General features: G+C 40.6%; 3 protein-coding genes across 7 annotated transcripts; 2 read left to right on the plus strand and 1 right to left on the minus strand.

The window, feature by feature from the left end:
• The first annotated feature begins 12,728 nt into the window (after positions 1 to 12,728).
• On the plus strand, positions 12,729 to 31,511 carry LOC148833901 (aerolysin-like protein). Of its 5 annotated transcripts, none has more exons than XM_088915998.1 (5): positions 12,729 to 12,844; positions 27,491 to 27,730; positions 28,126 to 29,412; positions 30,224 to 30,274; positions 30,497 to 31,511. In XM_088915998.1, exon 5 carries the CDS (start codon positions 30,503 to 30,505, stop codon positions 31,430 to 31,432), a length of 930 nt encoding a protein of 309 aa, XP_088772124.1. In that variant the 5' UTR covers positions 12,729 to 12,844; positions 27,491 to 27,730; positions 28,126 to 29,412; positions 30,224 to 30,274; positions 30,497 to 30,502; the 3' UTR covers positions 31,433 to 31,511. The 5 variants fall into 5 exon arrangements, with proteins under 5 accessions (XP_088772124.1, XP_088772126.1, XP_088772128.1 ...); XM_088916000.1 differs by having other exon boundaries at positions 12,741 to 12,844; positions 27,491 to 27,819; XM_088916002.1 differs by having other exon boundaries at positions 12,741 to 12,844; positions 29,302 to 29,412.
• A 6,218-nt stretch (positions 31,512 to 37,729) lies between these two features.
• On the plus strand, positions 37,730 to 38,674 carry LOC148833902 (aerolysin-like protein). The gene has a single exon (XM_088917176.1). It carries the CDS (start codon positions 37,730 to 37,732, stop codon positions 38,672 to 38,674), a length of 945 nt encoding a protein of 314 aa, XP_088773302.1.
• Positions 38,675 to 41,373: 2,699 nt separating this feature from the next.
• On the minus strand, positions 41,374 to 42,318 carry LOC148833903 (aerolysin-like protein). Its single transcript, XM_088917179.1, has one exon. It carries the CDS (start codon positions 42,316 to 42,318, stop codon positions 41,374 to 41,376), a length of 945 nt encoding a protein of 314 aa, XP_088773305.1.
• Between the last annotated feature and the right edge of the window lie 10,600 nt (positions 42,319 to 52,918).

Consider the following 52,918-nt stretch of genomic DNA (forward strand, 5'->3'; position numbering starts at 1 on the left):
TTGAATCCCCGGCGGAACACATTCCATAAGAATCAGTGGTTTTACAGTATATATCGCCTTTAAAGGTGGCTTCTCAAAACACTTTACAGGATAAAAACAACAAGAACAGCAACAACAACAACAATATTGTATTTCATTGCACTTTGAAAACCAAGTAACTTAACTATACGTGCAAACGTTTCATATGTTGCTGTTGTGAATGCCTGTGGAGTGTATCTTATTTGCCTTGAGTCCTGGTTATCTCTCTCTCCCTCAATTCAATTCAATTCAAGGTGTTTTATTTGCATGACAGATGGGTACAATCAGTTTTGGGTATGTATATTTTGATATTTACACCCGGCGCGGCACCGAGGGAGTGTCTGCATTTATAACTTAGTTTTTAAAATTAGTCAAGCAATATGAAGCATCTCCTTTTACTTTTAAGTCCCTTAAAAACATTGAGCACAGCTTACTCACCACTTAAGATTGCTTTTTGATACCATCCTTACACAAAGCAGAAACTTTCCGATGACTTACAGTACAAGTGGAAAGATTACAGATTTTAATCGTCTTTAATTTTGTTACTTTATACGTTTTAGGAACGTTTCATCTAAACAAACACCACAAAACTATTCTCGATTGTATTTCTGAATGTTATGTTACACCTACAGTAGTTCACTGCTTTAAATACATCGAATTAAGAAAGTTATGTGTAGCACTTTAGATCTTTTTTTCTGAACCAGGGAAAATCTGATCATGTTTCTCTATAACAATAATAAAAACTTTATTTTACTTATCACCTTTAAAAGTTGTAGTACCTATTTTAGTACTATATTTTTGTATTATATTCCCTATTAATCAAACTCTAAGAGTATGTATCAGCTTGTCAGTCATGTCTTTTTTCTCTATTTCAATTATCGTTTACACATGCACAACTTTAAAAGCTAGCAAGACAGGTTTCGATTCACATTAGCTGGCGAGCCTTGTTAACAAAAAAACGAATGATAATGTAACATGCCACTGTTTGTTCATGAACAAAGTTATACTGAGATTTCCTTAGATACGCAATTAAAAAATAAATAAATAAAAATTTGAATCCCCTGCGGAACACATTCCAGAAGAATCAGCGCTTTTACAGTATATATCGCCTTTAAAGGTGGCTTCTCAAAACGCTTTACAGGATAAAAACAACAAGAACAGCAACAACAACAATATTGCATTTCATTGCACTTTGAAAACCAAGTAATAACTTAACTATACAGTACGTGCAAACGTTTCAAATGTTGCTGTCGTGAATGCCTGCGTACCCATAAGTATCTTATTTGCCTTGAGGCCTGTCTATCTCTGTCCCCCTCTCCCCCTCTCTCCCTCAATTCAATTCAATTCAAGGTGTTTTATTTGCATGACAGATGGGTACAATTCTTGTTGGGAATGTATATTTTGATATTTACACCTGGCGTGGCACCGAGGGAGCGTCTGCATTTATAAGTTAGTTTTTAAAATTAGTCAAGCAATATGAAGCATCTCCTTTTACTTTTAAGTCCCTTAAATACATTGAGCACAGCTTTCTCACCACTTAAGATTGCTTTTCGATACCATCCTTACACAAAGCAGAAACTTTCCGATGACTCACAGTACAAGTGGAAAGATTACAGATTTTAATCGTCTTTAATTTTGTTACGTTATACGTTTTAGGAACGTTTCATCTAAACAAACACCACAAAACTATTCTCGATTGTATTTCTGAATGTTATGTTACACCTACAGTAGTTCACTGTTTTAAATACATCGAATTAAGAAAGTTATGTGTAGCACTTAAGATCTTATTTTCTGAACCAGAAAATGCCTGTGAATGCCTGTAGAGTGTATCTTATTAAGCTCTAAATTGCATTTTGAGCGCGGTTTTTGACTTTTTTTAAATTGCATTTTGGGCGCGGACAGCACATACAAGGGTTAATGAACTGCGCCAAGAAATTTAAAATAGTATTCTTTAGGTGTGAGGGTAGGAGTGGACCGCAGCAGGCATGATCAGCAAACCAGGAAAACAAAGAGCAGGACAGGTGAGATGTGTATCCAGAATGCGAGTGATCAGAAAAAGGAAATGGTGTTACGCCCAGGTTTTCGACCCAATTGTTTTAACTTGCTAATGCATCAGACACATTTCCTGGCGTATTGTGTTTTAAATAAAATAGGAGTGTCTTTCCCTGGCTGCTGTTCTGGTTGTTTTTATCCTGTAAAGGATAACACACGTTTGCGATTTAAATCAGAACACGATTTAAATCAATATAAATGTTTATATTGTAAGGCATACTGTCCAGCCTCCATTTCTCTATAAAAATGTACTCTGTTGCACACACACACACAATAGAAGCAGGAAGCAGAAGCAGGGACCGTTGTCAGAAGGGAAGAAGGTGACTATTCATTGTTATCAAAAATGACTTAGAATCGATCATGTTGCGATATTTTGAAATATAAAAGTCAATTGATTGTCCATAATATCGCTATTCTATTTTTTCAAAGAAATGTTTGTTAAAAGAAAAGTCCAGCACCAGCTGGAATCAAACACACAACCTGCCAGTTGCTAGTCAGGCACGTACTGTAGACCAGTAGGCTACAAGACAGCTCGCATGAACAGGGAGGCGAAACAGCACTACACAGCCCTGTCGCAGTACACGAATATAATCATACCGTTATTAAATTCTTTAGATACGCGATTCCATATTATATTAGCAGAAAAGCTTAAAACTACCACTTTTCACACGCTATTTCACATGCTAGTTAAATACTTCGATGCTTAAAATCGTTATGGAGAAATGGAATACCGGTGTGTATTTTTCCTTTAAAGTACCGATTCCTGGAATCTGACTGGCTGACACCCTTCTGAAGTGGTTCCATAAAATCTGGTATACGGAAAAGAAAGCGTTGATAAATACAAGTGTCTTTTAATACACTCTTTGCTGTGCTCTTGAGGATCCTTGTGATATTTTGAGCTCTAGTTGAATGATAAGTGTCGCATTTTAAATCATTTTCGTAGTTAGAAATTATGAAACGCCCTGTTAAAAGCAAGGAAGTTTTTATGCCCGTTGAAGTAAAACAAAACGCCTGACAAAGTATGGCTTGGACAGATTCCAAGTGCTTGTACAAATGTGCTAAAGAAATTAAACTTTGAGTATACAGCTTGTCCAAAGTCATCCATTATTAATACTATTAGTAATATCTTCAGTAAAGGCTTTGATGCATAAATATTTCTGATAAAGGTAGGTTGTGTACTTTTGTCCAACTGAGCAATCTTGCTTTCATAAAATATACCAACATTTTAATGACTGATGATTAACATGCTGTAATACACAGTTCAAAATTAAAAGCTCAACTGCTGTACATGAGAGGTTAAGCTCCCCCTGGCGGTTTTACAAGGTGACGCCGGATAGTTTCCGGCATGACGTCAAATGACGCGCGATTAACCACGTGACACCGCGTGATGCCGCGACACGCCCACCGGGGTATGCCGCGAAATACCCCACCCATTTTGAATGGCTGCATCTGTATATAGTTGCTATGAATGCTGTACTTAAGTTGCCAATTACAAATTAAGATAGTGGCAGTACATCTATAGATGAAGAGCCATTTTAAAATATTTCAGTAGACTTTATAAGTTCCTCAAGAGACTGAAATCATGGAGTGATATAAATAGGCCATTTTCACATGTTGTGAGTTATTTGTTACTGTTGATTTAAGGAAACACACATTCACAAACAGAAGAAATATTTATTAATACTTTGTTGGTGAAGCATGGGTAACTACAAATAAATTTGGCATTACAATACATTTTCTAGCCTCATTAACATTGGGTGTGTATCCCACTATTACCCCACAGATAACCTGATCGCTCCCCACACAGTATGTTAAGATAAAGAAAAAAACTGTTTCAAACAGGCAGACAACAGCAGAAATAATGTGCCATAGATAACAGTGGAAACATCAGAATATTTAAATATAATGCACTGGCTCCTCTGATTAAAAATTGCAAATAAACCTTCAGTTAAGTTTAAAGAAATAATCCTGTGCAAAGTTTTGGTTTAAATTTTCTTTAATTTGAGGAATCCTCAGGGAGAACATAGCTCACAGCTACCCAGAGGTCTGGAGACCCTCACACACCTCTGCCTTTTCTGCAAACACAATAAGAATATAGAGAAAAAAATATTTAATTCAGACCTTACATCATAAACACAATCTGAACAATTCACTCAGATCTCTTTAAAAAAACAGAACACCTTCAACACTGCTCTTATCAATATACAGCACTCCAAATGATATTGATGTTAGTTCACAATGTGAACACTGTTGCATTCTAAGACGACGCCATCTGCTGCGGTGGCAGAATTCCACACTCCAGATTTCAAGTGGGGTGATCTCTATTACATATACTGTGTACTGCATGGTTGTGGTAGGCATAGTGGGTGGCAGCAGATGTAGGTTGAATTAGTTCAGGTGGGGAGCTGCGTCAGTATGCGTAGGCTGCAAAGGAACAAGTAATGGGTTTGTTCCATGCTGAAAAGAAGAGAGAAAACGCACCGTTTCGACCGTGGAGGAGGAGCACACCTGAAGAAAAGTATAAGGGTACTCCACACACCTGAAGAAGGCTCCACGGCCGAAACGTTGTGTTTTCTTTCTTCTCTTTCCAGCATGGAATAAACCTATAAGTCTCCTAGGATGTTCTCATCTGCTGTGGTGTCAGATTGTGGTCTCTCCTTGCACTAATATCGGAGTCCTTTTCTGCAGCATTGTCTAGAAAACTGGATGGAATATTTACACACCTCTCTTTGAAGCTTTCTTAACTTGATCAGTTGCTTGCATTTCTTTGGCTTCAAATGTTGGGAACCGGCGGTGTGCTGAAAGATAATGCAGAGCAGTACCCTTACAGTTTTATGAGACACATTTCTCCCATTTACGGCTAAGGTATTTGCGCCTCACTTGCATGATTCAGTTGTTTCCTGGTTCTGCAAAGTTTGGAAACAAATGTTGTTGATAAAATCAGGGAAACTGGTCAGATTTCCTGTATTGTGGGAGGGACTGTGTTGATATATTACTGTACAACCTTGTTCCTGTATTTATACTTTAACAGACAAAGGCAAATACTGGGGGATATGTTTCACCAGGCAACGTTTTATATATTTAAAATCTTTTTCTAGCCTGGATTATCTGGCTTTAATGGACACAATACTCAGGTAAGACATAAATACATATTAATTCTTGTAATAATGTGTAATTAATATTAAATCAATAAATCTCTCTTGTCTGTTGCACTTGTTATTGATGAGTAATGGGCAACACATGACATTAATTACTGACACTTTCTGTCACAGTATGCAAGAGCTGAAGTGATCTGTGTATTGGTAAATGACTATACAGTACGTGCAAACGTTTCATATGTTGCTGTCGTGAATGCCTGTGTACCCATAAGTATCTTATTTGCCTTGAGTCCTGTCTATCTCTGTCCCCCTCCCCCCCTCTCTCCCTCAATTCAATTCAATTCAAGGTGTTTTATTTGCATGACAGATGGGTACAATTCTTGTTGGGAATTAAAATTAGTCAAGCAATATGAAGCATCTCCTTTTACTTTTAAGTCCCTTAAATACATTGAGCACAGCTTTCTCACCACTTAAGATTGCTTTTCGATACCATCCTTACACAAAGCAGAAACTTTCCGATGACTCACAGTACAAGTGGAAAGATTACAGATTTTAATCGTCTTTAATTTTGTTACGTTATACGTTTTAGGAATGTTTCATCTAAACAAACACCACAAAACTATTCTCGATTGTATTTCTGAATGTTATGTTACACCTGCAGTAGTTCACTGTTTTAAATACATCAAATTAAGAAAGTTATGTGTAGCACTTTAGATCTTTTTTTCTGAACCAGAAAATGCCTGTGAATGCCTGTAGAGTGTATCTTATTAAGCTCTAAATTGCATTTTGAGCGCGGTTTTTGACTTTTTTTAAATTGCATTTTGGGCGCGGACAGCACATACAAGGGTTAATGAACTGCGCCAAGAAATTTAAAATAGTATTCTTTAGGTGTGAGGGTAGGAGTGGACCGCAGCAGGCATGATCAGCAAACCAGGAAAACAAAGAACAGGACAGGTGAGATGTGTATCCAGAATGCGAGTGATCAGAAAAAGGAAATGGTGTTACGCCCAGGTTTTCGACCCAATTGTTTTAACTTCCTAATGCATCAGACACATTTCCTGGCGTATTGTGTTTTAAATAAAATAGGAGTGTCTTTTCCTGGCTGCTGTTCTGGTTGTTTTTATCCTGTAAAGGATAACACACGTTTGCGATTTAAATCAGAACATGATTTAAAACAATATAAAAGTTTATATTGTAACGCATACTGTCCAGCCTCCATTTCTCTATAAAAATGTACTCTGTTGCACACACACACACACAATAGAAGCAGGAAGCAGAAGCAGGGACCGTTGTCAGAAGGGAATAAGGTGACTATTCATTGTTATCAAAAATGACTTAGAATCGATCATGTTGCGATATTTTGAAATATAAAAGTCAATTGATTGTCCATAATATCGCTATTCTATTTTTTCGAAGAAATGTTTGTTAAAAGAAGAGTCCAGCACCAGCTGGGTTCGAACACACAACCTGCCAGTTACTAGTCAGGCACGTACTGTAGACCAGTAGGCTACAAGACAACTCGCATGAGCAGGGAGGCGAAACAGCACTACACAGCCCTGTCGCAGTACACGAATATAATCATACCGTTATAAAATTCTTTAGATACGCGATTCCATATTATATTGGCAGAAAAGCTTAAAACTACCACTTTTTCACACGCTATTTCACATGCTAGTTAAATACTTCGATGCTTAAAATCGTTATGGAGAAATGGAATACCGGTGTGTATTTTTCCTTTAAAGTACCGATTCCTGGAATCTGACTGGCTGACACCCTTCTGAAGTGGTTCCATAAAATCTGGTATACGGAAAAGAAAGCGTTGATAAATACAAGTGTCTTTTAATACACTCTTTGCTGTGCTCTTGAGGATCCTTGTGATATTTTGAGCTCTAGTTGAATGATAAGTGTCGCATTTTAAATCATTTTCGTAGTTAGAAATTATGAAACGCCCTGTTAAAAGCAAGGAAGTTTTTATGCCCGTTGAAGTAAAACAAAATGCCTGACAAAGTATGGCTTGGACAGATTCCAAGTGCTTGTACAAATGTGCTAAAGAAATTATTGTCACGCCCTCTGCAGCCAGAGGGCGCTCCTTCTCTGTCCTGTCCCTAGTTTCCGGTCTGCTGTCCTTCCTGTCCCTCTCTTTCCCTTGGGCTATATATTTCCGGGTCTTGCACTCTGTCCTCGCTCTGCATTGACGTTCGGATGTCCTGAGACCCGCCTAGCACCAGGGGGCCCCACGTCCGCTCCCTGAGGGCATAGGTTTCTGTACGGCATTCCTGAACTCTTTGCACTATGAGCCCGGGCCTTTTTCCCGTCTCGCCGCTACGCACATGGGTCTTTTTCCGCTCTCCTGCTCCCCACGGTTAGTCCCTTTGGACGTCCGTGACAGAATGCTGAGCCACTTTCTGACCCCGCGAGCGGCGCTTTTTGTCTTTCCGCAGTTTTTTCTTGTTCTCTGGGCTGTTTCTTTTTCAGTTCCTCTATTCTAATCGCTGGATATCACTCCGATCTTCCGTGCCTGTGAGCAGGTCCTGCACCTGGCTTTCCTTGGGTAGATCACTCCGATATCAGTGATTGAATGTTGAGCTGGCTTTCCTATTCTTATTACTGGATATCACTCCGAGCTTCTGTGTCTGGAGCGGGTTTTCGTGCCTGGCTCTTCCTGGTCTTGCTCACTCCGATATCAGTGATAGAATGGTAAGCTTTCTGCCGTTCCTCCATTCTTTTCGCTGGATATCACTCCGGGCATCTGTGTCTGTGAGCGGACTTCGGTCTGGCTTTCCTCAGGTTGTCCACTCCGATATCAGCATTAGAATGTAAACGTGCCAATTGCCCAGTCTGCGGTATTTTTCCCCGGGGTTTTTTGCTGTTTTTTCTTGTTTTTTGCCTTTTGTTTTGATTTTTTTTTTCTTCCTGGTTTCCCCTCCTTTCTGTTCCCCCCTGCTTCCTGTGTCTCGGAACTTTGGTTCCTTCCTGTTTTTTGTTCCTATCTGTTTTGTGTGGTTGGTCTCCCTGGTCTTTCCCAGGTTTTTGTCTGTTGTGTTTGTGCTTGTGTACTTTTTTGTTTTAAGTCTCTGGAGCTCTTCTCTACCCCCCCTTCCTCCACCTAATAAAGGTTTATACCCCGGAGGAAGGGGTAGCTCTCAGCCGTGGATTCCCGGAGGTTTCCTTTCAGTTAAATGAGGTTTTTCCTCCCCCCAGTGCTGGGCAGCTCATGTATTTGTATGGGCGTCGGGAGTCGCCCATGAAGGGGGGGGTACTGTCACGCCCTCTGCAGCCAGAGGGCGCTCCTTCTCTGTCCTGTCCCTAGTTTCCGGTCTGCTGTCCTTCCTCTCCCTCTCTTTCCCTTGGGCTATATATTTCCGGGTCTTGCACTCTGTCCTCGCTCAGCATTGACGTTCGGATGTCCTGAGACCCGCCTAGCACCAGGGGGCCCCACGTCCGCTCCCTGAGGGCATAGGTTTCTATACGGCATTCCTGAACTCTTTGCACTATGAGCCCGGGCCTTTTTCCCGTCTCGCCGCTACGCACATGGGTCTTTTTCCGCTCTCCTGCTCCCCACGGTTAGTCCCTTTGGACGTCCGTGACAATTATACTTTGAGTATACAGCTTGTCCAAAGTCATCCATTATTAATACTATTAGTAATATCTTCAGTAAAGGCTTTGATGCATAAATATTTCTGATAAAGGTAGGTTGTGTACTTTTGTCCAACTGAGCAATCTTGCTTTCATAAAATATACCAACATTTTAATGACTGATGATTAACATGCTGTAATACACAGTTCAAAATTAAAGGCTCAAATGCTGTACGTGAGAGGTTAAGCTCCCCCTGGCGGTTTTACAAGGTGACGCCGGATAGTTTCCGGCATGACGTCAAATGACGCGCGATTAACCACGTGACACCGCGTGATGCCGCGACACGCCCACCGGGGTATGCCGCGAAATACCCCACCCATTTTGAATGGCTGCATCTGTATATAGTTGCTATGAATGCTGTACTTAAGTTGCCAATTACAAATTAAGATAGTGGCAGTACATCTATAGATGAAGAGCCATTTTAAAATATTTCAGTAGACTTTATAAGTTCCTCAAGAGACTGAAATCATGGAGTGATATAAATAGGCCATTTTCACATGTTGTGAGTTATTTGTTACTGTTGATTTAAGGAAACACACATTCACAAACAGAAGAAATATTTATTAATACTTTGTTGGTGAAGCATGGGTAACTACAAATAAATTTGGCATTACAATACATTTTCTAGCCTCATTAACATTGGGTGTGTATCCCACTATTACCCCACAGATAACCTGATCGCTCCCCACACAGTATGTTAAGATAAAGAAAAAAACTGTTTCAAACAGGCAGACAACAGCAGAAATAATGTGCCATAGATAACAGTGGAAACATCAGAATATTTAATTATAATGCACTGGCTCCTCTGATTATTAATTGCAAATAAACCTTCACATTTTTATTTTTGGTGTCTAGGGCTTTTTTTCTTATTGGATACGAATATCAAAAGATTCACAAATGGTGTTATAAAGTTATTATAATACATTATTTACCAAAGGTACACGATTACAGTCTCCAGATAGCTCCTGCTGACAACAGAAACTTCAGTATTGCTACTCCTTTCTGCCCTTGTTCCTATGAGATAAATAGCCTCCTTTTATCTGATAATCAATTAAATTGCTTCAATAAGGAACATGTATTATTGTCCATGTCTGTTTGTCATTTCTGCCTATTTGTTTTGTCTCTACTGTTACTGGGTACAGCTGAATGAGTAAGCATTCCAATACAGTTGTTGTATATGGCACATATAGAAATCTTGAATCCTGATGTCTTTGTTATACAGTAGTTCAATAGTCAATAGTTATGGTTGCTTTGATATGTCAATATGTAAGTTATCTAAACTGGTCTGTGCATTGGTGAAAGGCATTTTTATGGATTTCTTGAGAGAGTTTGTGTGGATTAGTTTTGTTGCTCTGAATTCTATATTTATGCTGCCACATTACAAGAGGTATAGAGTGGCAGTATGTCTATGGCTGTTGCGAAGAGTTTCAGATGTTTTCTGCATCTTCTTCAAGAGAGTTGAACTTGAGTATTGGACTTGAGTGAAGCCATTTTCATGTGTTGTTTGCTATTTGTTATTGTTGTTAATTGTGAGAAGTTATATTTATTCTTTATTGATTTAAAGATCAAAGGAACTCTTTAAGATTTGTAATGGTTAAGTTTAAAGAAATAATCCTGTGCAAAGTTTTGGTTTAAATTTTCTTTAATTTGAGGAATCCTCAGGGAGAACATAGCTCACAGCTACCCAGAGGTCTGGAGACCCTCACACACCTCTGCCTTTTCTGCAAACACAATAAGAATATAGAGAAAAAAACATTAAATTCAGACCTTACATCATAAACACAATCTGAACAATTCACTCAGATCTTTAAAAAAAAAAACAGAACGTCTTCAGCACTGCTCTTATCAATATACAGCACTTCAGATGATATTGATGTTAGTTTTGCAATTGTACATAAATCATATACTTTCAAAAAGTATAAGGTGTGGATGCATGTCCCTAGAATGATACTGCATGTGGTTTGATAAGAGCAGTAGACATTTTTTATAGTGCAAACTACAAATGATTTTAATGTTTGTACTGTTTAATACTTATAACTTATGTAAAGCTAGGAAAAGGATGGGAACTCATTCCTCTCCGAAACATCTTACACATTAGAGTTAAACTTTTAGGTTCAGCTTTTGTCAACATTTTTTAACTTGGCTGTTCCCACCACCCACACTTCTTTGTGCAAAGTCCCATTTCCCCTTCTTCATTCTAAATGAATTCCCTTTTTCTTTCCAATTGCAACTTCATGTTTTTTTGTTCACCACTAAGTGGGAAATAGTTCCCTATCTTTAGCAGGAAGGAATTTATCAAAAAGTCATTTCTCAGTCTCTGAGGTTTACAGTAGTTCCTTTAACCTGTTGACACTCGACAAATAAACCTGAGATCAGCAGTCATTGCCCTACTTGGACTGATTTCAAGGGCGACAAGATCTCTGTGTGATATTCTGGTTTGTGACAAAATAAGAATATGAGGTGCAGTAGGTGTCACATACTGTATTCCACACGCGCTCACAAACACCGTCACATTCCCACGCGCACCCGCTTAAACAGACGCTCAGGCCGCAACTAATCTTCCCATCACCTTTCACTCCCATCACTACTTTAACCCTCCTTCTTTCCCTTATGCGTCCTTTTTTTTCCAAAATCTTGTTCTCTTCCTTCCTGCCGATTCTCGCTAGATTCTGTCTTTGCAGTTTTAGATCGCTGTGTTGTCTCGACCCGGTCTTGGCTTTTACCTGCCCATTCGAGTCCGGGTATTTCTTTTTTGGTAGCCTTTTCTATTTGGATTTCCTATTACCACTCGAGAGATAAGCCTACCTGAGGCCCTCACAGGGTCTTTATTTTCAGCATTCGTAATTGCCAACAGTAGGAAGATAAGGCATCATAGCAGTGGGTGTTAAAGTCATAAGGATTGATTTTAAACCTTTCTGATTTGTATATGTGAGAAGCCGAACGAGACGTATCGGATGGGAAGAGGAGAATGTTATAGACATAAAGTGAAATCTGGAGCTCTGTACGGTCCTATATAGAACTCTTTTTTATTATTTCTTCTGTTTTGTGCAGTATGATTTCGCCCTTGTTGTATCAATCTGACAAATTTACAAGTAATTATTTTTGCTGGAAAATGCGGGGCTCTAAAAGGTGAAGTTTGTACAATGTGAACACTGCTGCATTCTAAGACGACGCCATCTGCTGCGGTGGCAGAATTCCACACTCCAGATTTCAAGTGGGGTGATCTCTATTAAATATACTGTGTACTACATGGTTGTGGTAGGCATAGTGGGTGGCAGCAGATGTAGGTTGAAGTAGTTCAGGTGGGGAGCTGCGTCAGTATGCGTAGGCTGCAAAGGAACAAGTAATGGGTTTGTTCCATGCTGAAAAGAAGAGAGAAAACGCAACGTTTCGACCGTGGAGGAGGAGCACACCTGAAGAAAAGTATAAGGGTACTCCACACACCTGAAGAAGGCTCCACGGCCGAAACGTTGTGTTTTCTTTCTTCTCTTTCCAGCATGGAATAAACCTATAAGTCTCCTAGGATGTTCTCATCTGCTGTGGTGTCAGATTGTGGTCTCTCCTTGCACTAATATCGGAGTCCTTTTCTGCAGCATTGTCTAGAAAACTGGATGGAATATTTACACACCTCTCTTTGAAGCTTTCTTAACTTGATCAGTTGCTTGCATTTCTTTGGCTTCAAATGTTGGGAACCGGCGGTGTGCTGAAAGATAATGCAGAGCAGTACCCTTACAGTTTTATGAGACACATTTCTCCCATTTACGGCTAAGGTATTTGCGCCTCACTTGCATGATTCAGTTGTTTCCTGGTTCTGCAAAGTTTGGAAACAAATGTTGTTGATAAAATCAGGGAAACTGGTCAGATTTCCTGTATTGTGGGAGGGACTGTGTAGATATATTACTGTACAACCTTGTTCCTGTATTTATACTTTAACAGACAAAGGCAAATACTGGGGGATATGTTTCACCAGGCAACGTTTTATATATTTAAAATCTTTTTCTAGCCTGGATTATCTGGCTTTAATGGACACAATACTCAGGTAAGACATAAATACATATTAATTCTTGTAATAATGTGTAATTAATATTAAATCAATAAATCTCTCTTGTCTGTTGCACTTGTTATTGATGAGTAATGGGCAACACATGACATTAATTACTGACACTTTCTGTCACAGTATGCAAGAGCTGAAGTGATCTGTGTATTGGTAAATGACTATACAGTACGTGCAAACGTTTCATATGTTGCTGTCGTGAATGCCTGTGTACCCATAAGTATCTTATTTGCCTTGAGTCCTGTCTATCTCTGTCCCCCTCCCCCCCTCTCTCCCTCAATTCAATTCAATTCAAGGTGTTTTATTTGCATGACAGATGGGTACAATTCTTGTTGGGAATTAAAATTAGTCAAGCAATATGAAGCATCTCCTTTTACTTTTAAGTCCCTTAAATACATTGAGCACAGCTTTCTCACCACTTAAGATTGCTTTTCGATACCATTGTAGTGGCAATGCTTGTTAATAAGACAGAATTAAGCGTTGGTATGCTCCTAAAGGAGGCCCCATCTCACCCTCCATCTCTGTGGTGCAGCCACAGAGAAAGAATTCAGGCAAGCTGATTTAAGATGTTTTCCTTTTGATAAGAAGCAAGCTCCCAGACGGGGATGCAAGTAGCTAAGTCTGGCCATCATGATCAATGGTCATCCACTGGCGCCTATCTGTCTAGGGAGTGCTGAAAGGACATCTGGACTGCATTGCTAAGTGTCAAGAGTAAGTGACTTATATCTCACCTTGACCAACCAATCAGGGACTGGTAATACCACGTGGGTCTCCAATGCCCGCCAAACTCTCAACCAATCAGCACACATCTGGGTCTTGATCAAAAAGGGAGTGCAAGCTCAGTTCTGGGCTCTCCTTGGCCATTTTCGCGCATCCTCAGAGACAATCACGTGACAACTGCTGTTGTCTGCAAAAGGACTTGGACTTTGTCCTAAGCGCAAGGCCGAGGATCCCGTACGTACTCAGAATTCTACCAACGTGAATGCTCCGCTTGATCAACGGCAGCCTACAGTTGGACCCTCGTCGACAACCTGAATAGCTTATTCAGAAGCAGCGCTGGACCGGGAACGAACCAGTTTCTTCCCAGGCAAAAGAGTGACTTGTGAAGACTCGCGGTCACACTCTGTGCATAGAGACTTTCTACTAGCCAGCCGGACTGCTGGTAGATCCCCTCGGAGCAACGACTGCCCTGCGCGCCGCAGTTAGATTCCTCCGCCCGTCCTACTCCGAGCTGCACCTCGACTGGTTGGCCGGTAGCCAGAGGACGCCGACACAACGCCCATTGGACAACCGCTGCAACAGAGGCTGCAACAGAGCCTGTCAGCTGGTTTGGTGTTCGTGCCGGGAAATTCCAAATCCAAACACAGTGGATAAGTAAACCCCATGTTCTACATTGCGTCTCGAGAATTTAATTGTACCTCAACACAAGTTGTTATCAATTTAATTCGTGAGTAATGTATTTACTTCCGAGTTTAGAGTAACAGTGGGTAATAACACTGATTAGCGATTTGGTAACCGAACGATATATATTGACATATATTCTCTGTTGTGTATCTCTTTGTGTTTGCATCTCTTCGAGATTATATACCTTGTATATTGATAACCCTCACAGTAAGGTCTGCCGCTCGTATCCAGGCAGACTAATATATGTTTGGTGCACAGTTTATATTAATAAATGTATCTCGTGTATTGAACCCGTGTGTGTGCGTTGTTAGTTGTTCTGACGATTGATTTTCTAAAAGCCCCAACGAACAACCTTGTGATTACTGCTACAATTGATAATTGTCTCAGTAAACCCATCAAACCACTACACCATCCTTACACAAAGCAGAAACTTTCCGATGACTCACAGTACAAGTGGAAAGATTACAGAATTTAATCGTCTTTAATTTTGTTACGTTATACGTTTTAGGAATGTTTCATCTAAACAAACACCACAAAACTATTCTCGATTGTATTTCTGAATGTTATGTTACACCTGCAGTAGTTCACTGTTTTAAATACATCGAATTAAGAAAGTTATGTGTAGCACTTTAGATCTTTTTTTCTGAACCAGAAAATGCCTGTGAATGCCTGTAGAGTGTATCTTATTAAGCTTTAAATTGCATTTTGAGCGCGGTTTTTGACTTTTTTTAAATTGCATTTTGGGCGCGGACAGCACATACAAGGGTTAATGAACTGCGCCAAGAAATTTAAAATAGTATTCTTTAGGTGTGAGGGTAGGAGTGGACCGCAGCAGGCATGATCAGCAAACCAGGAAAACAAAGAACAGGACAGGTGAGATGTGTATCCAGAATGCGAGTGATCAGAAAAAGGAAATGGTGTTACGCCCAGGTTTTCGACCCAATTGTTTTAACTTCCTAATGCATCAGACACATTTCCTGGCGTATTGTGTTTTAAATAAAATAGGAGTGTCTTTTCCTGGCTGCTGTTCTGGTTGTTTTTATCCTGTAAAGGATAACACACGTTTGCGATTTAAATCAGAACACGATTTAAAACAATATAAAAGTTTATATTGTAACGCATACTGTCCAGCCTCCATTTCTCTATAAAAATGTACTCTGTTGCACACACACACACACAATAGAAGCAGGAAGCAGAAGCAGGGACCGTTGTCAGAAGGGAATAAGGTGACTATTCATTGTTATCAAAAATGACTTAGAATCGATCATGTTGCGATATTTTGAAATATAAAAGTCAATTGATTGTCCATAATATCGCTATTCTATTTTTTCGAAGAAATGTTTGTTAAAAGAAAAGTCCAGCAGCAGCTGGATCCGAACACACAACCTGCCAGTTGCTAATCAGGCACGTACTGTAGACCAGTAGGCTACAAGACAGCTCGCATGAACAGGGAGGCAAAACAGCACTACACAGCCCTGTCGCAGTACATGAATATAATCATACCATTATTAAATTCTTTAGATACGCGATTCCATATTATATTGGCAGAAAAGCTTAAAACTACCACTTTTTCACATGCTATTTCACATGCTAGTTAAATACTTCGATGCTTAAAATCGTTATGGAGAAATGGAATACCGGGTTGTATTTTTCCTTTAAAGTACCGATTCCTGGAATCTGACTGACTGACACCCCTCTGAAGTGGTTCCATAAAATCTGGTATACGGAAAAGAAAGCGTTTATAAATACAAGTGTCTTTTAATACACTCTTTGCTGTGCTCTTGAGGATCCTTGTGATATTTTGAGCTCTAGTTGAATGATAAGTGTCGCATTTTAAATCATTTTCGTAGTTAGAAATTATGAAACGCCCTGTTAAAAGCAAGGAAGTTTTTATGCCCGTTGAAGTAAAACAAAACGCCTGACAAAGTATGGCTTGGACAGATTCCAAGTGCTTGTACAAATGTGCTAAAGAAATTATTGTCACGCCCTCTGCAGCCAGAGGGCGCTCCTTCTCTGTCCTGTCCCTAGTTTCCGGTCTGCTGTCCTTCCTGTCCCTCTCTTTCCCTTGGGCTATATATTTCCGGGTCTTGCACTCTGTCCTCGCTCTGCATTGACGTTCGGATGTCCTGAGACCCGCCTAGCACCAGGGGGCCCCACGTCCGCTCCCTGAGGGCATAGGTTTCTGTACGGCATTCCTGAACTCTTTGCACTATGAGCCCGGGCCTTTTTCCCGTCTCGCCGCTACGCACATGGGTCTTTTTCCGCTCTCCTGCTCCCCACGGTTAGTCCCTTTGGACGTCCGTGACAGAATGCTGAGCCACTTTCTGACCCCGCGAGCGGCGCTTTTTGTCTTTCCGCAGTTTTTTCTTGTTCTCTGGGCTGTTTCTTTTTCAGTTCCTCTATTCTAATCGCTGGATATCACTCCGATCTTCCGTGCCTGTGAGCAGGTCCTGCACCTGGCTTTCCTTGGGTAGATCACTCCGATATCAGTGATTGAATGTTGAGCTGGCTTTCCTATTCTTATTACTGGATATCACTCCGAGCTTCTGTGTCTGGAGCGGGTTTTCGTGCCTGGCTCTTCCTGGTCTTGCTCACTCCGATATCAGTGATAGAATGGTAAGCTTTCTGCCGTTCCTCCATTCTTTTCGCTGGATATCACTCCGGGCATCTGTGTCTGTGAGCGGACTTCGGTCTGGCTTTCCTCAGGTTGTCCACTCCGATATCAGCATTAGAATGTAAACGTGCCAATTGCCCAGTCTGCGGTATTTTTCCCCGGGGTTTTTTGCTGTTTTTTCTTGTTTTTTGCCTTTTGTTTTGATTTTTTTTTTCTTCCTGGTTTCCCCTCCTTTCTGTTCCCCCCTGCTTCCTGTGTCTCGGAACTTTGGTTCCTTCCTGTTTTTTGTTCCTATCTGTTTTGTGTGGTTGGTCTCCCTGGTCTTTCCCAGGTTTTTGTCTGTTGTGTTTGTGCTTGTGTACTTTTTTGTTTTAAGTCTCTGGAGCTCTTCTCTACCCCCCCTTCCTCCACCTAATAAAGGTTTATACCCCGGAGGAAGGGGTAGCTCTCAGCCGTGGATTCCCGGAGGTTTCCTTTCAGTTAAATGAGGTTTTTCCTCCCCCCAGTGCTGGGCAGCTCATGTATTTGTATGGGCGTCGGGAGTCGCCCATGAAGGGGGGGGTACTGTCACGCCCTCTGCAGCCAGAGGGCGCTCCTTCTCTGTCCTGTCCCTAGTTTCCGGTCTGCTGTCCTTCCTCTCCCTCTCTTTCCCTTGGGCTATATATTTCCGGGTCTTGCACTCTGTCCTCGCTCAGCATTGACGTTCGGATGTCCTGAGACCCGCCTAGCACCAGGGGGCCCCACGTCCGCTCCCTGAGGGCATAGGTTTCTATACGGCATTCCTGAACTCTTTGCACTATGAGCCCGGGCCTTTTTCCCGTCTCGCCGCTACGCACATGGGTCTTTTTCCGCTCTCCTGCTCCCCACGGTTAGTCCCTTTGGACGTCCGTGACAATTATACTTTGAGTATACAGCTTGTCCAAAGTCATCCATTATTAATACTATTAGTAATATCTTCAGTAAAGGCTTTGATGCATAAATATTTCTGATAAAGGTAGGTTGTGTACTTTTGTCCAACTGAGCAATCTTGCTTTCATAAAATATACCAACATTTTAATGACTGATGATTAACATGCTGTAATACACAGTTCAAAATTAAAGGCTCAAATGCTGTACGTGAGAGGTTAAGCTCCCCCTGGCGGTTTTACAAGGTGACGCCGGATAGTTTCCGGCATGACGTCAAATGACGCGCGATTAACCACGTGACACCGCGTGATGCCGCGACACGCCCACCGGGGTATGCCGCGAAATACCCCACCCATTTTGAATGGCTGCATCTGTATATAGTTGCTATGAATGCTGTACTTAAGTTGCCAATTACAAATTAAGATAGTGGCAGTACATCTATAGATGAAGAGCCATTTTAAAATATTTCAGTAGACTTTATAAGTTCCTCAAGAGACTGAAATCATGGAGTGATATAAATAGGCCATTTTCACATGTTGTGAGTTATTTGTTACTGTTGATTTAAGGAAACACACATTCACAAACAGAAGAAATATTTATTAATACTTTGTTGGTGAAGCATGGGTAACTACAAATAAATTTGGCATTACAATACATTTTCTAGCCTCATTAACATTGGGTGTGTATCCCACTATTACCCCACAGATAACCTGATCGCTCCCCACACAGTATGTTAAGATAAAGAAAAAAACTGTTTCAAACAGGCAGACAACAGCAGAAATAATGTGCCATAGATAACAGTGGAAACATCAGAATATTTAATTATAATGCACTGGCTCCTCTGATTATTAATTGCAAATAAACCTTCACATTTTTATTTTTGGTGTCTAGGGCTTTTTTTCTTATTGGATACGAATATCAAAAGATTCACAAATGGTGTTATAAAGTTATTATAATACATTATTTACCAAAGGTACACGATTACAGTCTCCAGATAGCTCCTGCTGACAACAGAAACTTCAGTATTGCTACTCCTTTCTGCCCTTGTTCCTATGAGATAAATAGCCTCCTTTTATCTGATAATCAATTAAATTGCTTCAATAAGGAACATGTATTATTGTCCATGTCTGTTTGTCATTTCTGCCTATTTGTTTTGTCTCTACTGTTACTGGGTACAGCTGAATGAGTAAGCATTCCAATACAGTTGTTGTATATGGCACATATAGAAATCTTGAATCCTGATGTCTTTGTTATACAGTAGTTCAATAGTCAATAGTTATGGTTGCTTTGATATGTCAATATGTAAGTTATCTAAACTGGTCTGTGCATTGGTGAAAGGCATTTTTATGGATTTCTTGAGAGAGTTTGTGTGGATTAGTTTTGTTGCTCTGAATTCTATATTTATGCTGCCACATTACAAGAGGTATAGAGTGGCAGTATGTCTATGGCTGTTGCGTAGAGTTTCAGATGTTTTCTGCATCTTCTTCAAGAGAGTTGAACTTGAGTATTGGACTTGAGTGAAGCCATTTTCATGTGTTGTTTGCTATTTGTTATTGTTGTTAATTGTGAGAAGTTATATTTATTCTTTATTGATTTAAAGATCAAAGGAACTCTTTAAGATTTGTAATGGTTAAGTTTAAAGAAATAATCCTGTGCAAAGTTTTGGTTTAAATTTTCTTTAATTTGAGGAATCCTCAGGGAGAACATAGCTCACAGCTACCCAGAGGTCTGGAGACCCTCACACACCTCTGCCTTTTCTGCAAACACAATAAGAATATAGAGAAAAAAACATTAAATTCAGACCTTACATCATAAACACAATCTGAACAATTCACTCAGATCTTTAAAAAAAAAACAGAACGTCTTCAGCACTGCTCTTATCAATATACAGCACTTCAGATGATATTGATGTTAGTTTTGCAATTGTACATAAATCATATACTTTCAAAAAGTATAAGGTGTGGATGCATGTCCCTAGAATGATACTGCATGTGGTTTGATAAGAGCAGTAGACATTTTTTATAGTGCAAACTACAAATGATTTTAATGTTTGTACTGTTTAATACTTATAACTTATGTAAAGCTAGGAAAAGGATGGGAACTCATTCCTCTCCGAAACATCTTACACATTAGAGTTAAACTTTTAGGTTCAGCTTTTGTCAACATTTTTTAACTTGGCTGTTCCCACCACCCACACTTCTTTGTGCAAAGTCCCATTTCCCCTTCTTCATTCTAAATGAATTCCCTTTTTCTTTCCAATTGCAACTTCATGTTTTTTTGTTCACCACTAAGTGGGAAATAGTTCCCTATCTTTAGCAGGAAGGAATTTATCAAAAAGTCATTTCTCAGTCTCTGAGGTTTACAGTAGTTCCTTTAACCTGTTGACACTCGACAAATAAACCTGAGATCAGCAGTCATTGCCCTACTTGGACTGATTTCAAGGGCGACAAGATCTCTGTGTGATATTCTGGTTTGTGACAAAATAAGAATATGAGGTGCAGTAGGTGTCACATACTGTATTCCACACGCGCTCACAAACACCGTCACATTCCCACGCGCACCCGCTTAAACAGACGCTCAGGCCGCAACTAATCTTCCCATCACCTTTCACTCCCATCACTACTTTAACCCTCCTTCTTTCCCTTATGCGTCCTTTTTTTTCCAAAATCTTGTTCTCTTCCTTCCTGCCGATTCTCGCTAGATTCTGTCTTTGCAGTTTTAGATCGCTGTGTTGTCTCGACCCGGTCTTGGCTTTTACCTGCCCATTCGAGTCCGGGTATTTCTTTTTTGGTAGCCTTTTCTATTTGGATTTCCTATTACCACTCGAGAGATAAGCCTACCTGAGGCCCTCACAGGGTCTTTATTTTCAGCATTCGTAATTGCCAACAGTAGGAAGATAAGGCATCATAGCAGTGGGTGTTAAAGTCATAAGGATTGATTTTAAACCTTTCTGATTTGTATATGTGAGAAGCCGAACGAGACGTATCGGATGGGAAGAGGAGAATGTTATAGACATAAAGTGAAATCTGGAGCTCTGTACGGTCCTATATAGAACTCTTTTTTATTATTTCTTCTGTTTTGTGCAGTATGATTTCGCCCTTGTTGTATCAATCTGACAAATTTACAAGTAATTATTTTTGCTGGAAAATGCGGGGCTCTAAAAGGTGAAGTTTGTACAATGTGAACACTGCTGCATTCTAAGACGACGCCATCTGCTGTGGTGGAAGAATTTCACACTCCAGATTTCAAGTGGGGTGATCCCTATTAAATATACTGTGTACTACATGGTTGTGGTAGGCATAGTGGGTGGCAGCAGATGTAGGTTGAAGTAGTTCAGGTGGGGAGCTGCGTCAGTATGCGTAGGCTGCAAAGGAACAAGTAACAGGTTTGTTCCATGCTGAAAAGAGAAAACGCAACGTTTCGGCCATGGAGGAGGAGCACACCTGAAGAAAAGTATAAGGCTATGTCACACACCTGAAGAAGGCTCCATGGCCGAAATGTTGGTTTTTTTCTTTTTTTCAGCGTGTAATGAACCTATTACTCCTTCCTTTGTAGCCTACGCATGCTGACGCAGCTCCCCACCTGAACTCTGTATACTACATGGTTTATGCTTCCACCTAGTGGTTATTTGCTGTTTTTTGTTGTTGGCTTCCTAATGGAGTTCAGTAAGCATAGCCTTAGCCTTCAGTTCATTCAGCTGGGAGATGTGCAGGACCACTTGTCATTACATCAGACTTTTAAAGTAAATTTGGAATGTGTAAGTATTTATGAGCTGCCCAGCTGTGTGAGAATTGTGGAGACGGTACTGAATGGTTTTCCATGACTTAACACTGTTGTAGATAGATAGATAATACTTTATTAATCCCGTAGGGAAATTGATGAACTGTACTTAAGGTTCACACGATCACCTATTTTCTTACAATGACTCTGAGTTATTAATTAAACAAACCAACCGTTTAGTTGATGGACTTTGGAAGCGTGGAACCCATAAAATCTTGTTTGGGTGTGACCCTCCAGTAGAGTCACTCAAAATAAAAATAAAAAACAACTATGCACCCAACTGTTCTTGCAGTCCAGTCCACTTCAGTCTTCAACCAATCAGTACCTTAAAAATAGTTAGCTGGCAAGGCCAATATTTTAATTAAAGTGCTGGTTGTATTAACATATTGAGATCACTGTATGGACCAGATAGAAACAACAAAATGTCCTTAGCATGAGAACATTAGAATAGTTACAAAACAGAGGAGGCCATTTTTCACGTCTAGTGTATGAGGAGAATCTCATCCAGAAGTTTCCTGAAGGCTTCATCTACATGACGCGGTAGCTTATTTCATACTCTCCCAGCCATTAAGGAGTTATCTATGTAATCTCAGGACTAACGTAGTAAAAAAATTCAGTTGGAGCTGTGTGTATTGATGAGTGTGGTGCTGGAGGCTTTCTGTTCTTTTAAAAAAACAAGACTGCAAAGTGAGGGACTGACACAGCCGTTATTACACTTTTTTTTTTCAAAAAGTTATGGCTGTTTACTTTTGAATATTACCATGAATATTGCACCATGTGGGCATAAGTCTCCTAGGATGTTCTCATCCACAATGATGTCAGATTGTGGTCTCTCTCTGCACTAATATCGGAGTCCTTTTCTGCAGCATTGTCTAGAAAACTGGATGGAATATTTACACACCTCTCTTTGAAGCTTTCTTAACTTGATCAGTTGCCTGCATTTCTTTGGCTTCAAATGTTGGGAACCGGCGGTGTGCTGAAAGATAATGCAGTACAGTACCCTTATAGTTTTGCAGGCCACTGGGGTATCACGTTTTATAAAAGACCTCTTAAATAAAGTTTCTTGGAGTGATGGTCAGGTTGATTCAAGCTCCATAGCTGTCTGTTTTCTTGTTAATAGAGGCAGGCCAGGCAATGTCCAACAATGACTAGAAAGTTCTAAAGACCGCCCATGTTTTGGGGACAGTATACAGGAAAGGTGAATCCCCATGCAATGTGTGTGTGTATATATATATAAGAATCTGTGAACTCTTTAAAATAAATGGAGACACAGAAGAAAAGACATTGCACTGTGAGCGAGCTCCTCTTTTGCAGGCCAATCTACAGAACACTTCTTGTAATTTCAGCACCAAAGAGACCAGTATATTAAATTAGGAATGGGAGTGTTGTCTTGTAGTTGTCAGAATTTTTATTTCCTTTTGTGGTATCCACCAGGTTAAAGAACCAGGTGCAGATCTTGCACATGTTTAGTGATGGACTTCTTTGGAAAATAGGTTCCCATTAGCTCAGTTTTCATTCAGGGAGTCTTTCTTTAGTATCTTTCATTTTATGAGACACATTTCTCCCATTTACGGCAAAGGTATTTGCGCCTCACTTGCATGATTTATTTGTTTCCTGGTTCTGTAAAAGGTTGGACCCAGGTACTAACAGTTTGTAAAAAAAAATTGTGTATCGTAATGATCATTGTTTGTGAATTATTGTAAATATTTGTTTGTCATTTAAGTTAGCTGCCCCATTTACTATTCTGCCATATCACCAGGGAAGGAACAAAGAAATTATCTGCATACAAACAATATAGTTCTGTATTACAGTACTATTTTAGATGAAATATTTTCAGTTTGTATTACACAATGAACAGAACCGTACCTTTCCTTGCTCTTGAAAATCCATAGTTTCTTCCCTTTGGTTTTGAAATTCCATCTCATCCTCGCTGTCCGCCATAAAATCCATCGGTTCATCATCGTCTTTGCCTAAATTCCTCACACATGACATTTCGTATCCTTCTCTGTGGAGCAAACAATTATACCTAAACCAAATGCAAAAGAAAAAAAAACACGTGCTTGTAAAACAATGTAAGCCACATTTTAAACCTCCGCTCCGCCATTAGGCTTTGCTGGCCAACGTACGATTGGTTTTAACTCAGGTTTGCTTTCGTTTACAAATGAAATCTGTGCTCAGTTCAATCTTTGTATTTTTGTATTGTAATGTTGCAGAATGTAACTTACTTTTGGCAGACCAATTCTCTCGTGGGCAAGCACGTTCAGCCAAAAAAGTTGTCGCTTTAATGACATATTACTCTTCGTCCACGTGTGATGTAGGTAGGAAGTGCTTAGGTGACGTGCAACGTTGCTGCTACCGAAGCTTAGCACCACAGATAAAAACAAAAATATTTATTGTGTTTATAAGAGATAGTATTGCATTTAAATGAGAAAATTATTGTGTTTCTACAAAAAACACAAAAGGTATTTGTGCCTCACTTGCATGATTCAGTTGTTTCCTGGTTCTGTAAAAGGCTGGACCCAGGTACTAACAGTTTGTAAACAAAATTGTGTATCAAAGTAATGATAATTGTTTGTGAATTATTGTAAATATTTGTTTGTCATTTAAGTTAGCTGCCTCATTTACTATTCTGCCATATCACCAGGGAAGGAACAAAGAAATTATCGGCATACAAACAATATAGTTCTGTATTACAGTACTATTTTAAATAAAATATTTTCAGTATGTATTACACAATAAACAGAACCGTACCTCTCCTTGTTCTTGATAATCCATCGTTTCTTCTTCCCCTTGCTCTTGGTAATCCATCGTTTCTTCTTCCCTTTGCTCTTGGTAATCCATTTCCTCCTCTTTGTCCTCCATAAAATCCATCGGTTCATCATCGTCTTTGCCTAAATTCCTCATGTATGACATTTCGTCTCCTAGTCTGTGGAGCAAACTATTGGTCAATATTGTTTGTATCTCACGATGGGCAGTATCTCATACCTAAACCAAATGCAAATCTTCTTGTCGGTAAGCGTGTTAATCTAGAGACGTTTTCTATTGTCCACGTTGTGGAGCAATGGAGGCAGTGCTTAGGTGACGTGATATCCGGCGACAAGCGGAGATGGACAGACAAGCATAGTTCATTTTTATGATTTTTTTTAAGTCTCCAAAAATATGCTACCGACCTTTGGGATAATCTTAACGTTGCTGCTACCGATCTCCATTTTAACTTTAAATTTAACGTGACCCTGTATTGGATAAAGTGGTTAGAAAATGGAAGGATTTAACAAATATACTGTGCAGACTTAACAATTCTAATTAATTGGTATAAAACATAATGCAGTTTTCCACAATATTTCCTCATTTTAATTTAGCTGAATAGCCAAGAGTTTTGCCCCTTTGAAGATCTTTATTGATGAACTAATCGGACTTGATTTGAGTATCATAAATTGATAACAATAAAGAATTGGTATTAATTTCTTAGTGAAACAACTCTAATCTCTACTTTGTGTTTAAAAACGTTTCACATACACACATTTTGTGGTTTAGGTCTTTCATGCCAAGCTTTTATGGTTTTAGAAATGGAGATCACAGATTAAATGATTATTTTAACATTTCTTTACAAAGGATCCCATAATGTTTTACCTCTGTTATCCATATGCTTGGGCAAATTAATTGATGGTGATGTGGACATTTTATTGTTAAAATTCATGTGGAATTCTGGGATAATGTTAAAGATGCTTTTGCTGTGTATTTCATTTGATCACATTGTAACAGATATCTTGAGTGAGGTACTGTGTCCCAGTTGCTCCAGTCCACCCAGCAGTTTGGATGGGTGGAATGTATGACTGTTTCTGTGACCGTCATGGTTCCGCTCGGGCTCATGCCCTCTGCTGCTCCACCCCACTGGTTCATCCCGCAACACCTGGGGCATGAACCCAGGTCTCTGAGCTAACACAACAGGGAACCAGCCAAGCGAGCTGAAGGAGACCTCCCCTAGCCCAGGCGGCTGAGGTCCCTGCTACACACAGGGAGGGCGATGACTTTACTGCTACATTTAATCCAAGAGAAGAAGCCATGTGCTTTCTGTTAGCTTAAGGTCATGGAAACCAGAAGAAGCTATGGGCCGCTGTGCCATACAGAACTTCTTAATATACCATATATTGCAGTTCTCTTTGGAATCTTAGCACCACAGATAAAAACAAATATATTTATTGTGTTTATAAGAGATAGTATTGCATTTAAATTAGAAAATTACTGCGTTTCTACAAAATAGTCTTGGGTTTAAACACAATAGTTAATTTGTGAATAATATTGCCAACTATATTAATATCTTGCATTACATATGCAATAATATTGTCCCATGCAGAGCAGCACTGGCTTAAACAACAGAAGAATATCATTACACTTCTCTTTTTGGAAGAAAAAAATAATCTGAAGGAGCACGTGTTCTGTGTTTTGTATAAATGAAGTACAACACTATCTCAGTGAGCATTCCTGGGTTAAGCAAGTGTCTTTGTCACCGTATTTTTTTTGATAAGTAGAAATGACACGGCTTTTCAAACATATGTTATTCTTGATGTGAAACTGCAGAAACTTGTACTTTACATAGGTTTTTGCCTACTCTTTAAACAGTGTAGAGAATACATTCACATTGACTTGATAGTAAGTGGTATACCTGTTGGCTTACTGTACTGTAGATAAGTAGTTTGAGAAACAAGCATATAATTCTGTAAACTATCTAGAGTTAATCTTGTATATAGACTGTCTTGAAGCTGTCTCTTGCTGTGAAAGGAGCAGCAAAACATAAATGCTATTTTATGTTTGAAAACATACATCTAAAATTCAAACAAATACATGGTTTGCAAATTTGGACCTTTTTTTTAATAAATAAATATCCGACCAAAAGTAAACCAAACTGAAGTATTAATGTGATGCTAATACAAAGTAATCACACAGTAACCTAATACATTTTCAATACTTATTTCTGAACTAATCTAACAACAACTTGAATTCACATTTTATTTACCTCCTCTATGGAATATTAGTAAATACAATTTTCACCAATATTTTGTAGTTTTAATCCTTGGTAAAAACTAATAGCCAACACTTTTGCTTTATTCATGTTCTCAAAACAATGTTCATGGATTTTCTAATCACACTTGTTTCAAGTCTTAAAAATTAATAAGGATGAATATTTTATATTAATTCTAATAAAATGGTTAATGAAATAATTCTACTTCTCTGCTTTGAATCAAAGCATTTTTAACACAATAATTTCAGTCTTTTAGTTCACAAATATATGTATTCAAAGAGTAAGCACATTAAATTATGATTTATTTTAACAATTTTTTACACAGAAAGAAGCAAGCCATATGCTTGGTCAAATGAATTAATGGTAATATGGGGCACTTGCTTTTTTCCTTTTTGTTTTTAAATTCTTTAAAAAATTCTTACATGGATATAAAGATTCTGTTGAATTTTACTTGATCAGATTGTAATACAGGGCAGTGGTGAAGTCTCTTGACTTGTGACTGCTGGGTTGTGGGTTTGAGCCCCTGTTGCAGACACTGTGGTTAAATCTTGAGTGAGGTACTGTGTCTCAGATGCTCCAGTCTAGCCAGCTATATGAATATCTCATCCAGGAGGAGTCATATGCTTTCTGTTTGCTGAACATCATGGAAAACAGGATAAACTATGGACTGTTGTGCTTAAACTACAGAGCCACCTATTGTATCATATACTGTGGGACTCTTCGAGCAGTTATAATTTTTTTTATTGGATATAGTTCTTATATATTCATCAACCTACATGGTGAATCTGAATTCACAATGGTAAAATTGTCTTTTTATTTTTTGTTTGCATTGTTGCTGAAATTAAATTACACATTATAGGTTATTGTACATCTGCCTAATTCTGTTCTGTATTTTTTTTTATTTCAGAATGTCAAATACATGTCGTCAAAACGTCCCGGATAAGATACTAAAAGATCAGACATGGCTCTTAAGAACAATTGTCTTCCCAGTAGGTCTTGACATGCCCAATGCCACACACCGAAAGAATGTTTGAAGAAAGCAGATGCCCAGATGTGTAAGACAACAGTAACAAGAGTATTTGTTCCTGGATCTTGTGAGAATATCTGTGTTTCAAGTTATGCAAATATACAGTACACAGGCAAATGGGTATGATTTGTTTTTATGATTCATGATTTTATATTAAGATGAGTAACACATAAAAGGAGGCCATTGGACACATTTACGATAGTTGAAAGGTATTGATATTATGTTAGACTTTCAAGATCGACTTTTATTTAATATGCTTTCCAGCGCAGAAGGATTTTCAATTACTGTAAAACGTATCTTATATCATTGTAAATTTTACTTGCTGGTTCGGACCAGACTTGGGGTGAAAGCCAGGCTTAAGGTTCAGAGTAAAGTCATGGTTCAACATAAGGGTAAGATGTATTTGGATTGCAGGAGAAAGTACAGATCTGGAATATCTTAACCCCTCTTCCACATTTTGTATCAGTTGAACCGAACCTGTTAACTGCACTTGACTGAGTGCATCTGTAACGCAGCTAGGTTGTGGTGACAAGGATCCGATGCAGATGCAGGAAACCTGGGCGGTGAGTAGGCGGACAGAGCAAATCCAGGAGCTGAGTCGTAGTCCGAAGGCGTAAGGTAGGTCAAGATCCGATAAAGGCACTGGTGGCGAACAATCCAGAACGAGAGACAGGTACGTGGTCAAAACAAGAGCTGCAGGGTCAATACCGAAAAATAGTCACTGATAGCAAACAATCCAAGGGTCGAGACGAGAATCGAAGTCCAAAGGCAAAAGGCGAAGTCAGAAAATCCAGAAAGGCAAAAGGGAAAGAAACGCTAGGTAGAGCAACACGTGGTGAACTCAATACCGAGCAGTGATATGCGGGTAAGGGAGGCTTAAATAATGCAGCCTGCCGCACGGTAAGGCGTCTGATGAGAATTAACACGTGCGGCGGCGTCTGTAATTATCACCCTGCTGCTGGGACTGATTAGACCTCTTAGGAGCTGGTCTGGGCTGGTTAGTGGTCGTGACAGCATCCCGCTATCTTAAGCACTGGATACGGAGCAGGGGCCGTGTCAACATTATTGTTGGTAAGGTTTTCATTCCATCCAATAATGTTAAAAAATAATTAAAATGGCAGCTCAATAAAGCCACAGATAAAAAAAAACACACCCCATGGTTAAACAAATTTTATTTTTCCTGCCTCCGTTGCATCCTACCTCTACTGGGAAAGTGGAATGAGCTATGGTAGATAGAAGAATGTGAATGGGCTTGTGTAAAACTAGCGGCCAATAAGAAGACATTCTTCGGGTTATTAACGTATCTTACCATCCTGGTTTCTTTACGCTTGGCATAAAATGCAATTCATTGTGTCATTAAACAGATGTTTAAGATGAGGTCATATTCTGATCTAGTATTTCCCATCCCCTACATATAAACACTCCTTGGCTGCCCACGTTTTTGCATGCATCTTTTCTAGCTCCCCTCCTTCCATCCCAGCTTCAGCTTTGCTGGTAAATGAGGGAGGGTTGTGAGGGTTGTGGTGTTGTGAATCTGATGCTAACGAACTTTGGCAACAATTTAATTTTCTTATTCATTAAAATAAAATCCGAACACATCTCATTTCCAAGATTTCATATCTTGCAAAATGAATACAGTGTGAATTTCAACCGTGTCTACAAAATTCTCACGTAAGGTTTACAATTTACAGGTTAATACATTTCCAACAGGTGCATCTCTGTTCTGACGATGGGCTGCTCTAATCCTTTATTAAGCAGCTTCACAACGTTTGAACTATACGAGGAATTCGTCTGAACTATAGGTATGTTTTAGATGGCTTGCGGTTTGTTTTTCTCCTTTTCTGGGAGTCACCATGGGCTTGTTTTCAGGGTGAGCGGGGCTCGGGAAAATGTTTTTAGACTTTAGCTAAGATTAGTTTATGTGCATGTAGTGTAGCAATTGCGTTCTCTCAACGCATAGAGATGCTTATTGCTTTTGAGACTAAGGTGCTGTTTTGTGCGATTAAGATATAAATCTGACCTACCGTACTGGTAAGTCCGGTATGGATGTTGTAGCTGTAGGGAATTCATGTACACGAAAATGCGCTGGAAGTGCTAAACCATGCAGGCTCCAGAAATTCAGCTGCCCCGATAAAATTGGACATAGAACTCCGTCACAAAAAAAAAACAGTGTCTAAGCTTAATAGGATGGACTACAACGATTTTGTTTTCCTCATTAAAAAAATGCAGGGTGATTGTACACAAAAACCATCGTGAAGTTCATGCTTGGTCATGGCAATATTTTCACAATTGCAATTTGTTCAAAGTGGGCTTCCCTTAAGGGGTTCTTGGAATTTCTCATCAATGAGCCATTCCAGGTGCTTCCTGTGAAGCATGGCTTACCACTGACAGTGCCTGAGGTCCAGCAATGCTTACCTGGTAATGAGACCGTAACGCATGCAGGTCCTTCAGGAGTGACTAGATAATTAGGACCTTAGTTGGGTTTAGACCTCTTGCCTTTTCACATGTGCTTCCAGAAACCTTTGAAACTCTGTACCTTGCCTGTATCCATTTGCACCCCTTAACATTTTCTTGACCTTTCCTCTTTTATCTTGTGCTTTTTCTCTTTTTAAGGCAGACCCACCACCAGGAGCATCCCTCCAATGAGCAGCCAGAATACCTTCTGTAAGTATTGCTGAAGCCAGAGGAGCTCCTGGTGGTTATAAAGTTGATGTGGCTGGAAAGAGAACATGTTTAGGTCAGAAGTCTGTTTTAATGACCGTCTTCTGAATATGAAAGATGACTTTGTTTAAAGTGAACTATTCAACATTTGTTCAGGTTTTTCTTGCTCATCCCAGGCCTTCACTACGCTGTCAAAGCGGTACTGATGTTCCTTCTCCTTTCCAGGTCTACATGGCAACAACTACGTATCTAATTGGTGGTCATGGAGGCAATGCCTTTTCCTTTGATGGCCAGAATGACGGAGCCACGCTGGAGAAGATTGGCGTGTGGATAGGGGGCTCGCAGGTGAAGGCTGTGAAGATCTGGCTGACCAATGGGGAGGTCCGACAGTTTGGCGCTCCAGGTACAGGTTACCAGGAGTTCAAGTTCGAACCCGGCGAGTTCTTCACCTCTCTCTCTCTGTGGGGGAATGGAGCCGGGACCCGCCTGGGAGCCATCAAGTTCAAGACCAGCCGCAACTGGGAGTTCTTTGTGAAAATGACCGACTGGGGGCAGTACCCCATAGATGTAGGTTCAGGGATCTGCCTGGGGGTTAGTGGGAGGTCGGGCTACGACATTGACTGCATGGGCTTCATCTTCATCAATGCCATCGAGTCCACAGTCATGACCGATATCGCGTACCCCACTCTGAACCAAGTCATCCCCCAGGTGAACATGGAGGAGATCAAGTCCATGACGTACACCAACAGCTCCTCTGTTGCCCAGGAGTACACCCTGGAAACCTCCAAAACCATAACCAAGACCTCCTCATGGTCCGTCACCAACAACATGCAGTTCACCTTCAACATGCAAGTGAAGGCAGGAATCCCGGAGCTAGCTGAGGTTTCCACTGGGTTCAGCAGGACAGTGGGAGTTCAAGATACCTATGGGGTGGAGACCAAAATGGAAAAAACGGAGAAGCTGTCATTGAAGATCCAAGTCCCTGCGGAGAACACCGTGGAAGTTGCTATCACACTTGGTCATGCGAATATTGATCTTCCATACAAGAGTATTATTAAAGTCACCTGCAGGAATGGAAGTGTGCTTGGCTTTGAAACCAGCGGTGTCTACAGAGGCCTCACCTACACCAAAGAGTCGGTAGTTGTGAAGCAGGGATCATAATGATAGATGAACCAGGTCTTTCTGATTGTCTGGTTATAGCAACGTGCTGGAAAGAAAAATAAAACCTTTCAAATCAAACGTTTCTCAGCTGTCTTTGTGATCTACATCTGGTTTCACAGACTGGACCAGTAAGTGAATGGTAATAACCTATTAACCGCCTTCCTCTTTGAAATACTCCAGGAGTGCACAAGGTTACACTTCCACTACAAGGCATTCATTTAGCTTGTATGTGGTGGTTATTTTTAGGACATAGTCCTGTTTGTATCTTCTCTTTGTTTGAGCTATAGCTGAGCAGGCAAACCTAAACTAGCACTTTCCTGAACATGGCACTTAATTACAGATCTGTCCTGTTCTGTTACAATCATTCATTCAAATAATAAGGTTGCTTACTTAAGATCATTGAGTGAGCATGATGTTTATCCAGCAATTTCATGTATGACTCTTGCAGGAAGTGTTGTTGGTAGAGGACTGACCAATGTTCCTTAATATACATGTGGGCTCAGTGTCTTCTGGCAGCTGGTGGTTTCCTTACTTCACCTACCTGGTGTTTTCATTGGCATTAGAGCTATTCAGCCACATGAGGGGAGTGTGTACACCACGGGAGAGAAGAGTATCATCTGCCCTGCATCCTAGCATATATCCAGAGATTACCTTGGATATGCACCCAAATTAGATGGGTTTTTGATGACAATTGATTGAGATGCATGAAGTGAGATCCTATTATTTCTTGACTGAAATTTTAAATCTTACTTTGATCAAAAGTTTTTCATTTCCATTACTTGAAGCGTACGGATTTTAGAAAACTGCCAGGTGGCACAATTGGTACCATGGGTGTATCATTGTTTTGTAAGTGGGTTTAAAATGTTAGCCAGCATTTACAGGACTTAAGTCTATGATTTCACATTAAGAAAATATACAATGTCTTTCACCTGTATGTTAATATAGACTTCCTTTTAGCTAGACTGGGGTTCCAGCACTTCAAAACTTTAAAATCTTCAGGGGTGGTAATAACACCCAACAGAGGTCATATATATATATATTTTATAAATCAGAGTAACACGAGGGTGGGCTAAACATAAAAGTATCTCAAAACACATTATGGGGAAGTTGGATTCACATGTAGCCTCGTTTTATTTCATTTGCAAAGGCATGACAGCAATTCAAAGTATTTGAACAATTAAATTAAATATATGCAGTAATTTATGTATGGACCCTACATTTTCATTGCTTTGGGCTTGAAGAGCATCATATTAATTTCTATTTTCTAAAATTTCCCCGTTTGCAGATTTATTCCAGATGACCAAACAACACAGTGTTACTAAATAATGTCAGATAAGAAATGTATTAAAATGAGCTATTTAGTCATGCATTCATTAATTTTCTAACCACTTCTTTCAATTCCGGGTCACAGAGTAGCTGGAGTCCATCCCAGTAAGCAACAGGCAGAAGGCAGGGTATATACTGGATGGGACACCAGTCCATTGCAGGACCGACACACAGACATGCACACACTCACACCAGGGCCAGTGAACCTAACAGTTTATATTTTAGACTAGGGGGAAAATCACACAGTCAAGGAGAGAACATGCAAACTCCACACAGATAGCACTCCAGGTCCAGAACTAAATACAGACCCCCAGCACTGTGAGGCAGCAATGCTAATCACTGCACCACCATGCCACCCACATTAATCATGTATGAAGCTACATAGAAAAGGTATATAATGTAAAATGAATTTCCTTAGTAGTTTTCTTTCAGCCACATTCTCCCATGTACAGTATCTCTGAAAGATAAGCAGTTTGAGAAACAAGATGAAATTTCTATATAACATCCAGAGGTAATATTGTACACAGTTCATTTGAAGTTGTCTCTTGCAGTGAAAAATATAGCAATACATAAATAAAGAACAAAATTCTGCCAAAATACAAGGACAGAAAAAATATGATTGATTTATTGATAAACAAACATCTCTCTAAATATGAAGCAAACAAAGTTATTAATGGAGGACTGCCAGAATAATTAACGAGTAACATGGCAATTTTTCAATTCTTATTTCTGAACACATAAAACCAAAGTCACTATAATCAACAGTGCAATCATAATGTCGCTGTGATAATGATAATGGCTCTGTGGCTATGGATCTGAGGAACAAGCCTCTTTCCCTGTCTGTGTGTCTCTTGGAGAGCAAGATGGGGTCTGCGAACAGACAAATTCCTAATGCAAGAAATTGTATATGGCCAATAAAGGGAAAAACGAATACAGCAACAGCATGAAATCGCATCGTTATTCACTACTCTAGGGAATATTTGTAGTCACGGACTAAAACAAACTAATGCATGCCTTATTGAAACTGTAATAAAGACAATATTGTGCATTCCTCTACTTGTAGGTAAGTGTTGGCAAAGGTTTATTCCATGCTGAAAAAAAGAAAGGAGTCACAATGTTTTGGCTGTGGAGTCATCTTCAGGTGTCTTCACGTGCCAGAAAAAGACTACACCTAAAGAAGACTCTATAGCCGAAACAATGTGTATCTTTTCTTTTTTCACTGTGGAATTGACCTTTTCTTGTTCCTTTGCAGGCTATGCATGTTGGCGCAGCTACCTACTTGAACTATATCAAAAGTTTATTATTGCTTGATGTAATTTGAGATTTTTTGGAAGCTTGAATTAATATAGTCAGGAATAAATATTTACTGTTTCTATGCGTATAGTAACTCTGAACTTGACATACAGTGCCTTGCGAAAGTATTCGGCCCCCTTGAACTTTTCAACCTTTTGCCACATTTCAGGCTTAAAACATAAAGATATAATTTTTTTATTTTATGTGAAGAATCACCAACAAGTGGGACACAATTGTGAAGTGGAACGAAATCTATTGGATTTTTGAAACTTTTTTAACTAATAAAAAAATGAAAAGTGGGGCGTGCAAAATTATTCGGCCCCCTTGCGTTAATACTTTGTAGAGCCACCTTTTGCTGCGATTACAGCTGCAAGTCGCTTGGGGTATGTCTCTATCAGTTTTGCACATCGAGAGACTGAAATTCTTGCCCATTCTTCCTTGCAAAACAGCTCGAGCTCAGTGAGGTTGGATGGAGAGCGTTTGTGAACAGCAGTTTTCAGCTCTTTCCACAGATTCTCGATTGGATTCAGGTCTGGACTTTGACTTGGCCATTCAAACACCTGGATACGTTTATTTGTGAACCATTCCTTTGTAGATTTTGCTGTATGTTTGGGATCATTGTCTTGTTGGAAGATAAATCTCCGTCCCAGTCTCAGGTCTTTTGCAGACTCCAACAGGTTTTCATCCAGAATGGTCCTGTATTTGGCTGCATCCATCTTCCCCTCAATTTTAACCATCTTCCCTGTCCCTGCTGAAGAAAAGCAGGCCCAAACCATGATGCTGCCACCACCATGTTTGACAGTGGGGATGGTGTGTTGAGGGTGATGAGCTGTGTTGCTTTTACACCAAACATATTGTTTTGCATTGTGGCCAAAAAGTTCGATTTTGGTTTCATCTGACCAGAGCACCTTCTTCCACATGTTTGGGGTGTCTCCCAGGTGGCTTGTGGCAAACTTTAGACGAGACTTTTTATGGATATCTTTGAGAAATGGCTTTCTTCTTGCCACTCTTCCATAAAGGCCAGATTTGTGCAGTGTAAGACTGATTGTTGTCCTATGGACAGACTCTCCCACCTCAGCTGTAGTTCTCTGCAGTTCATCCAGAGTGATCATGGGCCTCTTGGCTGCATCTCTGATCAGTCTTCTCCTTGTCTGAGCTGAAAGTTTAGAGGGACGGCCAGGTCTTGGTAGATTTGCAGTGGTCTGATACTCCTTCCATTTCAAGATGATCGCTTGCACAGTGCTCCTTGGGATGTTTGAAGCTTGGGAAATCTTTTTGTATCCAAATCCGGCTTTAAACTTCTCCACAACAGTATTACGGACCTGCCTGGTGTGTTCCTTGGTCTTCATGATGCTCTCTGCGCTTTCAACAGAACCTTGAGACTATCACAGAGCAGGTGCATTTATACAGAGACTTGATTACACACAGGTGGATTCTATTTATCACCATCAGTCATTTAGGACAACATTGGATCCTCGCTGAACTTCTGGAGTGAGTTTGCTGCACTGAAAGTAAAGGGGCCGAATAATTTTGCACACCCCACTTTTCAGTTTTTTATTAGTTAAAAAAGTTTCAAAAATCCAATAGATTTCGTTCCACTTCACAATTGTGTCCCACTTGTTGGTGATTCTTCACATAAAATAAAAAATTTATATCTTTATGTTTGAAGCCTGAAATGTGGCAAAAGGTTGAAAAGTTCAAGGGGGCCAAATACTTTCGCAAGGCACTGTATGTCTTTAATATGAGGGCTCCATATGATTCTATTGGTTTTGACAATTTATAGCAACATGGTTTGTATCAATTACCCCAGTAAACATCACGCTGTATAAACAGGGCTTTAAATGTTTATATTTAACTAACCTGGTAAGTAATAATAATGTAATTTTTGCACATAAACACTGCATTCAATTATTGGTTTTTGCAGCCTAGTAGAATCCTAAGTATACAGTAGGACCTACATGGACTGAGATGCTGTGTTCCTGTTACATTGGTTGAATATACTACTAATATTTAATACTTGAATAATACTACTTCACATTTAAATCTCACTTTGATTTCTATGCTATTGTGTGTTCTTTTTCTGAAATGCAATTCAGTGCAATCTAAGCTTCTTTCTTTTCTCGTAGCAGTGTTGTGAATCTGAAGGTGAATGACGGTGGAGCCAACTTAATTGTCTTACTAATTAAAAAAAAATAAAACCGCTTATTGCCGCGATTTCATGTCATATATATAAAGTAAATGCACTGTGACTTTGATCGTGTCTCCAAAACGTTCACTCAAGGTTTGCAACTGATAGATTAGCGCAGGTAAATACCATCTCGCCAGCAAACAAATACCTTGTGAATTACGAGCAATCGAAGGCAGCTTCACAAGGTTAGAGTTACACTGGCAGTTCCTTTGAACTACAGGTGAGGTGGTTAGAGTTTTGAGTGTTATTGTTAATCGTTTGATTTTGTCCATATTTAGGAGCTAATATGGCGCTAAGGAAAATATTGCTAGACTGGCTTCGCTATTTTAACACGAATAAAAGCACTTTTTTTAGTTTGTGTGCACGTGGTGCCTCAATTACTTTTTCTAATGCCATACGCGTATAGAGAACCTCTTTCTGCTGTGTCGCTGTCTTCAGCGGACAAGTAACGTTTGAGGACTATTGTTGTATGTCCTGTACGAATGCTGTAACTGTAGTATTGACGCACTTCAACTGTCGTCGTGAACAGATATTCTTGTACAAGATGAAGCTTATTGAGAATTAATGGGCTCCCCGTTAAAATGCTGGATTTGCACTAGATTTTTTTGAGTGCAGGTGTCTAATCAAAGCAGGTTGACAAATCCGAGTGACTGGCATATCTTTCTTTTAAACTGAAACGCGACCATGGGATATTCGGGAGTTCAACCCAGGTTGTGCCTTTAACGATTGTGCAGACGTCTCTCCTGGCCACTGCATTGGTTAGGCAGTAGTGCATTTTGGGTTACTAATGACACCCAGGTGATTGGGACCTAAATTGATTTTTTTAGACCTTTCACCTCCTCACCCTCCCCCAGATGGTTGAAACTGGTATGCCTCACTTGTTCTTAACCTCTCTGTCTTCTTTTTAAGACAAAACCAGCCAGCACCACCAGGACTATCCCTCTACTGAGCAGTCAGAAAACCTTCTGTAAGTATTGCTGAAGCCACAGGAGCTTCTCTTGGTTATGAAGTTGAGGAATATGATGTCAAGTTTGGATATGAACATGCATATACCACACAAGCATTTTGGGTTCAGCACAAGTGCAGTAAATGTTGGGGCTAAATATGGTTGATGGAAGTAGGTAGCAGAGCCCCACTAACTGCATCTGTAAATCTCATGCAGCAATGTGGAGGACTTGAAATTGCAAGGAAAGACTGCAATTGATCACATGGAGTGCTGACTGGGGTTTATTGGTGTCTTATCCTGCATAATACAATCATGGTCTCTGCTTCTGTAGGAGCCCCTTTAAGTAGATGCAAGGTGGGTAGAGAAGGCCTTATCTGCCAATTCAAAACCAGTTGGCAGCATGTCTGTCTTGACAACATGAAGTGTCTTTCCAAGAGATACCTAGGTTTAAATGCTGCACAAATTTTCTTGTTTATCCCAGGCCTTGGCTATGCTCTCAAAATCCTCGTGCAGTACCAATGTCCCTTCTCCTTTCCAGGTCTACATGGCTTACCCAACAACTGTGTACATAATTGGAGGAAATGGAGGCAATGCCTTTTCCTTTGATGGCCAGAATGACGGTGCTACGCTGGAGAAGATTGGCGTGTGGGTAGGGGGCTCGCAGGTGAAGGCTGTGAAGATCTGGCTGACCAATGGGGAGGTCCGACAGTTTGGCGCTCCAGGTACAGGTTACCAGGAGTTCAAGTTCGAACCCGGTGAGTTCTTCACCTCCCTCTCTCTGTGGGGGAACGGAGCCGGGACCCGCCAGGGAGCCATCAAGTTCAAGACCAGCCGCAACCGGCAGTTCTTTGTGAAAATGACCGACTGGGGGCTGAAGACGGAGTACCCCATGGATGTGGCTTCTGGGATCTGTTTGGGGGTTATGGGACAGGCAGGCTCAGACATTGACAGCATGGGCTTCATCTTCATCAATGCCATCGAGTCCACAGTCATGACCAACATGGAGTACCCCACTCTGAACCAAGTCATCCCTCAGGTGAAAATGGAGGAGATCAAGTCCATGAAGTACACCAACAGCTCCTCTGTTGCCCAGGAGTACACCCTGGAAACCTCCAAAACCATAACCAAGACCTCCTCGTGGTCCGTCACCAACAACATGCAGTTCACCTTCAACATGCAAGTGAAGGCAGGAATCCCGGAGCTAGCTGAGGTTTCCTCTGGATTCAGCTGGACAGTGGGAACTGAAGACACCTATAGTGTGGAGAACAAAATGGAGACAACTGAGCATCTTTCATTCAAGACCCAAGTCCCTGCAGGGAAGACCATGGAAGTTGCCATTACACTTGGTCATGCAAATGTTGATCTTCCATACAAGGGTATTGTTAAGGTAACCTGCAGGAATGGAAGTGTGCTTGAGTTTGACACCAGCGGTGTCTACAAGGGCCTTAACTACACCAAAGGGTCAGTAGTTGTGAAGGAGGGATCATAAGAATGATGGATGAACCAGGTTTTTGATTGTCTGGTTATAGCTATTTTGCTGGAGAGAAACAAAAATACAACTGTTAGTCAAACATGCATTGCTCAGCTGTCTTTAATTGTGAACTAGATCCAATTTCACTGACTGGACCAGTAAGTGATTGGTAATCACCTATTAACCTCTTTCCTCTTTGAAATACTCCAGAAGTGCACAGGGTTACACTTCCACTACAAGGCATTAACTTAGCTTGTATGTGGTGGTTCTGTTTCTGACCGTCCTGTCTGTATTCCCTCTGGGTTTGGAGCTTCTCCTTGTCTGAGCTGTAGCTGAGCAGAGAAATGTAAACTACTTTTCCACAGACTACAACACATAAACTAGCACCTTCCTGATCATGGCACTTAATTACGGATCTGTCCCATTACGTTACAATCTAGCATTCAAATAATGAAGTTGCGTGATTAAGATCATTTGAGTGAGCATGGTGTTTGTCCAGTAATTGCATGTATGATTCTTGCAGGAAGTTTTGTCGTTGGTAGAGGACTGAGGAATATATATTAAGTAACATGTACGGGCAGTGTTTTCTGGCAGCTGATGTTTCCTCACTTTACCTCCCTGGTGTTTTCATTGGCATTAGAGCTATTCAGCCACATGAGGGGAGTGTGCACACCACTGGGGAGTAGAGCACCATCTGCACTGATGAAACCAGGTCCAAAACTGCTTTGCAAGCAGGACAACAATACAGTCGCTAAAGTGGAGGATTCTTATATGGGTGAAGGCTCTCTTCCTGCAAAGAAGTCAAGTGCTAATTTTTTTTTTCGCTTCGAGTGCATAAGTGTTCTATTGTACCACCAGCTCATTATCAAGGTCAAGAACCTGGGCTGTTGTCCCACAGCTCTTTGCTGGTCCTCTGTTTTTCAACTGGTCTAGCCTGGTTACTCTAGTTCTTCCTTATGCTCCAAAGACAAGTTCATGTCTAAATTGCATATGCATGTGCCTTTCTATTAAGGAGGGTCTGGTCTAGGGTACAGTGCCAACTTACACCCTGTGACTTCAACCCAGATCCCATGTTACTAAACATTTAGAGTATTCCAAAGTATAGAGTATACTAAGCATTTGGACTAATATGTTGTGTTTATACATAAGATAATGGTAACACTTAGAAGATGGGTATAGATGCAGAAGCTTGAATTATGTCCATTAGTGCTATGTAGATGGGTTCCTCTGCCATCTCCAAAGCCGGATGTTTGATTTTCTTTTTCTTATATCTGTTCACAAGCTGTGTGATAAAAACAGAAATAGTTGGCACTTTCCTCATTGACAGTGGGAAGAAAGCTGGTCCTCAGGTAGCCTGGATGACACAAATCAATCTGCCACTGCAGTCGTGTAGATCTCATGGGAGAAGTGTGCTTTTCCCACCCTTGGGAATCTTCCCAGCTGTCAGACAAATCCAGTTTACACCTGTTTCACCGACATTATCACCCATACCGGAGCACTTCAGAGTGACGGTTTGTCCTGGAGATGCAGGGACAACAGAAGGAGACTTGGGAAAAATGTCCATCTTAGAAAATGGATAGTCAACCTAGTATATAACTATAGATTACCTTGGATTTGCACCAAATTCAATGTTTTTTAATGACATTTGATTGAGACGGATGGAGTGAGATCCTACTATTGCCTCACTGAAATTTTAAATCTTACTTTGATCAAAAGTGTTTTAAATGAAAGGTTATTTGACTGTTAAACCTTATTTTTAATTTTCATCATCTTGATGACTCAGACCCAAGCTAGATTGTTTTTGATAAGTGACTGAGAATGAGATCCAGCTATATTGTCTTGAGAAGTTTAAAATCTTTTGAGACGTTTAAGATCAAACACTTCAACAGTGTTTTAGATCCAACATTATCTGACTGTATTCAACATTGTTTTGTTACTTGTGTGTGCAGTTTATAGCTTACTGCCAGGTTTCACAATTAGTACCATGGGTGTATAATTGAGTTTTGTAAGTGGGTTTAAAATGTTAAGCCATGTTTATACAGCCAAATGTTTACTGGAGCAATTGATACGCACCATGTTGCTTATCTGTATGTTATCAAACCCCATATAATCATATGTAGCCCTCATATTAAAGACATATCAAGTTTAGAGATATGCATAGAAACAGTTTAAATGTTTATTCCTAAGTAAAATAATTCAAGTTCCCCAAACACTCTAAAATTACATCAAGTAACAAAGATTTGATATAGTTCAAGTAGGTAGCTGTGACAACATGCATGGGCTGCAAAGGAACAAGAAAAGGTTTATTCCATGGTGAAAAAAAAGAAAAGATCCACTTAAATGTCACAATTAATAAGAAGCTATATTGATCACTAAAGGTTTAGTTATCAGAATGGCAGTAGTTAGAGTGTCTATTCAGATAGAATGACAAAAGCACCAACTCCAGAAGCAGCACAACCAGGATAGCCAACAGCCAGCTAAGTCACAACTAATAGGAAAACTAACTAGTATTATAATGAAAGAATTTTGTCTTGGGCTAACTCTCCCTCTTGGAATATTTGAATTGGAAGAAAGATGAAAAAAAATAGTCCTTAAAAGTGGATCTTGTTTGCAATGAAGAGACGTTGAAAACAATGCATGTTTGCATCCGATTTTATTTTTAGCATTTTACCCCAAGCACAATGGCAAGACAAATCTGCAACTTTGCTCAATCATTCTTATGATCCCTCCTTCACAACTACTGACCCTTTGGTGTAGTTGAGGCCCTTGTAGACACCGCTGGTGTCAAACCCAAGCACACTCCCATTCCTGCAGGTTACTTTAACAGTGCCCTTGTATGGAAGATCAACATTTGCATGACCGAGTGTGATGGCAACTTCCATGGTCTTCCCTGCAGGGACTTGGATCTTGAATGACAGCTTCTCTGTTGTCTCCGTTTTGTTCTCCAGCTTATAAGTGTCTTCAGTTCCCACTGTCCAGCTGAACCCAGAGGAAACCTCTGCTAGCTCCGGGATTCCTGCCTTCACTTGCATGTTGAAGGTGAACTGCATGTTGTTGGTGACAGACCATGAGGAGGTCTTGGTTATGGTTTTGGAGGTTTCCAGGGTGTATTCCTGGGCAACAGAGGAGCTGTTGGTGTACTTCATGGACTTGATCTCCTCCATTTTCACCTGGGGGATGACTTGGTTCAAAGTGGGGTACTCCATGTTGGTCATGACCGTGGACTCGATGGCATTGATGAAGATGAAGCCCATGCTGTCAATGTCTGAGCCTGCCCGTCCCATAACCCCCAGACAGATCCCAGAAGCCACATCCATGGGGTACTCCGTCTTCAGCCCCCAGTCGGTCATTTTCACAAAGAACTGCCGGTTGCGGCTGGTCTTGAACTTGATGGCTCCCAGGCGGGTCCCGGCTCCGTTCCCCCACAGAGAGAGGGAGGTGAAGAACTCGCCGGGTTCGAACTTGAACTCCTGGTAACCTGTACCTGGTTTCCCAAACTCTCGGACCTCCCCATTGGTCAGCCAGATCCTCACAGCCTTCACCTGCCAGCCCCCTACCCACACGCCGATCTTCTCCAGCGTGGCACCATCATTCTGGCCATCAAAGGAAAAGGCATTGCCTCCATGACCACCAATTATGTACACAGTTGTTGGGTAAGCCATGTAGACCTGGAAACGAGAAGGGACATTGGTACTGCATGAGGATATTGAGAGCATAGCCAAGGCCTGGGATAAGCAAGGAAACTGTCCAGCATTTAGACCTAGGCATCTTTTGGAAAAACACTCCAGGTTGTTAAAAACACTGGGCAGCACTAGGCCATCTCCACATAACCCACATTTGCTAAAAGGGGCTCCTACAGAGGCCGAGCCTTGGATTCTCCAATAAATGAAGACACCAGTTAACTCCAGCCAGCATTGCATGTGACCAATTGCAGTCTTCCCTTGCAATTTCAAGCCTTCCATGTTGCTGCATGAGATTTCCAGATGGAGTTAGTGGGGCTCTGCTACCCGTTTCCAACCATATTCAGTCCCAGCATTTACAGCACTTGTGCTTGAACCATATAATGCTGTGTACACATGTTCATATCAAAGCTTGATAGATAGGATATCCATTTCCCTTCAGGATCAATAGTCTTATCTCTCAACTTGATAGCCAAGAGAAGCTCCTGTGTCTTCAGCAATACTTACAGAAGGTTTTCTGGCTGCTCAGTGGAGGGATGGTCCTGGTGGTGGTTTTGCCTGAAATTAAAAGGCAGAGGTTGAGAACAAAGCAATTCAAAAGACACAGGAGTGAGGTGTAGCAGTTTCAACCCTTTTGGGGAACACATGAAGAGGCATGTGAGAGGCAGGTCTCAGTTCAATCTAGGTCCCAATTACCTGGGCTTCATTAGTTCACCAAAATGCATTACTGCCTAACCAGGAATTAAGCATTGATGGAGCTTCCAGTAGTGATCCATTGCCTTATACACGACACCAATACAAGGGCTGTCTAGGACCCTAGTAAGAAGCCCAATGGAACATACTTCTTAACGAACAGTGGCCACAAGTGACGATTGCCAAAACGCTACAGGCACAACCGCGGGTGAACTCTAAGTACTCCACCGTTGCATTTCAGTTAAAAATTGAACCATTGCGAATCACCCTGATTTGTCATGAGACACCTACACTAAAAAAAAAAAAAGGCGAGCTCAAATGCTGTATTTTAACGGGGAGCCCCGTTAATTCTGAATACTCCTGGAGCCCGCGTGGCTGAACCCAAAGCTTTTTCTTATACCAGAAGCGCCGTTCACGACGACCGTTTAAAAGTGCGTCAATACTTTAATCACAGCAATTGTACAGGACCTACAGTACCACCACGGTCCTCAAACGTATTTGTCCGCTGAAGACAGCGGCGCAACAGAAAGAGGTTCTCTATACGCGTATTGCTTTAGCTGAAACAAGCAATTGTGTTTGTATTCGTGTTAAAATAGCGGAGTCAGTCCAGCAATGTTTTCCTGACAATACAGTTAAAAAATAATAATAAAATAACCACCTCACCTATAACTCAAAGGAACCCCCACGTGTAATTCTAACCTTGTGAAGCTGCCTTATAAAGGGATTAAGGACACTCCAGTTTTTAACCACACTTAGACACACCTGGTGTCGATTGTTTGTAACTCACAAGGTATTTGTTTGCTGGCGAGATGGTATTTACCTGAGCTAATCTATCAGTTGCAAACCTTAAGTGAACGTTTTGGAGACACGATCAAAGTCACACCGCATTCATTTTATAGGGCATTAAATCGCGGCAATAAGCGGTTTTCTTTTTTTTAATTAGTAAGACAATTAAGTGGGCTCCACCGTCATTCACCTTCAGATTCACAACACTGCTACGAGGAAAGAAGAAGCTTAGATTGCACTGAATTGCTCTTCGGAAAAACACAGAAAAGCTTCCGAATCAAAGTGAGATTTAAATGTGAAGTAGTATTAAATATCAGTTGTAGAATTCACCCAATATAACAGGAACACAGCATCTCAGTCCATGTAGGTCCTATACGTAGGATTCTACTAAGCTGCCAAAACCAATAATTGAATGCAGTGTTTATGTGCAAAAAATACATTATTATTACTTACAAGGTTTAATTAAATATTCAATTAAATATGAACATTTAAAGCCCTGTTTATTCAGCATGATATTTACTGGAGCAATTGAGCAACCATGTTGCTCATCCATAAGTTGTCCAACCCAATAACATCATATGGAGCCCTCATATTAAAGACATACATCATTTTCAGAGTTATGTATAGAAACAGTTTAAATGTTTATTCCTGACTACAATAATTCAAGTTTCCAAAAATTCTCAAATTACATCAAGCAATAATAAACTTTTGATATAGTTCAAGTAGGTAGCTGCGCCAACATGCATAGCCTGCAAAGGAACAAGAAAAGGTCAATTCCACAGTGAAAAAAGAAAAGATACGCATTGTTTCGGCTATAGAGTCTTCTTTAGGTGTCGTCTTTTTCTGGCACGTGAAGACACCTGAAGATGGCTCCACAGCCAAAACATTGTGACTCCTTTCTTTTTTTTCAGCATGGAATAAACCTTTGCCAACACTTGACATACCTACTAGAAGAGGGATGTATTGTCTTTATTACAGTTTCAATAAGGCATGCATTAGTATGTTCTAGTATGTGACAACAAATATTCCCTACATGAGTGAAAAACAATGTGAATTCATGCTGTTGCTGTGTTGGTTTTCCATTATCATTGCACTTCTGATTAGATTAATTTTATTTGATGTGTTCAGAAATTAGAATTGCAAAACTGGCATGTTACTGGTTAATTATTGTTTTAGTTCTCTGTTAATATTTTTTCTTGGTTCATATTTAAAGAGATGTTTGTCTATAAATCAATCAATCAATCATATTGGTTCTGTCCATGTATTTTGGCAGACTTTTGTTCGTTATGTATTGCTTAATTTTTCACTTCAAGAGACAACTTCAAAACAACTGTGTACATTATTACCTCTAGAAGTTACATGGAAATATAATCTTGTTTCTCCAACTGCAATTGTTTCAGAGATACTGTACGTGGGAGAATGTGGCAGGAAGAAAAATAGCAAGGCAATTCATTTGACATCATATCGTCTTCTTTTCTATTTTTGCTTCATAATTGTCTAAATGGTGGTGCAGTGATTAGGAGTGCTGGGGCTCTGCATGCAGTTGAGTGCCCTCTGTGTGGAGTTTGCATGTTCTCTCCTTGAATGTGTGATTGTCCTCCAGGTGGCCCTCTTTCCCCAGTCTTAAACCATCCTGGTAGGCTTATTGGCCCTGGTGTGAGTGTGTGCATGTCTGTGTTTGTGTCTGTGTGGACCCGGCAATGGACTGGGGTCCCATCCAGGGTATATCCTGCCTTGTGCCTGTTGATTTCTGGGATAGACTCCAGCTACTCCATGACCCTGAATTCCAAGAAGGGGTTAGAAAACTCATGGGTGGATGAGTAAAAGGTTCATTTAATTATTTTTTATCTTAAATTATTCGGCAACACCGTGCTGTTTGGTCCTTTGTTGTAAATCTGCTAAAGGGGAAATTTACAAAATTGAAATTAATATGTTGCTCTTCAGGAGCTGTGTTAGCTTAGATGGTAGGGGTGCCGAGCTCCAGACTTAAAGGCCCCGGGTTTGATCCCAGGTAGGCACAAGCGATGTAGCTTGCTCTAATTCCTTCCAGATGGCTCCCAGGTCCACTCAGCCTGCTTTTCAAGTGAGTACTGGGGGTTAATCCTCCCAGGGGCAATAGGCCTTACCCCTCCATTCCCCCAAGGGCTTTTATGGCCTGAAAAGGGGACCTAACCTACCTACCATGTTGCTCTACAAGCCCCAAACAATAGAAATATAGGGTCCATACAAACTTTATGGCATTAATTGAATTTAATTGTTCAAATGACTTTTAAATCATGGATGAATGACTAAATGGCTCATTTCATAAATTTCTTATCTGAAATTATTCGGTAATGCTGTGCTGTTTGGTCTTTTGCTGTAAGTCTGCAAAAGGGGAAATTTACAAAATAGAAATTAATATGTTGCTCTACAAGCCCCAAGCAATATAAACCTAGGATCCATACAAACATTACAGAATTAATTGAAATTAATTGTTCAAATTACTTAGAATTGTTGTCATACCTTTGCTAATGAAATCAAACTAGGCTACATGTGAATCCAACTTCCCTGTAATGTTTATTTAGATGCTTTTATGTAGATGTTTTGTTACTCTGATTTAATGCAAAATAGATCTTTTTTTTTATTTGACCTTTGCTGAGTGTTATTACCACTCCCGAAGATTTCAGGTTTTGAAGTGCTGGAACCCTGATCTAGCTAAAAGGAAGTCCATACTAACTTAAGGGTGAAAAACTGCATTGTATAATTTGCTTAATGCCAAATCATAGTGACTGGTGCGCCAAACTGTCGGACCTCCCCATTGGTCAGCCAGATCCTCACAGCCTTCACCTGCGAGCCCCCTACCCACACACCGATCTTCTCCAGCGTGGCACCGTCATTCTGGCCATCAAAGGAAGCATTGCCTCCATACCTGAAAATTATATGCACAGTTGTTGGGTAAGCCATGTAGACCTGGAAAGGAAAAGGGACATTGGTACTGCATGAGGATATTGAGAGCATATTGAGAAAACAACGTTTCGGCCATGGAGCCTTCTTCAGGTGTTCAGGTGTTCTTCAGACACCTGAAGAAGGCTCCACAGCCGAAACTTTGTTTTCTTTCTTCTCTTTTCAGCATGGAATAAACCTATTACTTGTTCCTATGTAGAGCTCATTCAGCTTACTACTCTGAACTTACAGAAAGCAATAAAAATATCCCTCACTACCTATTTAAGTCAAAAGCTAATCTTACAAATAAGACCGATTCTATAGTACCATCTAACTTTAGTAGCGATAAAATGAACACCATCAGACTTCAAACACAATCAAATAAGCCGCAAAGAAGTCTTGTACAGACACAATATGCGCACCCCTTTAGTGTTCTTCAATTAGTTAGTGAACAAGAACTCAAATAATTAATTATTAAGACAAAGTCAACCACCTGTTAACTGGATCCCATCCCCACTCAGCTAGTCAAAGATTCCCTCGAAGTGCTGGCAGAGCTTATAATTGGTACAGTATGATGAACACGTCCCTTGCACGAGGCGTTGTACCTGATCAATTTAAGGTAGCGGTTCTTAGACCACTCCTTAAGAAGCCAAATTTGGATCCACAAGTTCTTAACAACTACAGGCCCATCTCAAATGTCCCATTTCTATCTAAAATTCTTGAGAGAATAGTTGTGGCCCAACTTCAATCATATTTGAATTCAAATAATATACTTGAGAAATTCCAGTCTGGAAAGCCAGGTATTCGTACGCGGATGTCGGGACGGCATACCGCTGAATGCCCAGCTCATAGGCATGGATGTCGGGAGTAGCATCCCGCGATTAGAATAGAAGAACTGGAAAAAACACTGTGGAAAGACAAAAGGCGTCGCTCGCGGGGTCAGGAGAGGGCTAAGCATTCTGTCACGGACGTCGGAAGGGACTAACCGTGGAATGGCAGGAGAGAGAAAAAAGACCCTATGTGTGGCGGCGGGACGGGGGTTAGCCCGGGCTCAGCAGTTCAGGAGTCGTATAGAAACCTATGCCCTCAGGCCACGGATGTGGGGTGACCTGGTGCTAGGCGGGTCTCAGGACATCTGAACCTCAATGCTGAGCGAGGAGGAAAGCATGACCCGAAAATATATAGCCCCAGACAGAGACGGAATGAGAAGCAAGGCACAGGAAACTAGGGACAGGACAGAGTAGGAGCATCCTCTAACTGTAGAGGGCGTGACAATAGCCTGCTGCAACTATGGCTGCTGGTGCCTCTGAACATGCCTTTGTGTGTCTCTGTGTTGGCCCACCAGGTAGATACATCTGTTCAGACCAAACTATCCTATTCTCCTCCTCACATGTCCAGATGGTTCCCAGGCTGGGCACCATCTGAGTTGGATGATGTATCACTGCCATGAATTCAAGAGGGGTATCGTGGCTAGAGTTATCGTTTAGGAGGATTTTGCTGGTCTACAGAGATCTGCATGGAGTACTGACATACAGAAGACATGATGGATGGATTAATACCCTCATTAATTTTTTCTTCTTACTAAGGAGTTTTTGGTTCCTCTCCTCCTGTTACGCACGGTGTCTGTTGTCCGTGTCGGGTCTTGTTGTAGACCCTATGCAATGCAGTAAGAGCTGGAGTAAACAGGAGGCGTGGTATCGGAGAACACACAGGGGTTTAATGGTGCACAAAATAACACTGACCATCCGTGAGACAGTGAGCGAGGGAGACGAGGAATGGCATCCAAATCCGAGCAGGTCCAAAGGCAGGTCAGGGCACAGTCCAAGAGTCCATAAACAATTAATCCATCCTGGGATGCAACAAGGTTAAAATCCCAGGGAAGGGGGAAAACACGAACACTCGGAAAACATGGAGGTCCCAGGATGACGGGGCAAGTTCTGTCACGTCCCGCACTCGCCCTCGCAAACCCCGCTACATTCCCAAACCCACTGTTTCACGCTCTCATTCCTACCTGAACCCATCACATTCCCACAGGCACCTGATTCCACAGATTCGCACTCCTGAGCCAATTATCCAACCACATTCCTCTCCCTTAAGTATTTAAAGCTCCCTCACACACCCAACCCTGCTCACTATTGAAAAGCCTCTTAGAGTTTTCTAGTGCGCGTTATTTCCTTGTTGGCTTTCTTGGTTTTGGGACTTGACTTTTCCCTTTTTGATCTCGCCCTTTGGATTACGATTTTGGATTGTTTGCCTCTGCATCCTGCAAAGTTCTCGGCTATGCACAGGATTCTCTGAGAACTACCTACCTGATCCACGACAAGTTCCTCCAGACCCCGGGCTCAGGAAGTGGGAGGTGTCGGGGATGAGGCCTATGCCCTCAGGAGACGGACGTAGGGTATCCTGGTGCTAGGTGGGCCTCGTGACATCCTTACCCTAATGATGAGCCCCAAGGACTGGAGGAGCTAGACTTTAAATAACAGTACACATAACAGGGTACACCTGGGGAATATAGCAACAATCACAGGACTAAAGACGGGAGTAGCAGAGGGCCCTCTAGGGGATGAACGTCGGGCATGACACCTCCGTTGTCTTCTGGTTTTTTAATAATAATAATTGCTTACACTTATATAGTGCTTTTCTGGACACTCCACTCAAAGCACTTTACAGGTAATGGGGACTCCCCTCCACCACCACCAATGTGCAGCATCCACCTGGATGATGTAATGGCAGCCATAGTGCACCGGAACACTCACCACACATGAGCTCTCAGTGGGGAGGAGAGCAGAGTAATGTAGCCAATTCATAGAGGGGGATTATTAGAAGGCCATGATCGGTAAAGGCCGATGGGAAATTTGGCCAGAACACCGGGGTTACACCCCTACTCTTTTCGAGAAACGCCCTGGGATTTTTAATGACCACAGAGAGTCAGGACCTCAGTTTTACATCTCATCCGAAGGACATTGCCTGTTTACAGTATAGTGTCCCCAGTATAGCACCCCCTGCTGGCCCCACTAACACCTCTTCCAGCAGCAACCTTAGTTTTTCCCAGGAGGTCTCCCATCCAGGTACTGACCAGGCTCACACCCACTTAGCTTCAGTGGGCTGCCAGTTGTGAGTTGCAAGGTGATATGGCTGATTTTTTCTGTTCTGTATTCACAATATGTATGGTCACTTTGTTAAGCCTTGTTAAGCACCACGGGGCAACTTAGTTGTGAAAGGTGCTATATTAAAATAAATTGAATTGAATTGACAGAAAATATATGATTGATTGATTTATAAACAAACATCTTTCTAAATATGCAGCAAACAAAATTATTAACGGAGAACTACCAGAAAAAATAATTAGTAATATGGCAATTTTTCAATTCTTAATTCTGAACACATCAAATCAAAGTTAGCAAAATCAAAAGTGCAATGATAATGGAAAACCAACACAGCAACAGCATGAATTCACATTGTTATTCACTTCTCTAGGGAATATTTGTAGTCACAGACTAAAACGTGCTGATGCATGCCTTATTGAAACTATAATCGAGACAATATTCTGCTTTCCTGTTCTAGTAGGTATGTCAAGTGTTGGCAAAGGTTTATTCCATGCTGAAAAAAAAGAAAGGAGTCACAATGATTTGGCTGTGGCGCCATCTTCAGGTGTCTTCACGTACCAGAAAAAGACGACACCTGAAGAAGACTCTATAGCCGAAACAATGCGTATCTTTTCTTTTTTCACCATGGAATAAACCTTTTCATGTTCCTTTGCAGCCTATGCATGTTGGAGCAGCTACCTAATTGAACAGTATCAAACGTTTATTATTACTTGATGTAATTTGAGAATTTTTGGAAACTTTAATTATTATGGTCAGGAATAAACATTTAAACTGTTTCTTTGCATAACTCTGAAATCGACATATGTCTCTAATATGAGGGCTCCCTATGATGTTATTGGGTTGGACAACTTATGGATGAGCAACATGGTTGCTCAATTGCTCCAGTAAACATCGTGCTGTATAAGGAGGGCTTTAAATGTTCACGGTTAACTTATCTGGTTAGTAATAATAATGTATTTTTTGCACATAAACACTGCATTTAATTATTGGTTTTTGAAGCCTAGTACAATCCTATGTATGGGACCTAAATGGACTGAGATGCTGTATTCCTGTTATTTTGGTGAATACTACTACTAATATTTAATACTTGGATAATACTACTTCACATTTAAATCTCACTTTGATTTCTAAACTTTTCTGTGTTTTTTCCAAATACAATTTAGTGCAATCTTAGAATTCTTTGTTTCGTCGTAGCAGTGTTGCGAATCCGAAGGTTAAAGACGGTGGAGCCCACTTAATTGTCTTACTAATTAAAAAAAAAGAAAACTGCTTCTTGCCGCGATTTCATGCCCTATAAAATGAATGCGGTGTGACTTTGATCGTGTATCTAAAACGTTCACTTAAGGTTTGCAACTGATAGATCAGCGCAGCTAAATACCATATCCCCAGAAAAATAAAATACCTTGTGAATTACGACCAATCGACAGCAGGTGTGTCTAAATGTGTTTAAATGCTGGGCTGTCCTTAATCTCTATATAAGGCATCTTCACAACGTTACAGTAATGCGGGGAGTTCTGTTGAATTACAGGTGAGGCGTGTTTGTTTTGTGTGTCTATGAGCTAATATGGCGCTAAGGAAAAATATTGCTGGACTGACACCGCTATTTTAACACGAATACAAGCTCTTTTAGTTTGTGAATGTGGTGCCTTTATTACTTTTTATAACTAAAGCAATACGCGTATAGAGAACCTCTTTCCACTGCGTCGCTGTCTTCAGCGGGCAAAATACTTTTGAGTCCCAAAGTGGTACGATTATTGTGGCAGAAGTATTGACGCACTCGAAAGGTCGTGAACAGGAGTTCCCCTACAAGACAAAACTCTGGGTTCAGCCACGTGGGCTCCAGGATTTTTTTTTTCTGAATTAACGGGGCTCCCCGTTAAAATACATTGAGCTTGCTCTTTTTTTAAAAAAAATGCCGCTCTTTTATCATGACAAACCCAAGTGATTCGCAATGTTTAACTGAAACGCAACCGTGGGGTCCAAGTGGGTAAAAGATGTAGAATATGCGTCTATTAAACGCATACCTTGGACGTATATTTATGGTCTGCAATACGTCTAGAATTTTCTAGTTTATTGTACATATAATGTTATACGTTAATTACACAGAAATGGTTGGAGTTCTATTATACGCATAACTTTAGAGGACTATTATACATCAAAGCCTAGTAAATAAATCCAATGACTTGCTTTAGAAATTTATTCTGAAAATATTCAATGATTCACAATTATTTGTACTAATTAACACAATTAATAGTTCAAATCATGATTATATTGTAACGCAACGGGGGCTCAGGCGGGCGCCCTTGCCGCATCAGGTCGGCCCCACACCGTCCGGGGCTCGAACCCGGGACTTCCGCGACTCTCTGCAGCGACCCAGCCCCGTGAGCTAAAGAGAGATCTTTCTACAGCCCAGAAGCTGTAGTCCTGCTATCACAGGGAAGCGCGGTGACGTCACCTGCTCTGGTACGCCGGCTCTTACACAGTACCTGTCGGCCGTAAGCGTTACAATATACAATATTGTAATCAACATGGCCAATCATCATAAATGCAACTAGTCTTAAACTTCAGCTACAAATTCTAGTAAGATGGCAGAATATATAGTAATGATGAACACAAACTGATTATGTGAACATGCTAATATCTAACTCAAAGCTGCACTTTGATTCAAATGTACAACTTCTATATTACCAAGAAAATATTACAATGTGAGGATATGACTTTTTACTGTCCACAACTTGCAGAGCCCTAATTGTCCTAACAGTTGGAACCAGCAACCCATCATCTTCAGTGTCCAGACTTCCTGGCCCCCTGCCTTGCATACACATTCTTCAAATAACACATTGTGTGCTCCTTTGTTTTTCTGTTGCTGTTGGGTGGGACTTAGGCACTGCCGCTAGGACTGAACTTGATCATATTAGTACTCAAATGATTAACCCTTCTGAATATAATCTAAAAAAAATAACCATTAAGGTTTACTAAGCTCAAAGCTTATTCAATGCATTAAATGTAGCTTGCATCATAGTAATTGAGCAATAAAGTCTGTCCTAATTGAAGAGTACCCAAAATTTGAAAGG

This window comes from Atractosteus spatula, chromosome 5 (assembly GCF_055471065.1).
Source record: "Atractosteus spatula isolate fAtrSpa1 chromosome 5, fAtrSpa1.hap1, whole genome shotgun sequence".
NCBI classification, from domain to species: domain Eukaryota; kingdom Metazoa; phylum Chordata; class Actinopteri; order Semionotiformes; family Lepisosteidae; genus Atractosteus; species Atractosteus spatula.

What these genes read in the sequence shown, in the direction of transcription:
- LOC148833902 (XM_088917176.1), top strand. Translation starts at nt 37,730, where the DNA reads ATGGCTTACCCAACAACTGTGTACATAATTGGAGGAAATGGAGGCAAT.
- LOC148833903 (XM_088917179.1), bottom strand. Translation starts at nt 42,318, where the DNA reads ATGGCTTACCCAACAACTGTGTACATAATTGGTGGTCATGGAGGCAAT.
- LOC148833901 (XM_088915998.1), top strand. Translation starts at nt 30,503, where the DNA reads ATGGCAACAACTACGTATCTAATTGGTGGTCATGGAGGCAATGCCTTT.